The sequence below is a fragment of the Rhinatrema bivittatum genome, chromosome 1 (genome assembly GCF_901001135.1).
Source record: "Rhinatrema bivittatum chromosome 1, aRhiBiv1.1, whole genome shotgun sequence".
In the NCBI taxonomy this organism is placed as follows: domain Eukaryota; kingdom Metazoa; phylum Chordata; class Amphibia; order Gymnophiona; family Rhinatrematidae; genus Rhinatrema; species Rhinatrema bivittatum.
This window is the reverse complement of record NC_042615.1, coordinates 525,381,715-525,453,803: the sequence shown is the minus strand read 5'-3', so window position 1 is coordinate 525,453,803 and position 72,089 is coordinate 525,381,715.

Genomic DNA, 72,089 nt, shown 5'->3' with positions numbered 1-72,089 from the left:
CCTACCAAGGATGCCTCCTTCCTCTAAGGCTCCACCATCTCTGAGGATGCCTCCTCCTCCAGTAAACATAGGTGCCTTCAAATCCACCTGTCTCTGCAGCAAATAGAATGTCCTTATTTTCTATATCCTCTGATGGGGTGCACCACACCAGAACTGCCAGATCATCTTCCTCTGAGCCCCCCAAAATAAACCTAAGCTCTCAAGTGCCTCCGTCACCTTTGGTGCTCTCCTTTAGCTCTCTCCCCTTGTCACAGTGGCCTCCAAGGGTAAACTCAACATTGATCAAATGCCTTTTCTCAGAAAGACTAGGCAATTGAAAGATACCAGAGCCCCCCCCCCCCCCCGCCACCCATTACAAAAGAAAAAGAAAGAAAGGATGACCTAGAAAAAATAGTGTATGTCCAATGCACATTTATCTCCTTGCTTTGGGTAATAAATGCATATTCACTTCAGAAATGTCTTTGTTTCTTTCATAAACCATGAAATGACTCTGGCACTGTATCTCTTCCCATTCTTCCTTGCCCATACATTTTGCCAAATGAGCTTTGTCCCCTTCAGGAAGAGGTAGGTTAAGTTTTGTTAAGGTTATTAAGCATCCAGATGGCTAAAAAAATGTTACAGACCTTCATAGAATAGTAGAGAAGACAGTCCCTTGATCTATACAGGCAGCAGAAATATGTTTTGAGTAGGTAAAATGTTCTCTCAATGACTACCCACTGTGGGCTCTGTTGCAGCAGTAATCTGCCAAAGTCTCTTGGTGTACTAGGGGGAATCATGAGATGTGTTTTGAGTTGATGTTTTCTATCATCTGTGGAGGATAAGGCAGAGAATAGGAGAGTTAGATATTCCAAAAAGGTTTTCTGTGAGGCTGGACCAGGTAGAGGCTGGAGCAGGCCTCCTGGGGCAAGGAAGTAAGACCACCTAGAGACAGAGGGAGAGGATAGGACAAAGGTTAGTTGCAGAGTAGTTGTTGAAAGAACAGCATTACATACCTAAATGCCAACCCCCAGTGAAGTGGCCTGCCTGAAAGCAGTCATGAATTCCTGATTGTGAGAGGATGTAGGTATCAAGATGGGACCCCAGAAACCAGGACACCACATCCATAATGATCCCAATGGCATGGCAGACCACCTGCATGTTGAGGGAGTGGAAGCCCTTGCAGTTAAGGAATGTGGTTTCATTGCCTGAGGTGGCCTTATAGCCTTGTATGTGCAATTGATAGCCTTCAAAACAGAAGGGAAACATGAAATTTCATATAAATCCATCATGATTTGGTGACGTTACTGTCTACTTTGTGGGAAAGATATATATTTATGTATTTTCCTGAGAAATGCTGCCAGAAACTGATCTATAAATAGGGAAGTGGCTGACTGACTTATTCCAGCCATGACTCCTAGAGGTCTCTAGAAGGTGCTGTTGGTAAAAAAAAGGCCTGAACCATTGTGACCTTGAAGCATACTGATAAGGCATTGCCTCTCTGAGTGGAAGGGCACAGTTCCTTCTCTGACTGCGGACATAGGTACAGTATGGTTTCCTTGATGAATCTGAACCTGTGCAAGACTTGATCTCTTGGATAGATCCAAATAGTGACCTGATCCTATATACTCTCTCTAAGGGGTTCCTCCTTCTTTCTTCTTTTTCAATCTTTGCTCCCTGAGTATCCTCAAATTTATACTACTCATTTTGTCTGTAACTTCAACACCACACACACACACACACACACACACACACACACACACACATACACACACCCAGTCAGTCCCACTCACTTACCTAGTCTGCCCCCTCAGACTGGGTGAGTTTGTGTGGGGCAGACTGTGTGTTTGTATGCATTTGGGGGTGTACACATGCAGTCTGCCCCACTTAGACATACACACATACACACACACATACAGAATCCTCTTTGAAAATCCATTCCTAATGCTGTTAAATGACACTTTTGCTGTATATCCATGTGTGTTAATTAGAAATTATTTATGTAAATGAACAATTTGGGATGGCATGCTAAGTAGCACACAATTCACTAATGCCAGCTAACTAGATGATGGAGAAATTTGACAGTTGCTCAGAAGTGCATAGCTTGGAATGCTGTACCTCTGAAGGACATTAACAAAACAGGGAAGTTAGAGCATCCCAGTAGAGAGGTTGCAATAAATACTAAAGTAGCCCAGCTGCTTTTAGATAAAGTGCAGAGCAGAAAGATTCCAAATTACCCCGTCAACTGATAAGTAGGTACATGAGTAAATGGTCCCCACGTTTGATGCTTTATCCTTAACTTTAGGGTGGTACGGATGTGGGTTCAGTCCAGACGGGCAGGAAGAATAATCTTCTGGGACCCTTGGGCATGTCTATCCACTTTTTATTCTCAATGCTCACATTGAAGGTAGGGGACCTCCAACAGGTGCCAAGCAGTCCAAAGAAGGAGCAATGAAGGCAACAGCAGCAAGAGTAGGAAAATCAGGAGCACCATTCCCTGCAGTGCAAACATGGTGTTCAAATAAAATAGTCTTTACTGTAACTTAAATAAAATAATCTAAGCCACAGTACCAAAAATACAGAATAGCATAAAACTATAATAGCAATGAAGATGATTGTAAGTTTGTCCATCTTAGGTGTTACCTCCTTTGTCACTTCTCTTGCACTAGGGATATGCATTCGTTTTTCACGAATTAGGCAATGTCAACGATATGGTCTAATTCGTCACGGTTTGGTAGCACAGATATACAAAGTGATTTTTGCTGAATTTTCGGCACGGAGTTACTGTGCACTGCATATTTCTTAGTGCGCAGTAATACCAATTAGTGCACACTATTTCTCTAGCTAATGATCTCCTCATGAATTGATACTTTTAAATTTTTAAGTAGCATTTTTTTAGTGCGCACTAACATTAGTTACAGCACACTACTACATACTTAGGGGCGGATTTTAAAAGCCCTTCTCGCGTAAATCCGCCCGGATTTACGCTGGCTGCACAAAATCGGCAGCCTTGCGCGCGCCGATCCTGGATTTTAGCAGATACACGCAGCTACGCGCGTATCTACTAAAATCCAGCGTACTTTTGTTGGCGCCTGGTGCGCCAACAAAAGTACGCGAAGGCGCACTTTTTTAAAATCTACCCCTTAGCGCACTGTAAGTTCTATTAGGGTACACTAACTAACCTGTTAGTGCGCACGAACTAACCTGTTAGTGCGCACTAACGGGCCTTAATGCGCATTAACATCTAGCTAGTGCGCACTATCTCGGTCAGTGTACTGTGCACTAATATGGAGACAGTGATTGTTAGAGCACTAACTAGTGTGCACTAACGCACTTCTTTGAAAATTGCGGGAAAATAAAACCACACCGTGGGAAACGGAAATTTCCCACAGAGCACCCAATCTGAAGCCCAAACCAAAATGTTTAAATGAAGCACATCTCTATCTTGCATCATTATCCATGGAGAAAAACTGCTCCTTTTGCAAGTTGGGAAAACAGGATTGGGGTTCCAGCATAAAATCAATCAGAAAATAGAAGAAAATCCCCAAGCACAAAAACTGCAGGACAACTGTCCTCCACATACAAAAACATTCAACGTCATTGGTCCAAAATTTAGCTTTTCTTCAAACTGGAAGAACTGTATCACTATCTCAATGGGTGTAGCCCTTTGAGTCCTTGTATCAATAAGTATCAAAGCTTCACACCCCTAATTCTTCAGGTTTCTCAGCAATCAGACTCTTGCTTCAAATCCTCACTCTTGTCCCTAGTCCTCAGGATTCCTGGGGGCATGCCCTTCCCTTCAAACTGGTCAACTCCAGTCCCACAAATCCTTTAATCCAAACTCTTTTAGTAGCAAAAATACTTCAATTGGTGAGGAAAGGCCCACTCAAAAGTACTCAGTCTCTTCCTTCTAAGACCCTATGGATAGCCCCAAACATCTCTCTCCTAGATCTTGGGAGGTTCCAAAGCTCTCCAAAAAGTATTTGAAATCCTGAGGGGGAATATCAATATTCTAACTCTTTTGTTCTGAAATCCTAGGGGGATCTCTAGCTGCTTTCTAGTGGCTCCTTCATCCTCGTCTAACCCTCTGAAGTTCTGGGCATGCTCCTAAGCAATATATATCCCAGATGCCATACCGTAAAAAGATCAGGTTGTTACACAGGAAGGAATCAAAAAATACAAAACTCCTCCTATAGATACTGAATATTCAAACTACAAGGGCAATATTAGTGACTGCTTAGATCCCCATGACAGGAAAAATATACTTTGAAATGTCTGTATGCAAATGTTAGAAGTCTAAAAAAATTAGACGGGAGAGTTACAATGTAGCCGTGGATATAATTGGCATCTCAGAGACCAGGTGGAAGAAGGATAACCAATGTGACATTGTGATACCAGATATAAATGATATCACAATGATAGGATGGAGCAAATTGTTAGAGGGGGTAGAGCTTTATGTTAAATAGTGATGTACATAATCTTATCTGAATAATTTTAGGGCAAGTATTTTTTAACCAGATTTATTTTTTCTTACCCTTCTTCAGTTGGGGTCACCTTCCCAGACCCAGAGAACACTCGATTCACTCAATATCGTGTGTGTTATAAAATCCAGGGTCGGCGCGTGCAAGGGGGTGCACACTTGTGCACCTTGCACGTGCCAAGCCCAAGGGGAGCCACGATGGCTTTCCCTGTTCCCGAAATCTGAGCGGCCTTGGAGGAAACTTTTTTTTGCTTCCCCCCACCTTTCCTTCCCTTCCCCTATCTAACCCACCCCCCCAGCCCTACCTAAATCCCCCCCCCCACCTTATTCCATGGGATTACGCCTGCCTCTGGCAGGCATAACTTGCATGCACCAGCCAGCTGCCGGCGCGCGAACCTCCGGCACGGCCACTGTGCCGGAGGACTCGGTACCGCCCCTGGACCGCCGCCCCACCATCGGACCGCCATTTTTTCAAAGCCCCGGGACATACGCGCGTAACCCTTTGAAAATCTACCCCTCTATTTTCATGCAACAAAACTTAAAAGATCTGTTGCGGTCCCGACCGCCTCCCCCTTGTTCGGGGTCGGGTCCGCTTACCTTCGCCTCGGTCCACAGAGGACCGCGCCGAGCCTCCGGTCCAGTAGGCTGCCAGGCCACTGCCTCGCCACGTGGAGAACGCCATCCAGGCCGCCAGAAGCTCCGCCCCTCTCGTTGCCTCACGCGCACGTCAACCACACAAGCCCCAGCAAAGGTGAGGTTGCTGCAGGGAGCGGGAGGGCGACAAGAGGGACGCCGCCAGGAAGTGCAAATATTTAAAGGGAGCTATAGCCACCCTCTGATAGGCCTGATGCCTTTTAGGGGGCGCGGTTAACTCACCGCATGGTGTCCTTTGCAGAAAGGTTCCCTTTATTATTTATTTATTTCTCTCTTCTCTTCTGCTCCCTCGCTCTGCATGGCTCACCCATCGATGGTTTGTGAGTGGGCTCTTGCCCCGAATGGGCCGTGCCAACCGCGCAAGCCCCAGCAGAGGTGAGGTTGCTTTATAGTAAAATGTTCTCCTGTTGAACAGGTTCTAAAATATTTTGATCCTCCTCCGCGCTGCAGGCGTCCCATTTGCTTGCTGAAGAGGGCGCAGAACCGAGTCCAGCAGAGACCCATCGCATGCTGAGCGCCACCGGCCCCGCTCGCTTCGTGAGCAATCCCCGCAGGCACCTGCCGCTTTGCACGCGCCGCCCGACCCACGGCTGCAGCATCCACGCGACTATAATTGTGGCTTGCAAATTTTCTATTTCCTTATATAATATTAGGTGTTTTTGCTGCATTTTTTTAAACCAGTGTCTCATGTACTTTGAACTATAGTTTCTCCAATGACCGCACTATGGTGACTTTTATCGTCTCCCTTCTTTCCAGTCAGGCATTGGCCTGGGCATTTCTCAGACTTCTTGGGACAATTTTGAAAGATTTTTATGACCCCTGCTGCTCCTCCTCTACAGCCTTGGACTTGCTCAGTCTCCTCCAGAGTTTCAAAATGATGCGAGAGTATGCTATTCTGTTCCAGATGCTGGCCTTTGAGCTCCAATTTAATCAGGAAAATATAGTGGCAGTCTTCTGGAAGGGACTCTCTGAGCATATCAAAAATGAACTAGCAGGATGGGAAGTTCTTCCTGGTCTGGATGACCTTATTGCTTTGCTTATCAGAATTGATGTGCAGTTTCAAGAAAGGGCATGTGAGAGAGATGCCTCACACAAGAACCTCCGTTTGGCACCATGCTTCCAGAGACTGATGCTGGTGTTGCCTAAGGGTTCCAATGAGGAACCCATGTCACTAGGCAGATCCAAAATTTTGGAGAAAGAGAAACGATGGTACATGCTCCTGAACCTCTGCCTATATGTGCCAGGTCTGGACACTTTGCCACCCATTATCCCAAAAATCAGGGAGACTTCAAAGCCTAGGACTGATTGGGTAGGAGGCCATGGGTTCCACTCACTCCATTCCTTCTATGCAGATCATCATGCCAGTAGAAGTGCAGTTTGACTTTGAAGAGTTCAGCTCCAAGGCATGTCTTGATACTAAGGTAGCTATAAATTTCATTGATGAAACATTGGTGAGGCATTATGGCCTCTCAGTAATCTGGCTGGAACCCCAGTAACCATTTCATCTGACTATGGGGAGCCTCTGCCTTCTACCGTTCCTCTTACCATCAAGACCGGAATATTGCATCAGGAATGAATATCCTCCTATGTGTTGCCTAGATCCGTAAATCCCATAATCCTGGGGTTATCATGACTCCAACAGTATAATTCCAGTATCAACTGGCCTCTTGTTCAGATCACCACCTGGGAAACCAGTTGTTTCCAGCAATGTCAGCAGCCCATGCTGCCACCTTTAACCCTTGCCCTTTCTGCACTACCACTGCTACTGGGCCTTCCCTGGCCCTATGTGACTTTTGCTGATGTTTTCAACAAAAAACAAGCAGAGAGTTTTACCTCCTTACTGAACCTATGATTGTCCTATTGACCTCCTTCCTGGCAAGACAATAACCTTAGGAAGGGTATATCTCTTCTCAGTCCTGGAAACACAGGCCATGTCAGATTATATAAAGGAGAATCTTGAACGAGGCTTCATAAAACCTTCTACCTCTCTGGCAGGTGCTGGTTTTTTCTTTCTGGGCAGAAGGATGGCTCACTCTGGCCCTGTATTGATTATCGTGACCTGAATGCTATCACCATGAGAAATCGGAACCCCTTATTTCTGAGCTCTTTGACAGGCTTTGGGCGGCAACTATTTTCACAAAGCTGGTTCTCCGTGGGGCTTGCAACCTTGCAAGAATATGTGAAGGGGATGAAATGAAGATCACGTTCAACACCCGAGATGGCCACTATGAATATCTGGTTATGCCTTTTGGGCTATGGTTATTGTCTTCTAAAACATGTTCAATGAGAGTTTTCGAGATTTACCAAACTCATGTGTCCTTATGAACCTAGACAATGTTCTCATCTACTCCCAGTTCCTCAAGGACCACAAGCCAATCTGCACCCTGATCCACCAGATTCGTTTCATACAACTCTTGAATATTCATTTTGACATTACATTTCAGTTAAAATATTCAAGAGTTATGTAAATATATGATTGAAACTGATATGCTTTTCTCCACATAAAAACAAAACTATAAAAAGGAGAGGAGAAAAATATCTCTCACTCCCTTCTCCCTCCAGGCTACCATAGATCCCTACACAGAAACTAAACACTAGTTAGCAGAAAATCTCACCTCAGTCACACATGCCTCACTAAATACAGAATGAGATGACCATAAAAAAGTATAAATAGAAACATGCTGACAAAAACTGAACTAGAAACTTCAATAAGTCAAATTCTGTATGCAGTGCAACAATGGAAAAATAGAAAACATCAAACAAAAAAAATTAAGAAATATAAAACATCAATCATAATAAAACCATACCATACCAACAGCTGATGAATAGAATAGCATCCAATATTTAAAAGCTCTCACACAAATGATTTAAAATTTTTCAAACATCAAAAAAATATTACAAAACAGCAGACACATCAAATAACACCTAATAATTAAAACTTCTAAGGATAAAAAAAAACCTCCTGTCTATACATGGGAACGTTTGATTTCCAGTTACCCTGAGATTTTCATAAATTTAGTTGGGGTTGGGGAGGGGGCACACAAACCTTCTCCTCTCTCACATACATACACACACACATAATCGTTCTCTCTTTCTCTTTCCCCCACATGCAATCACACACATGGTCGCTTTCTCCCTCCCACATGCAATCACATACACACGCTCTCTCTCTCCCCACATGCAATCACATATATATTCTCTCTCCCTCCCATATGTAATCACACACACACTTTGTCCCTCCTGCATGCAATCTCACACATGCTCTCTTTCTCTCACATGCAATCACATGCTCTCTTCCCCCACAAGTAATCACACATACATGTTCTCTCTCTTTCTCACATGCAATCACACATATACATACACATGCTCTCTCTCTCTCTCTCTCTCTTTTTCTCATATGCAGTTTCATACACACACGCATATGCTCCCTCTCCCCCACATACAATCACACATACCATGCAGACCCCCTACCCATCCACACTGGTTCACAACTCATACACAGGCTCAGACACTCACCCACAGGCTCACACATACACTTTCATGGTCTGGGCCTCTTCTTTAGCTACTAGGAGGATGAATACCACTGGTGGTTGCTGGGTCCTCCTTCTCTTTTTGACCACCATGGGATGGGCTCTGCAGTGGTCTTTCAGGCATCTTAGTCTTCAGCTGCCAGTGAGATGAGGTTCACTGCCAGCCCCTGGGTCCTCTCTTTCTCTCTTGCTGCCACTGCAGTGGCCTTGCAGATTGTGGGGTGGGCAGCAATAGCAGTCACATTTAAATGAGCATCATCTCCTGCTGCCATGGAGCCAATCTCGTGATAAGAGCTGTGAGACTGGCTCTATAGCAGTAGATGACATTCATTTAAATGCAACTCTTGCTGCTGGCATTGGGGATGTGGGGTAATGTATCACCATCTTGTAGGCCACATATGAGACTCAGGGCTGCCTGCTTGAATCAGTAGTGGTAGCTGGGGATTGGTGTCCCCACTCATCAGCTATTCAATGCCGTGCCATACTACTGCTGCTGTGCCACTGAAAGTAGCCTCAGGTGCCATTGATGCTGAGTATTATAGGTTGCCAAACCCTGATGTAGAACTTTATTTTTCATAGTTTCTTATATTTTTGGTCTCTTAAAGAGGCAGCCAGGGGTGAGCGGGGTATTTGACACATTGGGAGCAGGGTGCTTTATGGCCACTGCTGACCCTTTAAGAAGAATCCTGGAGACATCAGGATGGGCGTTAGCATCCTTATGGTTCCAGGAAAAGTTAGTTACAGCTCCTGAATAGTAGCTAACTTTTCAGAAAATAACAAGACTTGCCTTATCTGAAGCAAGCTGTGTATTATATTTAAATAAATTTAGGTACTTATGAGCTGCTTTAGATGCATTTGCAAAGCCTATGCATGCAAAGTAACTCATTTAAATATGCACATTTTTTGTGAAAATATCACATCATATTTCCACAATAAGCATATATCATGCAATGCACAGCATTTTTTGCATAATAAATGCTGTTTTTCGCTTATCGTTAAATGCTTATCATGGCTTAGTACATCTACCCCTTTGATTGTAAGCCTTTTGGAGACAGGGAACTACCTACAATACCTGAATGTAACTCACCTTGATCTACCAGTGAAAATGCATGAGCTAAATAAACAAATACAATAAATACAAAAATTAAAGATAGCATGTTCATGCATAACACTTAGAGGAATGAAAGTAGGATATCATACTTATATATTCCACTCAGGAAAAAGCTGTGGGACTTAGGTAAATATGTCTAACAGAAGACGCAGCCCTCACACAGTCAGTAGTTGGCAATAATCACTTTTATTCTCACTTAAACCAGACAATTAGCAATTGCAAATATATGCAAGTAACAGACTTAAGCGCGCCATTTTGGCAGGTTCTAAAATAGCAACTTATACAGCTAAATGTTGGCCTTGCCCCAGAATGCCCCTACACTGCCCCTTTTTACATGCGCTATTTTGCTCACGCACGCAGACATGCACATATGGACATGTATGTGGACCTTTTATAAAGTACATAGTGTTCGCGCACAGGCCACATTCTCGTGTGGGTGGTCCTTTCTGCATGAACATCTCTTAAAATTCACCTTACATGGGGCAGCAAATATTGTAAGAGGCCATTTCTGTGGGTAAAACCCTCTTTACCCATGGAAATGCCTTTCTGTCCAAATATCTAATGTCAAAATATATATCTCCTGCACTGGGTTCACTACAGGTATCCTATATTATAGAACAAGCCGTTAAGCCCGTTAAAACGGGCTACATAACATTTTTTTTCAGTCCATTTTCAAACACAGCCCCTCTCATCTCCCCCTCACCTCCCCATCCCCCTCTCCCCTCCCCCTCTCCCCCTCTCCCCCTCTCACCTCCCCCTCTCCCTCTCACCTTCCTCTCCCCCTCTCACCTCCCTCTCTCCTCCTCTCACCTCCCTCTCTCCTCACCTCCCCCTCTCACCTCCCCATCTCACCTCCCCCTCTCTAACCCCTCCCCTCCCCCCCTCCCCTCCCCCTCTCACCTCCCCTCCTCTCTCCTCCCCTCCCCCTCCCACTCTCACTTCCCCTCCCTCTCCCACTCTCACCCTCCCTAACTCTCACCACCGAGTTCACAGCTCCTCCCCACCCCCGCTCCTCCCTCTCCCTCCCTCCCTCACCACCGAGTTCGCTGCTCCTTGCCGCCCCCTCCCCTCACCACCGAGTTCACTGCTCCTGGCTGCCACCGCTGCCCCCCTCCCTCCCTCACCACCGAGTTCGCCGCTGCTCCTCGCTGTCGCCGCCGCCGCTCCTCACCGCTGATAGAGCTCCTCGCCGTCGCCATGTTTTTTAACAGCTGACGCTCCCCTTGACCGACGTGCTTGCCCGCACATGCGCGGTAGAGCTGCTCTCTACTGCGCATTTGCGGAACGTCGGTCAAGCTTCATTTATCTAGTTAGATTATACACAATATACCTGTATTTCCACATTAAATGTATTTAAATACTTTATTACAATATTCATTAAAAAACCATACATAACACACCCTAAATTACCATTCACCCTCTAATTCATTCATCTAAACAACATGTAATAAAATACACCCTAAAACCTCTCCTTAACATCATATACATAATATGCACTTAAATACAATTGATATTAATACAATGTAAACATACCCCTCCAATTACACATTTTCAATCACATATCTCAGCTTGTTTATCACAGATGTTTTTCACACATATTAAATTTGAATACAGGTCTGAACTTGTTCTTCACAAAATATTTCCTTTTATTTCATCACAAACATCTTTCACAAAATTTTTCTTTTATTTCATATCCTCTCAATTATTTTTTCGTCCCTTTCAATTGCTGTCCCGACAGGAAGCTCCTGTTTCACCCTTCAGTTTCTTCAGGGGATTAGCCTTATACTCAGACTTGAAAACTCCTGGAGAACATTCAGTAAATCTGTATCGCCAATCACCTCATGTATCAAACTTTTATTGCCGATCCTAATGAAATCAAAGACACCTTAAATGAAAATCAACCCATTATAATAAATGATTCCAATTTTACCTTCACCATTTACCTTTATAAATTCACCCCATACTCCCTATATTGTCCAATAATTTTAAACAATTTGACTATTTTAAATATTTTAAAAAAACTACTCTCCTAGTCATTGTTTTTTGCGTCACCACACTCACCTTTCTTCCACTCGCTAAATCAATTCTCAATCATCTTCCATTTCCTCATTGTTTCAAACAACTTATTTACTTGACCTCTGAATCGCTTCTCCACTATATTGTTTCAAAGAACAAAATATGGTAGAAGAGCACAATAGATAAATACCACATACCCGATCCCAAAAGGCACTCAGTATCCACTCCACAGTAAACCCATCTACTAACCTGAAATCACTTTTTACTACTCCCCGAGCCGTACTACTTCAACTGTTCAGAGTTAACATCTTCCAGCCTCTCTCCACCTCACTATTTCACACAGAAAATACAGTAAAAATTCAATAAGAGGCTACCAACATCCCCACTCAAAACTTACCACAACTGCCCTCATATCTCAAAAGCAGACAACTGCTGATTCCAACATACCTCTCCTTCTACCAGCAAAAAACGCTGCGGCTGCGCATAAACTCAAACTACCCTACCTCTTTTAAATGTCCACATGTAACCACGTCATCTAACGTCTTCAACGTGACTCTTCAACGTGTATATGATGTTAAGGAGAGGTTTTAGGGTGTATTTTATTACATGTTGTTTGGATGAATGAATTAGAGGGTGAATGGTAATTTAGGGTGTGTTATGTATGGTTTTTTAATGAATATTGTAATAAAGTATTACATACCCCTTTTATTAAATGAATACGCTCCATTCTATATCTTGATTCAATCCCCCTGGTTCCACTGTTCCCCAACTATATATGAATCGCTGTTCTTTTTGTGTCAAAATTTTTGAAATATTCCCACCTCTCTTCAAAATCATTTGGTACAATACACAAAATCGCAAATCCTCTATTTTATGACCCTTCTTTTGCCAATGATTAATTAATGGCGCATTTTCCTTCTTTATGCGAATATTGCTAAGATGTTCCAATATTCTTACCTTGATATTTCTCTTACGGGCGGATTTTAAAATCCCTGCTCACGTAAATCCGCCGGCGCGCCTATTTTCCATAGGCCGCCGGCGCGCGCAGAGCCCCGGGACGCGCGTAGGTCCCGGGGTTTTTGGAAGGGGGCGTGTCGGGGGCGGGACCCGATGACGCGGCGTTTCAGGGCGGGGCGCGGCGTTTCGGGGGCAGGACCGGGGGCGTGGTGCCGGCCTGGGGGCGTGGTCCAGGCCTTCGGACCAGCCCCCGGGTCGGAGCACGGCACGCCAGCAGTACGCTGGCGCACGTAGATTTACGTCTGCTTCTCGCAGGCGTAAATCTACGGACAAAGGTAAGGGGGGGTTTAGATAGGGCTGGGGGGGTGGGCTAGGTAGAGGAAGGGAGGGGAAGGTGAGGGGAGGGCGAAAGAGAGTTCCCTCCGAGGCCGCTCCGATTTCGGAGCGGCCTCGGAGGGAACGGTGACAGGCTGTGCGGCTCGGTGCGCGCCGGCTGCCCAAAATCGGCAGCCTTGCACGCGCCGATCCAGGATTTTAGAAGATACGCGCGGCTACGCGCGTATCTTATAAAATCCAGCGTACTTTTGTTTGCGCCTGGTGCGCAAACAAAAGTACGCGAACGCGCTTTTTTAAAAAATCTACCCCTTAGTTTGTCCTATGTAAAATAGTTCACAGGGGTACATAATCAAGTAAATTACTTGTTTAGATTTACAATCAAAACGTCTAGACAAACAATATATTTCACCTGTCAATGGAATTTGTAAGGATTTAATCTCCTGTACATATGGGCACGCTGCACAACCTCCACAAGTACACTGACCTATCCCCTCTGTATCTTCACTTACACCTGGCAATACCGTAGATGTCAACATGTCTCTCATAGACCTCTTTTTTCTAAAGATCGGGGTTCCCGGATCACCCCATCATCATGCAATACTGACCAGCATTGATTTACAATTGTCTTGATATTAAATCCAAGGTGAGAGAACGGAAGAGTACAAACTATTCTTGTTAAAGGTACCTTTTGTCCTGTAACTAATAAATTTTCTCTATTAGCATACAACGCCCGTTTAAATGCTCTCTTAATAATTTTTTTCGTGTACCCATGCTCCAAAAATCTGTCATCTCCTGTGCTCTATCCCTGAATTCATTAACAGTAGTATATAAATGCCTGAGTCGCAGAAATTGACCCACTGGTATGTTTTCCTTCAATCGTTTCGGATGGAAACTAGAAAATTCCAATGTTGCATTTCTATCTGTTTTCTTCCTGTAAATTGTAGTATACAATTTATCCTCAGCTTTATACACCTTCATATCCAAAAATGATATACTCTGTTTATCCTCATTAAACTCAAATTTTAGGTTGCTATCTTTAGAGTTAATCCAAGCTTTCAACTCCTCTAATCTTTGATCTGTCCCCTTGACACAAAAAGAACAGCGATTCATATATAGTTGGGGAACAGTGGAACCAGGGGGATTGAATCAAGATATAGAATGGAGCGTATTCATTTAATAAAAGGGGTATGTAATAGGTAATTGAATGGTGCTCTAACAAAGAGACACGTTGAAGACGTTAGATGACATGGTTACGTGTGAACATTTAAAAGAGGTAGGGTAGTTTGAGTTTATGCGCAGCCGCGGCGTTTTTTGCCGGTAGAAGGAGAGGTATGTTGGAATCAGCAGTTGTCTGCTTTTGAGATATGAGGGCAGTTGTGGTAAGTTTTGAGTGGGGATGTTGGTAGCCTCTTATTGAATTTGTTCTGTATTTTCTGTGTGAAATAGTGAGGTAGAGAGAGGCTGGAAGATGTTAACTCTCTGAACAGTTGAAGTAGTACGGCTCGGGGAGTAGTAAAAAGTGATTTCAGGTTAGTAGATGGGTTTACTGTGGAGTTGATACTGAGTGCCTTTTGGGATCGGGTATGTGGTATTTATCTATTGTGCTCTTCTACCATATTTTGTTCTTTGAAACAATATAGTGGAGAAGCGATTCAGAGGTCAAGTAAATAAGTTGTTTGAAACAATGAGGAAATGGAAGATGATTGAGAATTGATTTAGCGAGTGGAAGAACGGTGAGTGTGGTGACGCAAAAAACAATGACTAGGAGAGTAGTTTTTTAAAAATATTTAAAATAATCAAATTGTTTAAAATTATTGGACAATATAGGGAGTATGGGGTGAATTTATAAAGGTAAATGGTGAAGGTAAAATTGGAATCATTTATTATAATGGGTTGATTTTCATTTAAGGGGTCTTTTATTTCATTAGGATCGGCAATAAAAGTTTGATACATGAGGTGATTGGCGATACAGATTTACTGAATGTTCTCCAGGAGTTTTCAAGTCTGAGTATAAGGCTAATCCCCTGAAGAAATTGAAGGGTGAAACAGGAGCTTCCTGTCGGGACAGCAATTGAAAGGGACGAAAAAATAATTGAGAGGATATGATATAAAAGAAAAATTTTGTGAAAGATGTTTGTGATGAAAATATTTTGTGAAGAACAAGTTCAGACCTGTATTCAAATTTAATATGTGTGAAAAACATCTGTGATAAACAAGCCGAGATATGTGATTGAAAATATGTAATTGGAGAGGTATGTTTACATTGTATTATTATCAATTGTATTTAAGTGCATATTATGTATATGATGTTAAGGAGAGGTTTTAGGGTGTATTTTATTACATGTTGTTTAGATGAATGAGAGGGTGAATGGTAATTTAAGGTGCGTTATGTATGTTTTTTAATGAATATTGTAATAAAGTATTTAAATACATTTAGGGGTGGATTTTCAGAGCCCTGCTCGCCTAAATCCGCCCAAAACCGGGCGGATTTAGGCGAGCAGGGCCCTGCGCGCCGGTGAGCCTATTTTACATAGGCCTACCGGCGCGCGCAGAGCCCCGGGACTCGCGTAAGTCCCGGGGTTCTCCGAGGGGGCGTGTCGGGGGCGTGTCGGGGGTGGGCCCGGTCGTCGCGGCGTTTCGGGGGCGTGTCGGCAGCGTTTTGGGGGCGGGTACGGGGCGTGGCTACGGCCCGGGGCGGTCCGGGGGCGTGGCCGCGCCCTCCGTACCCGCCCCCAGGTCGCGGCCCGGCGCGCAGGAGGCCCGCTGGCGCGCGGGGATTTACGCCTCCCTCCGGGAGGCGTAAATCCCCCGACAAAGGTAAGGTGGGGGCTTAGACAGGGCCGGGTGGGTGGGTTAGGTAGGGGAAGGGAGGGGAAGGTGAGGGGAGGGCAAAAGGAAGTTCCCTCCGAGGCCGCTCCGATTTCGGAGCGGCCTCGGAGGGAACGGGGGTAGGCTGCGCGGCTCGGCGCGCGCCGGCTATACAAAATCGATAGCCTTGCGCGCGCCGATCCAGGTTTTTAGCAGATACGCGCGGCTCCGCGCGTATCTACTAAAATCCAGCGTACTTTTGTTTGCGCCTGGAGCGCAAACAAAAGTAGGCCTATTCGCGGAGTATGAAAATCCGCCCCATAATGTGGAAATACGGATCAAATATCTAATGTGACATACATTTGTCTATCAATGTCTGTAAACCTCCTGTGTCACACTTATTGCACAAAAGCATTCTTCCTTTAGAGGAGTTGCTAGCACAATACAATCCTATGCAATAAGATCCAACATCCATCACTGACATTTCCCATCTTTAAGAATGCCACCTTCAGCAGCATGTGTGAAATATAATCGTATGAGCAAAGCTTTTAAATCATTAGTAAACAGAGCCAGTAGAGCTGCTAGTTTTAAAAATACCAAACATTATTTATAGTTCATTACGTTTCAAAGGAAAAGATATTGCGTATTGAGTAACACTATATGTCACCAAATGTCATTTGTTAAATAAGCCGCAAGTATAAAGAAATGGGAGAGTTAAAGTTTGTATTACTCACTAGTAAATAGCGCTCTGTAAATGTTTGTCCTATAGTTTAAATATAATTTTCTACTGAAATATGTCTGGAAAAGAACATACTGTATCAGTGCACTTCTACTTGTCTATGTAGTATATATTTACAATGTAAATAAGGAGTTACCATCTAGCAACCGTACAAGCAAAAATCAAGGGCAAAAGTAAAACCTACTTGTATTGTATGTAGCAATTTCTTTTGCCATCTAATCATGTACTACTTTATCCCAGACATCCTTTCAGTCTAGTTGAAGCACAGTAAGCCCATACTTTATGTCACAGCTGTGACTATGTATATACTGTATATACCTGCCCATTAGGCACTGCCTTTGCTTCTATTCTTTACCATAAGCTTCCTTTCAAACTGCAGCTGATGAGGTAAAGCCTCATAATCTATTAAAGACAGGGTGCATTTTATAGCAGATTTGTAGTGGTGCTTTATATGGTTTAGGGCACAAAAAAAGCTAGTTCTTATGTTCAATTCAGTGGTTCTCAACTCTAAGCTTCCTGGCCTCCTAAAAGATTGGTTTTCACCGAATATCAGTGAATATGCATGAGATATAATTGCGTAAACTCGGGGCCAGATTCACTAAACATTTTTCCCATGGACATAGAATGGGGAGAAACGCCTGAAAGGTGAATTTTCAAAACATTATGCTAGTAAAATTAGCACATACACGCGTAAGTAGTCTCTACTTGTATACATAAAAAATGCATGCGTATTTTCACTTTCGCGCTCACATATGTGCATGTAAAAAAGGGGTGATCTAGAGTCATTCTGGAGCAGGAACTCCTCCAGTTCACCAAAACTTCCCACTGAGTAAGTACTATATAATAAGAATGCTTAATATCACTTTCACCAGATAATTAGCAAGTGTAAAAATACGTACATTGAAAAATGTACACGTGTCTTTTAAAATAGCAATTTTCATGCATACTTTTACATCTGGTCATTATCTGGCTTAAGTGATCACAAACAACTTTAAAATGAATAAATGACTGGTTGAGGGGTCTGGGTAAAATGGGGGGGGGGGGGATTAAGAGTCAGGAGGGTCTTCATGAGGTGCAGATGGACTGAGCAAACTGTAGACTAATTGGTAAAACTGGTTATTTCATTGCTGCATGCATGTTAGGAAATCCTCTAACTTAAACTTGTAAAAGCTGACTTACAGAGGATAAATGCATCTAAATAACTGGAGGAAAATCTACACTCTTATCCCTTTAAAATTTGATGTACAAATATATGCACATTGGTTTATCATGGTTAGATTTGTGATCAATCAAGCAATAAATAAATTAAAAACTAATCTATATAATTAGTGCAAACTTATCCAGCTAAATGGCAGCAGGCATTACTTAGCTGAATAAATCTGAAAAGTACTACTTGTCTGTCTAGGTAGCGCTTTATTTTTTTTACTTATCTGGCTATCTTACATACCCAGATAAGTTCAAAAAGTGCTGCTTAGACACACAAGTAGAGCTTTCAGACTTATCCAGCTATCTGGATCTAGTGACAAAGTCCCACTTAAACTGTAAAGTCTGAGCATGTCCAAGAAGATTTATAGTTCATCTCTAGCTCATGAAGGATGTACTACTAGAAGTGCCCACAGAGATTTTAAAAAACTTACAAATGTTAGGGTTTGGCACTGGTAAAGGCTTGCTTCCACTCTTCTCTGTGCTGCAATGGTATCAAACAATCAGTGTGCCAGAAAGAGAGGCAGTAGATAGTTGCTAATTTTGATTTTTCTCTTCACTTGGGGAGGTTCAGGATGGGAGACTACAGAGGTTGCAGATGTGGCAGTGATAGTGATTTTTTTGTCTCTGTCTGTTAGAACACCAGTGAGGTAAGCAGTGTACGCTCAGGCACTGAAGAGAAACATCTTACCAGGCTGCTAGTCTTTTTTATCTCTTAGTTTTAACAGTTTATTTGTGTGTGTAATCAGTCAGCACTAGTGCGCAAAGCACAGCACACATACAGTACACTGTATATATTTGTGTGTGTGTGTGTGTGTGTGTGTGTGTGTGTGTGTGTGTGAGAGAGAGAGAGAGAGAGAGAGTTTTCCACACAGAGAGTGGTAATGTCAATGGAGGCACAGTTACAGAATTAATACATTAATTTCTAATATCCAAACTTCCAGTAAACAGAGTACTTCAACAAATTCTATCATGTCAAGAAAAGAAAGAGGAGAAGATGCTAGCAGGTTTGGCAGCTTTGGGAGGAGCAGTAATAAAATAAAGGCAGTCCTGCTCCTAAATTGAAGAGGGGATTTTAAAGTTCTAGATTAGAAGGAGAGAAAGGCATCTCCATGCAGAAGATATTGAAATTTGGAGAGCTGTGCCACTGTTGTATGATCCTTTCCCTCTTATTTTGGAGCAGAGAAAAATGATGAAAGAGTCGCATTAGCAGGGCAGGTGTATCAGTAGTACATACCCAAAACTAGCAGTGCGGCCTTCTTTGGTTCCAGCTTCTGAGGCAGTAAAGGCAGAATTTTCATCAACTGATTCAGAGGAAGAATATTTTCTGTGATTCTCTAAATTTAAAAGATATTGAGGTGCTAGTAGCCAAAGAGAATTTGGGAAGTATAGTGAGTAGTAGGAATGTGCAGCCAAAAAAATGTTGTAGCTTTTTTTTGTTTTGTTTATTTTTTCCCATTTTTGTTTAGATTTTTTGTTTCATTTTGTTTTTACTGTTCGCATATTTTGAGTTTGTTCGCATTAACTCGCATTAATGCACACTAACTCAGAATTAATATGCACTAAAAACAAAATGAAAAAAACTCTGGACATACCTAGTCAGTAGTATCTTGCCTTCCAGAGATGGGATGGAGGAAGAAATCATACTAACAATGTTGATCTCAACCCCCAAGAAGAGCAGGCAATGCAGGTAGACAGTTTGAGTGATTCCCCTGGCATTTTTCCTCAGGTTCCATCTTGTATTTCAAATCCAGCATCAGCCTACAAGGATGTAGTGAAGAGAATGCAGAAGAAACCCCTGATTTGGAGGCACTTTAATGTGAGGGAGGATCCATATTTGGCTCAGTGCATTCACTGCAGGAACAATATAAATCAAGGAAGTAAGAAAGACATCTGATAGGACCCAACCTCCAGGCAGCCCAGCCCAGAGCCATCCACCCAAGATTGCTGTGGCCAGGAATCTCCCTGGCCTCCAATTGCTTTGTCCATAGGGGTTCCTGATGTTGAGGCTGGCTCAAGGCCTGGTTCTATCACATTGACCTAAGCCCAGGTCCATGCCCAAGGCCAGACTCCAGTCTTGTTCCTGTTGCGACCGTCGCTGCCCGACGTCTCCACTCCGCCCTCCTTACCTTCTTGGCGATTCCCTCTTGCTCAAGTGGAAAGTTGGCTGCCGCAGCGTCATTCTGCCATCTTCCTCCGGCGTCTCCAGAGCAGCTCGATGCTGAAATCCACCATGTTTCACAAGGGCCTAAGGGCGAGCACACGGCGCGGCCCCGACTGATGTACCAGCAAGGGCGTGAACCTCAGGGGCATCCCCCTGAGATGATGTCAGCAGTACCGGATATATAAGGTCTTAGAAATCGCTAACTAATCAAGTTAGCAAGGACCAGTTTCACACTTACCTAAGCTGCTCTGCCTCCTCGGACTTACCAGTGGTACCCGCTCCTTGGGGGTCTCGCTCTCTCTTTGTTTTTCAGGTCACAGTCAGGAACCGGCACTCGCTCTTCGAGGGCCCATGTTCCCAGACTGGTTGCTGAATACTTACTCTGCCTGGAAGTCATCGCTGCCTACTACACCAGTGAGTTACCATCTCTCTCTCAGAGCTTTCCCTGGAGCCAGGTACTCACTCCTCGAGGGCCTAACTCATTCCAACACCTGGACTACTTCTAGAGACTATTGTGTGAGTGTTACCATCAAGGTTCTGTTCCTGAACTCTGCATACTCTGCCTACTCACTATATTCAGTTTCTCTACAGCTCAGTTATCCAGGATCACTGTTCCAGTACCTGAGGGACTACAGCCCTGCCGGGCACTTCCAGCTCACTACTGCCACCTTTGGTGGTTCAATATACTGTTTAATAAAAGAACTAGTGTGTGTCTGTCTCCATACTCTGAGCCTGACCGGTGGACCCTCTCGGGATCTTCCCCCGGGGGCGTGGTCATCTGCCACCGGCCCAAGGATCCACCCACAACTACCTCAAACACCAACAGTTCCATCAAGTCAGCCTCAGCCTGATACTAGATCCCAGCCCAGAAACCAGGATCCATTACTGGGGTAGGCTCTGAACAAGGCCTAGGTCCTAAGGCCAGGGACAAGGCTTCCAGATATCTTCTTCCATCAGTGGTTCTCTTCATAATTCATCCTCCACTTGAAGGATGTGTCAGAGTGATGTTTCTCTGGTGCATTTCTCCTGAGCAGAGAAACATAGAAACATAGAAATGATGGCAGAAGAAGACCAATCGGCCCATCCAGTCTGCCCAGCAAGCCTCACACTTCTTTTTTTTCTCATACTTATCTGTTTCTCTTGGCTCCTAGTAACCTTTGGTTCTATTTCCCTTTCACACCCACCATTAATGTAGAGAGCAGTGATGGAGCTGCATCCAAGTGAAATATCAAGCTTGATTAGTTAGGGGTAGTAACCGCCACAATAAGCAAGCTACACCCATGCTTATTTGTTTTTACCCAGACTATGTTATTCAGCCCTTGTTGTTCGTTTTTCTTCTCCCCTGCCGTTGAAGCAGAGAGCTATGCTGGATATGCGTGAACTATTAGTTTTACTTCTCCCCTGCCGTTGAAGCAGAGAGCAATGCTGGATATGTATTGAAAGTGAAGTATGCATTGAAAGCCACATTATCTGTCATCAAATATTGAATAAGCCTAATAATTGGTAGTACCTATAGCTTATGAACTCTTCGTTAATTTTACATACTCTTGCCCACCCCTGTTTTTTGTTTTTTTTTAAATATGGAGATGGCAGCCCTCCATCCTTCCGCTCCGTGAAGGTGGAACACCAACCACTGGCCACTGGCATCCCACTCCGTGAATGCCTCTGTGGCTACTGCCGCTCCATGCAGTGTTTTGCTGCCTCCTCTTTATACACTTCCTCTGGACCTGATGGATCCACAGTGTTTATCCCACGCCCCTTTGAAGTCCTTCACAGTTTCTCTCCCTGGGCACCATTTTGATGTATGAGAATTAAAATAAATGGCATACATCAAAATGGTGCCCTCTACTCAGTAGGAAGGCACCAGAGAGACACCACTCCACCACATCATCCAATCGAAAAGGACCATTGATGGAAGAAGACATCTGAAGGCCTGGTTCCCAGCCTTTGGGGCTGGGTCTGTGCCTAGACTGAGACTGTGAACCGGTGACAGGATATGATCTCCATAACAAGCCCCAGCATCAGGCATGGGCCTGAGCCTAGGCCTAGGCCAAGGACTTTTCATCAGGACGTGGCCTTGGGCCTTGGGCCTGGGCATTGTCAAAGGTCCAGGAAACAGGACTCAAAACTTGGGACTGTGTCCCAGCATCAGGCATGAAACCTGGGCTTTAGCCTATGCCAAGGACTCAGCTTCAGGGGCTTGAGGGCCTGGGCCTAAGCTCAGGCCTTGGGCAGGGTAAGGAAGGCCAGGGAAGTTCTTGGCCCTGGAAATTTTGGGGAATGTGGGAGATGAGGCACAGGGAGAGAGCCTATTTTGTTTTGTATTTCGGTGCTTTTTTTATGTTTATTTCATTTTTTCCAGCTACAGACACACAATGAACATTAATTGAAATGACAAGTGGATTGTGATAAATTACAGGAGGACCTTGTGAGACTGGAAGATTTGGCATCCAAATGGCAGATGAAATTTAATGTGGGCAAGTGCAATGTGATGCATGTAGGGAAAAATAACCCATGCTGTAGTTACACTATGTTAGGTTCCATTTTAGGAGCTACTGTTGCACTTGGAGGTAGACCCTTGTCCTGGAGCAGTGTAGAGCGGCTCTCTGGTCGGACCCAGGAAGCACCTGCCACCAGGTGGCGGAGCACAGGAGGAGACAGAGGCTAGCTAGAGCTTCACCACTGGAAGCCCGCGGTCCCCCTGGGTGGAGCCCTTGGGGACCCAGGCTGCTTGGACTTAGATGGGCCTCGCAGGGTCTCCCAGATAGGAAGTATAGAAATGTGCCCACCAGGATCAAGGGTGCGCAGTCAATGTCTTGACTAGAGGCCTGAGGGGTCAAGGAAGGGCAGTACAGTGTCTGCGATGACAAGGCTAGGAGCAGGGCCAGAATCAAGGAAACGTGGTCAAGAATAGCAGAGGTCAAGTTCCAAGGATCAGTCCGAGAGTAGTCAGCCAAAGCAGGGGTCAGGTTCCAGAGGTCAGACGTGGTCAAGGAGGCAGGCAAAGGTCAGAATCCGGGCAGCAATCAGCATGGTCAAGGAGAAGGCAGAGGTCGAGTTCAGGCGGCGGTCAAATGTGGTCGAGGAACAGGCAGAGGTCGAGATCAGGCAGTGGTCAAGCGTGGTCGCTGAACAGGCAGAAGGCGAGATCAGGCGGCAGTCAAACATGGTCGATGAATAGGCAGAGGTCGAGATCAGGTGGCAGTCAAGTGTGGTCACTGAACAGGCAGAAGACGAGATCAGGAGGCGGTCGTGTGGTCAATGAACAGGCAGAGATCGATTAGGAAATAGTCCCAAGCATCTGTGACAGTTAGTAGGGAGCCAAGACAACTTACGGAGGAAGCCAGTTGCAAAGGCAAGCTCTGGTTGTCAGAGCTTGTCTTAAGTAGGCCTGTGAAGATGACATCAACTGGGGAGGCCCGGCAGCCCTAGCGCGCCGCAGCCCCTTTAAATCTCAGGGAGGGGCACGCGGGCGCGCTAGGGAGATCCCCAGCAGGAAGGAGCTTCAGTGTCGGTGGATGGGCTGCATGATCGGGACTGGAGGTGGGTGGCGACGGCATCCCCACAGTGCCACGCAGCTGATGGAGGTCACCAGGACCTCAGAGAAGAAGTGAGGAGAACAGGCCACAGAAACCATGGCCGGTCTCTGCAACAGTACCCCCTCATCAAGGCCCCCCACTAGAGGGTCCCATTGGGTGGGGAACCAAACCCCCTCAATGTCGTGTGGGTCTGCTGCCTGAGGGCCCACAGGATATGGAAGAAAAGGTGTTCTAAGATTACTTGGAGCACCGGTTATATCCGGAGGAAGACAATGCTTCTCCTTCTCTTGTTGCAGGAGGGTATGAAGGGCGCGGACCTCGTCTTCCTTGAAGGATAAGAGAGATAAAAACCCTTCCAAGGCTTGGTTATGTTTCCTGATGAGGGTTTCATGCTTGGTCATTCTCAGGACCTCCTTCAAGGCAAACTAGAATTGGTCTGGGTCTCCTGAGTCCTTTGGCAAGGACAGTGGTTGGTAAGGGTGGTAGCTACTGTTAGAGACCGAGGAGATTTAATTGGGTCTAAGCAGGATTCAGAACATTGAGGTCCCCACTGGATGAGGTCGGCTGAGGTACAGTGGAACTGAGGTTGATATTTTTGCAGCCATGGAAGGCCCAGATTAACCAGGTTAACTGCTGTAAGAAGAACATAAGAGGAGGTGAGTTCTGAGTGGTCTTGACCAACCTTCAATGTAAGAGGTTGGGTAGCCCGAGTCACTGTTCTGGGAAGGAAGTCTCCATGGACCGATGAGAGGGCCAGAGGTGGAGTTAAGGTATTAGTGGGAATCTGGTACTGGTCTACCAGACTCTGTTGAATAAAGTTGTCCCCTGCGCCGGAGTCCACTAGGGCCTGAGTATTAAAGTTGATGGAGGGGGTCTCAACTGAAGTAGACAACAGGAGTAGCAGTGAAGTCGTAGTGAGGCCAAGGGATATTGACCCCGTGATCCCCTGATGCGAAGAAGGTTCTCTTTTCGCAGGACAGTGAAGGCAATGGTGACCCTGGTCTCCGCAATAGAGGCATAGGCTGAGCTGGCGACGACGGGATTTCTCCTCTTCTGATATAAGGGCATGGTTGATTTGCATAGATTCTTCGGTGTTGTCTGAGAGTAGGGTGTGATTCTCAATGGTGGAAAAAGAGGCCCTCGAGCGGTTCTTCAAATTAGGTCGGTTTTCTCAGCCCCGTTCTTGAAGTAATCTCTCCAGTTTTCCCGTGAGGTCCATCAACTCTTCAAGGGATGTAGGGATCTCCCTTGCGGCAAGTTCATCGTTTAACCGGGGTGCCAGTCATTCCAAAAAAATGGCATGTAGGCTATTCCCTTGCCAGTTGAATTCCATAGCCAGTGTGCAGAACTCAATGGCGTAATTGGACAGGGAGTGATTCCCTTGTTTTAATTGCAACAAGTTGGTGCCCATCGTGGGGAGCCTGCCAGGCTCATCAAAGACTTGTTTGAAAGCAGACATGAATTGTGGGAGATTGGCCAGTAGTGGATCGGAACGTTCCCAGAGCAGGGAGGCCCATGCCAGGGCCTTACCCTCCAAAAGAGACAAGATGAATGTTGTCTTGACCAAGTCATTTGGAAAAAAGGCAGACTGCAGAGTGAAATGCATCTGGCATTGGTTTAGGAACCCATAACATTGTTTGAGATCACTTGAGTAGCAAGGCGGTGTTGTAAGGAGATGGGTGCCCATCCAGGGTCAGGAGTCGGTGCAGGAGTCGCCGAAGAAGGTAGTGGAACGTTTAACCAGTTCAGGAAGTCCTGTTGAGTAGCAAGGTGATTCACATCCGCTACCACTTGATCCAGCGTTGCCTGGAATTTCTGAATGGTCCTGGGATAGGAGTCCAGTCAGGCGTGTAGACGTTCCAGGGAGGAGGACAGAGCTTCAAGACATCGTTGCTGTTCCTGGACCTTAGAAACCAGGCCCGGAATTGCCTGTAAGGCGAGGACTTCGCTGAGTCCATGGCCTTTGCAACCTGTTGCACTTGGAGGTGGACCCTTGTCCTGGAGCAGTGTAGAGCAGCTCCCTGGTCGTACCCAGGAAGCACCTGCCACCAGGTGGCGGAGCACAGGAGGAGACAGAGGCTAGATGGAGCTTCACCACTGGAAACCTGCGGTCCCCCTCTGTGGAGCCCTTGGGGCTCCGGGCCGCTTGAACTTAGGTGGGCCTCACAGGGTCTCCCAGATAGGAAGTATAGAAGTGTGCCCACCAGGATCAAGGGTGCACGGTCGATGTCTTGACTAGAGGCCTGAGGGGTCAAGGAAGGCCAGAACAGTATCTGCGATGACAAGGCTAGGAGCAGGGCCAGAATCAAGGAGATGTGGTCAAGAATAGCAGAGGTCAAGTTCCAAGGATCAGTCCGAGAGTAGTCAGCCAAAGCAGGGGTCAGGTTCGAAAGGTCAGATGTGGTCAAGGAGGCAGGCAAAGGTCAGAATCTGAGCAGTGATCAGCGTGGTCAAGGAGAAGGCAGAGGTCAAGATCAGGCAGTGGTCAAGCGTGGTCGAAGAACAGGCAGAGGTCGAGATCAGGCGGCGGTCAAGCATGGTCAGAGAACAGGCAGAGGTCGAGATCAGGCGGCGGTCAAATGTGGTCGATGAACAGGCAGAGGTTGAGATCAGGTGGCGGTCAAGTGTGGTCACTGAACAGGCAGAAGATGAGATCAGGCTGCGGTCAAGCATGGTCAATGAACAGGCAGAGATTGATTAGGAAGTAGTCCCAAGAGTCTGTGACAGTTAGTAGGAAGCCAAGACAACTTACAGAGGAAGCCAGTTGCAAAGGCAAGCTCTGGTCATCAGAGATTGCTTTAAGTAGGCCTGTGAAGATGATGTCATCTGGGGAGGCCCAGCAGCCCTAGCATGCCACGGCCCCTTTAAATCTTAGGGAGAGGTGCGTGAGCGCGCTAGGGAGTTCCCCAGCAGGAAGGAGCCTCGGCGGCGGTGGATGGCCCACATAATTGGACCTGGAGATGGGCGGCGATGTACCCAGTGTGCCACGCAGCCGACGGATGTCACCAGGACCACAGAGAGGAGGTGAGGAGAACCACCCAGGAAAAAGACCTAGGCATCATACTGGATAATACATTGAAATCGTCAGCTCAGTGTGCTGTAGCAGTCAAAAAAGCAAAGAGAATGTTAGGAATTATTAGGAAGGGAATGATGAATAAGATGGAAAATGTCATAATGCCTCTGTGTCGCTCCATGGTGAGACCAAACCTTGAGTACTGTGTACAATTCTGATTGCCACATCTCAAAAAAGATATAGTTGCAGTGGAGAAGGTACAGAGAAGGGTGACCAAAATGATAAAGGGGGATGGAACTGCAACCCTTTGAGGAAAGGCTAAAGAGGTTAGGGCTGTTCAGCTTGGAGAAGAGACGACTGAGGGGGGATATGATAGAGGTCTTTAAAATCATGAGAGATCTAGAATGGGTAAATGTGAATTGGTTATTTATTCTTTCGGATAATAGAAGGACTGAGGGCGCTCCAAGTAGCACATTTAAAACTAATCAGAGAAAATTATTTTTCACTCAATGTAAATTAAGCTCTGGAATTTGCTGCCAGAGAATGTGGTTAGTGCAGTTAGTCTAGCTGGGTTTAAAAAAGGTTTGGACAAGTTCTTGAAGGAGATGTCCATTAACTGCTATTAATCAAGTTGACTTAAGGAATAGCCACTGCTATCACTGGCATCAGTAGCAAGGGATCTGCTTAGTGTTTGGGAACTTGCCTGGTACTTGTAACCTGGATTGGTCTCTGTTGGAAACAGGATGTTGGCCTTGATGGACCCATTATCTGACCCAGTATGGCAATTTCTTATGTTCTTATGTTCTTATATATGGTGAAAACCTCCCCAAAAAAAGAAACAAAATTGTATTCCCTGTACATCCGTACCAGATATACCATCTTAGAAGTCTTGCTGCTGCTCTGCCTATCTGCCATGCCCATGATCTACCACCTTAGGGGTCTTGGTGCCACATGCTTATTGATCATGCCACAGATATAACATCTTAACGATTATGCTATGGCTCTGCCTACCTGCAAAGCTGCTAATGTACCATCTTGGAGGTCTTGCTGCCACTCTGCCTAGCTGCTATACCTTTGATTTGGGGTTATTATTGCATTCTGCCTAGCTACCAGGCCACTGACAATGTACCTTGGGGGTTTTGATGCTTTCTTGTTGTTTGCTGCTTGGATCCCAACCTAGTTTTTCCACCCTACTTCTTTCTTGATTATATTGGGGTTTTTTGCCGCCAAAATAAAAAAGAAAAAAATTACAAGTTTTTCTTTCTATCCCATCTGTTTTCTGGTTCTCTACCTTACTGTTCTGCCCCTATTAATTGTGAACAGATTTGTTGTTTGTTATGTATATATACAATTTTTCTGCTTATAAGCTAGTGTGATGTCACAGAAGGACTAAAGCCCCTATAATCTGGTAGTATTTTTATTGTTGGCCTTTTATGGTCACATGTTTCAGACTCCCACTGATTCTGGGCACTTCCTATTGGCTCAGAATTTGGTTCATGCTTGCTGAGAGGCTTTCAGTGCTTCTGAGAAAAAGAAGAAATAAGCAAACTGCCTTTCATCTCTCCTATTCCTTTGGAAGGCATTTCCTTTTTAACAGTCAATAAATGTATTTAAATGTCCAGTATAATTCCTATAATAGCTATTTCAAATCTAGAGTCAGTACTCTGAACCTGAGATCAACATCTTCTCTTCCCCCCACCCCAAAGAGCACAACTAGTAAGTTATATGTTTTGATTACCTATTGGAATAAAATACTATTGGACTTTAGACAAGGTATCTTCAGTGGAGACTCAGTACCTGGTTTAGCTGAATGATTAGTAGTGCTGTGAGATCAGGGTACTTACTGTTATTTTTACATCTCTAAAATCCCAGTCTAATTCACCAAAAATTTAACCCCAAAACAAAATAATGTTTGTAAAAGAAAAAAGTACAAATTTCTCTTCCCATCTCATCTCTCTTCTATACATTTCTAGAATTCCAGCCTAGTTCTCCCACCCTTCTATCTTGATTGTACTGGAGTGTTTTGTCCTCAAAACAAATAATGTTTTGTCCTCAAAACAAATACAAGTTTCTCCTCCCATCTCTTCTCTTTTCTGTACATTTCTAAGATCCCAGCCTAATTCTCCCACCGTTCTTCTTTCTTGGTTATACTGGGGTGGTTTGTCCTTAATAATCCTCAGTCAGAAGATAGAAATGCATGCACAAGAGAAAAAATGCACAGAAGAGACCTTTCACATGTTCTGAATGTGGGAAAACTTTCAATAGAAAGAAAATTAATGCAACACCAGAAAATAAACAAAGGGAAGAGAGTTGTTCAGCTATAGAATATAGAAAAAGCTTTCTTAATAAAGCAAACCTCCAGCAAACCTCACATATTATCAGGAAAGCTACACTAATGAGACACCATTGTCATGTTCTGATTGTGACAAGTTTCAATTGGAAAGCAAATTTCACAAGTAACACAAAATTCCATCCAGCAGCAAAACCAAGTTCAAGTAGGGAATGTAATAAAAGTTTATGTCACAAAAATGATACTGATGACACATCATTCTCTTGTACTAAATCTGACAAGTGCTTCAACTGGTAGAGAGACAAAATCTCCCATGTCACTCTGCCTTGCTGCTATGCCCCTTATCCTATACCTTAGAGTTTTTCTTCTACTCAGTATTGCTGCCATACACAGACTTTGCACCTTGAGGGTCTTGCTGTCACTCTGCCTTCGTGTCATATCCCAGACCTTTCACCTTAGGGTATTCTTGCTGTTGTGGGGGGCTGCTTTGATCTTTCAAGGAACCTTGGTGTGTTGATGCCACTCCTTGTTCCAATTTGTCCTTTTATCACTGCCATGGGGTGTTTCCTGTCATCTTTTTTGCTTCTTTCACCTTTCATGTTGCCTTAGGGTATTGATACCACTCTTGGTGACACTTTGCTTCTCATGCTGCCTTTGAGGGCTCATGCCACTGTTGTTAATGCTTTCTGTTGAAGCCTGTGGTGTTCCTGACACTCTTGTTGTTTCTTTGTTCCTCTCACAGTGCTTTGGAGAACTGCTTGTACTTCCTTGTCCTTCTATGCATGCCACAGTCTAGGTTAGGAGTGGCCAAATCAGGTCCTTGAGAGCCACAATCAGACCAGGTTTCCATGATATCCACCATGACTATGCATAAGATAGATCTACATACAGTGGAGGCTGTGTATGCAAATCTAGTAGCATAGTCATGGTGGATATCCTGAAAAACAGGACTTTTTGTGGCTCTTAATGATCATCGTTTGCCATCCCTGGTCTAGGTGCCTTGGAGTTCTTTTCCCCTTTCGATGATGTTTTACATAAATTTCATTAGAGCTGATGAGAAAACCCCAGTTTTGGAGCCCTAAATAGGCTGCAGTGCTTCCCAGATTTACTTTAATGGTAAATGAATGAACGAATAAAACAAATTAATTTTTTTTTGTTTGAAATGGAGTTGACCTACTAAACAAATTAATGAACAGAAACAAAAGTTTTGCTCTGCACATGCCTATCATATCTTATGACTGGTGTGTTTTCAGTCATTTAAGAAACATAAACCAAAATTTGGATTGTGATCCAGAAACGTCTCAGCCATGTCCTGCTCTGGTAGTTCCATCCAAGAATTACTAGATCTGAGGCAGTGAATCAGTGAAGTCTTGAATATAAGTTCCTATTTCTTCTCAGCACAGCAAACTATCATTTCATTAATACAATAGATAAATGTTACAAAAATATTATTCACAAAATGTGCCTGCATAGAAGAGTTGTGCATAGAAACCTAAGGGACTCATTTACCAAAGCAAGCAGATAAATATATAATTCTTCCTTTCCATGTGAATATAGTCTATATTTGATTTTAAAAATCAAATGTTGATTGAAGTGTCTGCCTGTTCTCTCCAGGTTTGTGATGATACACCTGTCATTCACACTTTTGTAACATATCTGTGATTAATTTCATTTCTCTGATTATTACGGGCTTGCATTGCCCAACCAAAGGCAGGGCATCTTTTAACCTTTCTTGGGAATCTATAGACGCATGGTACCTCCTCCAGTAGATGTGGTCAAGTTTTAAAATGTGGGTGGGGCAAGTATTTTACTCTTCTTACTAAAAAGACAGGAATAGTTATAATTTTATAAAGAATTTTTTTCACACTCATAGATTTAGTGAATCTCATTTACTAGCAGACACTGAGGGCAGATTCATTGTGGTTGTGAAGTTATATTTGCCACAGATTTTCCTTTGTAAGTCTGTCTGACTCTTAACATTAACTCTCCTAATTATTTTTTATTGAGCATTTCAAGATTTGAGCCTGTTGATATCTGACAATGTCATTGTGTGAGGGGACATAAACTGTGCTTTGAATCCAATGCTAGATTAAAAAAAAAAAAAATCCACTTCCTCTGGGTATGGTAAGGCATCCACTATAGACATCATAGTCAATGACTTGTTTGCTTCTCTTGACTTAAAAGAACCTACAACCAACACTCAATTCTTCCCAAACAGATTTTACCATTTTTTCTCACTCACATAAATCCTAATCTTCTATTATATTTTTAATTCTAAAAGTCTTTCCACTATGGTCAGGGACTGAAGAATTTACTCAATTACTCTTTCATATCATGAGGCAATCGTGCTCAAATTTGTAGGGGTTTATTGGTTTGTTTTATTTTTCATTCCTTTTTTTCATCTTTTTTATTTCATTTGTTTGTTGTGATTATTTTTGTATATTTAAAATAAAAAAACAAACAGCATTTTAAAAATCTAGAAAATATGAAAGGAAAAACAAAACAAAATAAACCCATCAGAGAAGAAAAAAGCCTCCTGAGCCTCCTCTCTGTTGCCTTATATCCCTCTCGAACCCTCTTACTATATTTTTGCTTTTTTCACACTGCGGAAGTGATACCTGGCTATTCCTGCCCTGCTGACGATTGCTTAGAAATGGCGCCAGAAGACTGAAGCCTGCACCATGGTTAATTTCTTCCATCCAAAATGATGCCGGTCTGGGCCTGGCCAGCATCATTTTGGATGAAAGAAATTAACCATGGCACTGGCCTCTGTTTTCTGGTGCCATTTCTGAACATACTATAGTTGAGGGATTGCTCCTGCTCAGTGAAAAAAAAATGCTAAGGAGGTTCCGGGAGGAGAAAGGATTGAAGGTGGGGTTAGGAATAGTTTCTGTTACGTTGGTAGCAACAGTAGTGAAAATTGATTTAAAAAAACAAAACAAAAAAGAATGACATTTCATTTGTTTGTCTCTTCTTTTAAAACAAATTGAAATGAAATGGAGCATTTCATTAACATTTCCAATTTAATTTTAAACATAAACACACCCCTACAAATGTGTGTTATCCAGTTCCTTCTAATGTGCCTAGATAGTGTTTCAATACCATTCTTTTAAATGAATCTGCTTTTCTTGCCTTTATCAGTCAACACATGGCTACTTTCTGGAGGCTAACTATATCTCTGATATGTCTTCTTTGGTCTGTTGTAGTGTCCTTAAGGCTTCTGCGTGAGACTAAGTAATCCCCTTTAGCTCAGTAATAAAAAGAGGTAAACTGAATTCAAGATGAAGTTACTCAGTTTTAAAATTAGGATAGGACCAGCCCAACCTTGGCTTTATACAAGCAACTTACAGTATCAAAGGGTCAACTTAGTAGACTCATAAACCAAAAAGAAAAGTACATTTTTATTAGAAACAGCATTTTTTTTTTACTCCAGTGCCAAACTTGCATTGCTAATATACTGTTATGTGTGCTAGCAATGTACAGTAATGGAATTAAGAAGGCCTGGGATAAGCAAAGAGGAACCCTAGTTGAGAGGAATTAAGGTAAAAGCAGAGATCAACTGGGATCAATTGCGTTAACCTTCAAAAGGAGATAGATCAGCTTTTAAACTAGAACATGGGGGAAAGCCGACAGTCGCTCAGCAGTGCAAGGTTCAGAGGGAGACGTCTTCAAAGGATACTAAAATAATGGAAGAGTTAGGGCATCCCAATAGAGAGGGTCCAATAAAAGCAAACTTAGCCCAAGTGCCTATAAGTAAAGAAACACCTGAGTTAAAAGATTCCAAAATACCCATGTCAAGTGATAAGTAGATTGTTAATACCAACAAAAAATATACTTTGAAATGTCTATGTGCTAATGCCAAAAGTCTAAAAAGTAAGATGGGAGAGATAATATATATAGCATTGAATGAAGGCTATATATAATTGGCATCTCAAAGACCAGGTGGAAGGAGGATAACCACTGGAATAGTGCTATACCAAGCTACAAATTATATCGCGCTTGGTAGGGGGCGGGTGGCGTTTTATTTTAGGGATAGCATAGAGTCCAACAGAATTAAGATCCTGCAGGAGACTAAATGCACAGTAGAATCCTTATGGGTGGAAATTCTATTTGTGATATGGAAAAGTGTAGCAGTAAGGGTATACTACTGTTCATCTGGTCAAAATGAAATGCTAACAGATATTAGGGAAGCTAATAAATTTGGCAGTACAGTAATAATGGGAGATTTCAATTACCCCAATATTGACTGGGTAAATGTAATATCAGGACATGATAGGGAGGTAAAGGTTCTAGCTGAAATAAATGACTGCTTAATAGAGCAGTTGGCCTGGGAACCAACAAGAGGGGGAGCCAAATTAGACTTAATTGTTAGTGGAATGCAAAATTTGGTGAGAAATGTAATGGTGGTGGGGCCACTCAGAAACAGTGATCCTAGTGATCTGACTTAATGACTTGAGGACGTTAAGTAAATCTTCTGCTCTAGCATTAAACTTTCAAAAGGGACACTTTGATAATGAGAAAAATTGAAAAAATTGAAAAGGTGCAGCTGCAAAGGTTAAAAGTTTACACAGGGCATGGTCATTGTTTAAAAATATCACCTTAGAAGCCTAGACCAGATGTATTCCATGCATTAAAAAAAGTGGAATGCCAAATGACTGCTGGCATGGTTAAAAGGTGATGTGAAAGAGGTTATTTTATCCAAAAGAACTTCTTTCAAAAACTGGAAAAAGGATCCATCTGAGGAAAATAGGAAAAGAACTAAGCATTAGCAAACTAAAAAAAAACATTGATAAAGTAGTGTAAAAGATAATTTAAAAAGAAGCTGGCCCTAGAATAAATAAAAGCTTTTAAAATACACTATGGGGTAGATTTTAAAAGGAGTGTGCGCGGCATACATGTGCGCGCTACCTGGCATTCACACATGTACACTCGATTTTATAATATGCACACGCAGGCGCACACAAGTTATAAAATCGGGGGTCGGCGCGAGCAAGTGGGTGCACAATTGTGCACCTTGCGCGCGCCGAGCCTGCGCCGAGCCCGCGCCGAGCCGCGCTGCCTTCCCCTTTCCCTTCCAGGCTGCTCCGAAATTGGAGAGGCCTCAGAGGGAACTTCCCTACCCCCCCTCCCACCTTCCCTTCCCTTCCCCTACCTTCCCCTACCTCACCTGCCCTTTCCCCCCTGCCTTTTTTTTCTTTCTTTTATTACTAAACTTACTTCATCCCTGGGGCTGAAGTAAGTTGCACATGAAGATCATGTGCCGGCCAACTGCCGGCACATGATCCCTGGCACAGCAGCAAATATGGCCACTGTGCCGGGAGCCTTACCCCACCCCTGCCCCAGACCACCCCATCCCACCCATGCCCCACCCCCTCTCCGCCCATGCCCACGCCTCCTCCCTGCCCCTTTTTGCAAGCCCCAGGACTTACACGCATCCTGGGGCTTTACACGCGTCGCCGGGCCTTTTTTAAATAGGTCCGGCCCGCGTAACCCTTTTAAAATCCGGCCCTATATCTGAAGCAGGAAGCCTGTGAGGGAATCAATTGGTAGAGATGTGAATCGTGTGATCGATCATCTTAACGATCGATTTCGGCTGGGAGGGGGAGGGAATCGGATCGTCGCGGTTTGGGTTTTTTAAATATCGTGTAAATCGTGTAAATCGTGTAAATTGAAAACCGGCACACTAAAACAACCCTAAAACCCACCCTGACCCTTTAAAATAAATCCCCAACCCTCCCGAACCCCTCCAAAATGCCTTAAATTACCTGGGGTCCAGAGGAAGGGTCCCGCTGTGATCTTTTACTCTCGGACCTCCGGTGCGTTGTAGAAATGGCGCCGGCACTACCTTTGCCTTGTCATATGACAGGTCAAAGGTAGCGCCGGCGCCATTTTGTTTTTTGTCCCCCGACGTCAGGAGCGTAGGAGATCGCTCCCGGACCCCCGCTGGACCCCCAGGGACTTTTGGCCAGCTTGGGGGGGCCTCCTGACCCCCACAAGACTTGCCAAAAGTCCAGCGGGGGTCCGGGAGCGATCTCCTACCGCGAATCGTTTTTCCGTATGGAAAAACGATTCGCAGTAGGAGATCGCTCCCGGACCCCCGCTGGACCCCCAGGGACTTTTGGCCAGCTTGGGGGGGCCTCCTGACCCCCACAAGACTTGCCAAAAGTCTTGTGGGGGCCAGCGCCATTTTGCGCAAAATGGCGCCGGCCGTACGGCAACACGATTCGACTGCAGGAGGTCGTTCCGGACCCCCGCTGGACTTTTGGCAAGTCTTGTGGGGGTCAGGAGGCCCCCCCAAGCTGGCCAAAAGTCCCTGGGGGTCCGGGAGCGATCTCCTACCGCGAATCATTTTTCCGTACGGAAAAACGATTCGCGTGCAGGAAGTCATTCCCGGACCCCCGCTGGACTTTTGGCAAGTCTTGTGGGGGTCAGGAGGCCCCCCCAAGCTGGCCAAAAGTCCCTGGGGGTCCAGCGGGGGTCCGGGAGCGATCTCCTACGCTCCTGCCGTCGGGGGACAAAAAAACAAAATGGCGCCGGCGCTACCTTTGCCCTGTCATATGACAGGTCAAAGGTAGCGCCGGCACCATTTCTACAATGCACCGGAGGTCCGAGAGTAAAAGATCACAGCGGGACCCTTCCTCTGGACCCCAGGTAATTTAAGGCATTTTGGGGGGGTTCGGGAGGGTGGGGGATTTATTTTAAAGGGTCGGGGTGGGTTTTAGGGTTGTTTTAGTGTGCCGGTTTTCCCGCCCTCCGCCTTCCCCTGATTTACGATTTTTTGACGATAAATCGGGGGAATTGTTACTGTATCGCGGTTCTAACGATTTTTGACGATTTAAAATATATCGGACGATATTTTAAATTGTCAAAAAAAGATTCACATCCCTATCAATTGGAGTGTTAGATGATCAAGGGGTTAAAGGGGCACTTAGGGAAGATAAGACCATCCCAGAAAGACTGAACTAATTCTTTGCTTTAGTGTTTACTGAAGAGGATGTTGGGGAGATAGCTGTGCTGGAAGCTATACTCACTGGTGATGATTCAGAAGAACTGATACAAATCATTGAGAACCTGGAAGCTAAAATAAGGCAGATTGACAAACTAATGAGCAGCAAATCACCTGAACCAGATAGCATACATCCCAGAGTTATTTATTTATTTTAAATGATTTGTAGCTAGTTTATTTTGAATGCAAAATTGGATAGGGAACCAGTGCAAAGCTTGCAAGATGGGAGTAATATTTTCATGCCTTTTTGTGCTGGTAACAAGATGTGTGGTGGAATTTTGAATTATTTGTAATGGTATTAAGGTAGAGTATGGAAGACCAGTGTATAAGGCATTTCAGTAGTCTATAGATGTTATTATCAAGGACTGTAGGACTGTCCTAAAATTTTGTGGATCTAATAAAGGCTCAAGGTGTTGAAGGAAACAGAACTTGGAAAATGGTAAGCTTACCATGGTCTTTACATGAGCTTTCACGGATAATGTAGAATTCAGCTGAATGCCTAAGTTGCGATCTGTCTTAACAATAGGAATAGATTGACTGGTGCACCCTATTATCTGAAAGAACTCAAAAAAGAAATGGCAGATCTGTTACTGGTAATTCTGAACCTATCGTTGGGATTGTTCATTGTGCCTGAAGACTGGAGGGTGACCAAATTAACTCTGATCTTTAAAAAGGGGTCCAGGTGTGATTTAGGAATCTGTACACTGGTGAGTCTGACTTCAGTGCTGGGAAAAATTGTGGAAACTATTCTAAAGAATAAAATAACAGAACAAATAGAAAGAAATGATTTAATGGGACACAGCCAGCATGGATTTACACAAGGGAAATCTTGCCTTACTAATCCACTACATTTTTTTGAAGGGATTAATGAACATGTAAATAATGATAAGCTGCTGGTTGTAGTATATTTGGATTTTCAGAAAGCATTTGACAATGTTCCCCGTTAGAGATTCCTGAGAAAATTAAACCATCACAGGAAGGAGGCAATGTTCTATTGTGGATTGCAAACTTGTTATAAGATAAGAAACAGAGACTAGAGTTAAAACATCAGTTTTCTCAGTGGAGAAGGAAAAACAGTAGAGTGCCTTTTAATATACAGTATTTATAAATTGTCTGGAAAGGGAACAATGAGTGAAGTGATCAAATCTGCAGACAACACAAAATGATAAAGAGTTGATAAATCACAAGTGGATTGTGAAAAATTTCAGGAGAACCTTGCGAGACTGGAAGACTAAGCTACCAAATGGCAGATGAAAATGAATGTGGACAAGTCAAAGTGATGCTCATAGGGAACAGCAACTCACACTTTAGTTACACGATGTTAGGTGCCATATTAGAAGTTACCACCCAGGGAAAGGACCTAGGCATCATAGTGAACAATACTTTGAAATCCTTTGTTCAATGTGTGGTGGCAGTCATAAAAAAGCAAACAGAATGTTAGGAATTATTAGCATGGAGAATAAAACTGCAAACGTCATAATGCCTCTGTATTGCTCCATGGAGAGGCTGCACCTAGAGTACTGTGTACAGTTCTGGTCATTGCATTTCAAAAAAGATATTTGTTGCATTGGAAAAGGTACAGAGAAGGGCAACCAAAAGGATAAAGGGGATGGAACAGCTCCCTTATGAGAAAAGGAAAAAGAGGTTAGGGCTGTTCAGCTTGGAGAAAAGACAGCTGAGAGGGGATATGATAGAGGTCTATATAATCGTGAGTAGAATAGAACATGTAAATGTAAATTGGTTATTTACTCTTTCAAAAAATACAAAGACTAGGGGACAATCCATGAAGTTAGTAACACATTCAAAACAAATCTGAGAAAATTCTTTTTCACTCAGCAACACAAATAAGCTCTGAAATTGATTGCCAGAGAATGTGGTTAAGGCAGGGAAAAAGGAAGTAGAGTAGGGAGGAGGAGAGCAGGTACAGTGACACAACACACTTTCTCTCTTCCCTCCCCCAGCAAACAACAACAGACATTCTTTACCACGGGCCCCTGTAATCCTCTTGCACAGGGCCAATGGAAGGACCTGTAGAGCCCTAGGCAGACCAATGTAACATCGCCCCCCCACCCGACCCACCTGGCCCACCCTGAGTTGAAAGTGCCCCTCTAACAGTCATGTTTCTGACTTACAGTGTGCTTGCTCTCTCTTTTCCCCTCACCTCCACCTGCCTAGTCCCTTGCAGCCTCTTCACCTTTGGGTGTCTGTGCTGTTGCCAAAAGTGTCATTGCACATGCCCATCAGTTAACAAAGACCAGCAAGAGGAAACGGTGCTGCACTGCGGCAACCAAAGGTGGCCCTGCCCGGAGACCCAGAAATGTGTCTAAATTTCTGGCGTCTCCAGGATAAGTCCTAGGTATGTTAATGGATCTTCAGTCTGACACAGTATGGCAAATATTTATGTTCTTATGGGTAGACTGGATGAGTTTTCCAGACCTTATCTGCCATCATATTCTATGTTTTTTATGTTTCTGTCTGAGATGCCAATAAAAAGCAAAACATATAGCTAATCTGCCCTTTGATCCCTTTGGCACCTTATAGTTCCTGGATGGGATAAAGCTTTCTAGTCTCTCAGTGGAAGATCTTGATTGACTTAATGCATCTCTATATAAAATCCTCTAGGCTTTTACCCTTTCATATAATGTGAACTTTTCTAGCAGAGGGTGTGGCAGCGGAAGTATAACTTAGGTTTTGTGATAATCTAAGGCCATCCCTACAGTGTGGAACATTTCAATCTACATTATAAATGTGACTCCATGAATCACAGGGGGGAGACATGGAAGGGAATCTTAGGGGAGTGGGGGAGGGGAGGGGAAGGACAGCATACTTACTTTCTCCCAGATTTGGTGCAGAGGGGCTGTTTCTCTCTCTGCATTGGGTGGAAGATCTGTTCCAAAATTTTCTAGTCACATGGTGATCTGTGCCTAAGGAATGCAGGTTCTAAGTGAAGTGAGCCAGCAACAGTGTAGAAGTAAGGCATCTAACCCCGGTCACAGATTAGAGGAGTTTCCAATATGCTGAGAACTATTCAGAAGGCCAATTGGACAATTATCATGCCAGTAATGATTCAAGCATTTAGAAGGGACAGGTATCTCATGTCGATCTCCTTTTCTTGCAATGTGTAATTCAACTTCTATAGGGTGAAAGAGAGCAGAGCAGAGCTTTGAAAATATATAAGTAGATTCAGATAGCACAGCACCCAGCCTAAAGCTCCAGCTAAGGTAAAAGAGGACAGATTCCTCGAAGGCCTGGCTCACTCTGATTCAGTTTGCTGACACTGATGTTTTGGTAAGTACACTGTAATTGTTTCATCTGCTACAAAGACTGTTTCTGCAAACAGTTTACTTCAGTAAAAATCTTTATATTTTAACACCCCACCTGTGTATTGTCTTCTTGGACTGTGTTCATTTTACTTCCTTGGGCTCTAAAGGGTTAATCCCTTCCCGGCTTAGAAGAACTCATGCCAGGGCTGGGAAGGGAGTCAGGACACAGCTCTGCTTTGAGTGTGCCCCCTAATATTAGAAGGATGCCTAAACTGTTTAACCCAAGGTTGGACGTGCATCCATAGCCCCTTATGCTATAAGGGGGATTAGCGCATCCAAAACACGCGTCCAACCCCCAGCGAAACTAATAGCCCTCATCACATGCAAATGCATGTTGATGAGGCCATTAGTTATTGGCCCCAGATCTAAAAAAAAAAAAGTGTGCCCCCGACCCGCACATTTTTACACTCAGAAAGTTGGACAGAAAAGCAGAAAATGCTGCTTTTTTTGTACATCCTTCGACTTAATATTGTAGCAATATTAAGTTGGAGGAACCAAAAGGTTTAAAAGGTTTAAAAAAAAAATAAAAATAAGTGCCAGCGGTCAGGTTAGGAAAACAGACACTCGTAAAATTGAGCCTCCATTTTCCTAACCCGCTGTCAGCCAACCTCTCCTGGGCATCCGTTGCCAAGGAGGCACTAAGGTCACGCAATTGTCCCTAGCGCTTCCTTGGTAGTGAGACCCCTCATTTAAATATTGAATCACGCACCCAGGAGAGGTGGCTGGGCGCGCGTTAGTAAAGCGGGCACTCAACACTGAGTGCCTGTTTTCCTCACTCGGGTATTGCATCGGCCCCATAGAGAGAAAGAGAGAGAGAGAGAGAGAGAGAAAGAGATGAGATAGAAATAGCCCAAACAATTCATATCATGAAAAACATAAATAGACTTAGTTTTTGGGTACTTGCCAGGTTCTTATGGCCTGGATTGGCCACTGTTGGAAACAGGATGCTGGGCTTGATGGACCCTTGGTCTGACCCAATATGGCATTTTCTTATGTTCTTATAAATCTTCGGGTCCAGATGGATACTGATTGATTTGTCTGAGAAATGTGATGCAGATATGTCCTCCATACTGTTTGTAATATTAGATGAGGTCATTACCTCTTGTTCCATTCGAGACTCAATCAAAGAGGTGATAATTTCAGTAATTCCAAAAAATTGTGAATACCTTTCTAGCTGTTTGTCACATTGCTCCACTTATCTGTGAAACATGAATGTTAAAAATTGCTAAGTTATTAGTGGGTTGAGTAGAATCGATCTTAACTTCCTTTAGGCACCCTGACCAGATAAGAATCATTATAAGTAGACTCTCCAAGGCAAATATGAGTACATTTCTAAATGTTAAACATGATCAGCAAAATCTTTGGGTCAGTCCTGCAGTCATCAGGCTGAAGACTGAAAAGGCATTTGATTCAGTCAAGTAATCATTCCTATGTCTGATGCTGAGCAAGCCTGGCTTCTTGGCATCAGTGTGCTAAACTGCACCAACGTTTGCCATTAACATGTATAAACATGGTGTTTATTGTACATATTAAAAGGCGATCTTGATGGGATGCAAATATGGCACCCATTACAACAGATGCTAAAGTATGCACATAGAAGCAGATAAGTATCACAAAAGCTTAATTGCATTTCTACACCTCTTCACTACATCCTTAGAAGGCAAATTTTAAAAGCCCTGTGCGCGTCCAAACCGGGAGGACATGCACACGTGTTGGGCCGGCGCGCGCTGAGCGTATTTTAAAAAGCCTCCCATGGACACGTGCATCTCCTTCTGCACGCACAAGTAAAAAGCTTCTAAAAAGGGGCAGAGCATGAGTGTGGTCTGGGCAGGACACGAGCACGTCGGGGGCATGGCCAAGAAATGTGCGCGTAAATACTTTTGCGTCCTTGCAGACACCGGGGTTCTCTGCCACATATATTTTCTTCTGCTGTGGATGGCGTGCAAGTGGTAAAACAAAAAAAAAATCTAGGCTAGTCAGCAGGGTTTTAAGGTTGGGGCTAACAGGGAGGGAAGGGAGGCTTTTAAACTAGAGGAGTGTGGAAGTCCTATCCCTTAACTGGGAGTACTGGAACGAACTGGGAAAACTAGCTATGGTGTCGGCACGCGTCCCTTATAAAATCCCCCCACTTACACAGTAGAAGTGGCATTTGCATGTGAATGCGCACTTCCATTTAGAATTGTGCACACATGTAAGCGCATCCAACCTATTTTTATAATATACGTACATAATATATGCCCATATGTTATAAAATGAACGTGTCTCTAGATGCGAGCTGGCAAATGTGCACACATGCGCCGGTTAAAAAGTTACCACCTAAGGTTTTGGGTTAATGCATCTCTGATGCATTTTACACATTTTAATGCACATCTTTTTTTCACTGCACTAATAGCTAATGAGATATCATGCATGCGTTCACATCTCGTTGCATCATTAACATATATTTCACATTAGAACAACATAAGCCAGTTTACCACTTGTGATTGATAATGCATTTTAATAAATCGGCTCTCATAGTTATACAATGGTCCTAAAGCAGCAGTCTGCACAAAATGACGTCTCACAAATGTTTCATTTAGTTAGGGTACAAGGCAGGGACATCCGTTTTCCCACTCCATTATGCTTTAGTTATCCAACTTTGGCAGCCGCAATTCTTTCACATGATGATATTAGAGGCATAACAGTTAGTGTAATGATGCAGATCATACTGCATGCAAATCTGTTTGTCATACATACAAAAATCCTTATCATTCATTTTCGATACATAACAGCTTGGAATATACTTGGATATTTATTTTTTTATTATTTTTATAAACTTCCTCCCCGATCACATAGCAAACACCCAAAGCGCTGTGCAGAATAAACAGCAATATAATACACAGAACAAACTATAATAATAAAAATAAAACCCACACTACAACTAAGATATAGAACATCTATGAGTAGGAGAGGTAATAACTTTTACCCTATAAAATACCAGCCCCTCCAGTGACATGTCCACTCCTCCAAACCCCATAAACAATCTCCCATTGACCTTAAACAGCATCCAGACACAGAATCCAAGGATACAAGGTTACATATGATAAATCCAAAATCCTTCAATTCTCTGATCATAGCTCTTGTTTATATTCATGGCATAAGTTTCATTTAGCCTCCTAGTATATTAGATTGTTAGGTGTAAATATCTATGCTAAGCTCTCTGAGCTTTATAATTTAGGAGCTTGTTTACTAAGCTGTGATAATGTTGAACGTCCCGTCTGCGCTAAGCCCGCACCCAGGCCTGCTCACCTCACTAACCCCTCCACGGGTCCCTAGTTGTCCTCTCCTGCAGAGGCAGCAAGCACAGCCAGGCCTCGGAGTCCCGCGGCGGCAGTCGCCAGGCCTTCCTCCTCCAACCAGGCCTCACGGCGGGGCTCAGCGTCCTCCGTGGCATCGGCCCCGACCCTATGCCCGCATGCGCGGACTGCCCAGTCCCTTATAGAGCATAGGGCGGGTCCCAGGTCCGCGGTGTGCCCTGATTGAGCACAGTATATCAGGAAGTTCCTGCCATCACTTCCTTGCCTTGGCAATCGGGTCGATCACATCATGATTTCTAGTTTGCCTCTGCATTTCCAGTCTTTGTTCTAGTCTCTTTCCAGCCTTGTTCCAGTCCTGTTCCAGCGTCCTTCTGTCTCCTTGTCTCCCCAGGTAGTACCTCTTGGACTGTCTTCTCGGTACTGACCTCGGCCTGTTCTTGACTATGCTGCCTGCATCTGACCTTTTGCCTGTTTCTACAACCACGTCTGCATGCTGCCTGGAATCGACCTCTGCCGATCACCAACCACGTCTGCACGCTGCCTGGAACTGACCTCTGCCTGAACTCGACCACGTCTGACTACTCTCTGGAACCTGACCTTGCTTTGGCTGATTACCCATGGACTGACTACTGGTATTTGATCCCTGCTTTGGCTGACTAGCCACGGACTGATCACTGGCACTGACCCTTGGTTTGGCTGACCACGATATCTTGACTCTGGCCCTGATCCATGCAATACATTCGAAGACTCTCTTTTGGCCTTCTCTGGCACCCCGGACTTCTAGCCCAAACATTGACCGTGCACCCTTGATTGTGGTGGGTACACCTCTGAACTTTCTCTCAAGGAGATCCTGTGAGACCCACCTAAGACCAGGCGGCCCGGGTAACCAAGGGCTCAACCCAAGGGAACCCCGGGTTGCTAATTGTGAAGCTCCAGATAGCCTCTATCTCTTCTTGTGCTCCGCCTCCTGGTGGCAGGCAGGATAAGTAGTTGCCTCATGTCTGACCAGGGAGTTGGTCTGACCTGGTCTTGGTCTGACCAGGGAGCCTACCAATCCTGCACTAGGCCAAGGGTCCACCTCCCGGTGCAACAGATAATGCATTTGCATGCATGCAAATGCATTATCACAGGCAAAATGTAAATAGCACATAGGATTTGCAAATATTGCAAACATCCGTGCATTATTGCCTGGCCAAAATATTAAGTGCAATGCAGCATTACTAATGATCTGCATCACATGCAAAAGCAAATTAGCTCATGGCATGATTTTGAGGCGTGCAGCTCACAAGAAATCTTTGCACACTGCAGTACTTGTGGAAAATGAGCTGCGCCTTAAGAGGTAGTAGCTAGCTTTCCCCCAGGGAGCTTCGCTAAGCTAACATACCTGACAATGCTACCAGAGTATCATTTAAAGAGTCACATGTCTCTGTAAAATTCCTTCCATTCCACCCCCCCATAAAAATTCCTTGGTAGGTCATGGGGCAACTACTCATCATCCCCTTAAGTCAAATTTAAAAAATAATTATCCATGGTTAAGTCCCTCCCTTACTGGTAAACAAGAGCTCTCCCTGCTTCTGAATACCCACCCTCAGACTCTCCCCATGCTTACCCTAAAATCCCTAGTGGCCTAGAAGGGGCCATCATAACCATCTTTCAAAATGGAAACAACTAACCTCAGGTGCGCCTTTTCTCTGTATGTAAGAGGCAAAGAAACACCTGTATTTGATTTGTTAATCAACTTAGATTTTTCTGCAGATAAACAGGTTGAATTAGCCATGCTGTCTGGGTGTGCCCCCTGGAGGCCCGGTGTGGAACTTCTCATAGAACATTGAAAAACTTTCCTCTCGCTCCTGTGCGACTGTGCAGTTGCTTCCCGCGCGATTAACTCTTCTCCGTCAGTTTTATTCCCATTATGGCAACGGTCGCGGTTCTTCTCTTCTCCTGTCACATTTTTTTATTTTTTATTTCTCTCTCTTCTCTCATGCTCACTTCAGTGAGCCTCCAAAGGCACTTTTAAGTGCCACCATAGCACCAAAAACTCCCAGATTTAAATTTTGCCAATGCGGCAAAATATTAAGTGCAATGCAGCATTACTAATGATCTGCATCACATGCAAAAGCAAATTAGCTGATGGCATGATTTTGAGGCGTGCAGCTCACAAGAAATCTCACAGACAGCCATGCCCGGGGTTACATCTGTTCAGGACCGGACCATAATCATGCGGCTTGTCACGATTGCGGCAGAATGTCCCCTAGAGCTCAATGACAGAGAGTGGCGAAAGTTGCCCAACTTTGGGACCCAGAGGAAGGTACGTCCAGTTCTTATGCCCCAAGTCAGACACAATCTTTGCCAGGCAGAGAGCCTAAAAAATCATCCCATAAGAAAAGAACTTCCTTTCTCGAACCGACAAAAAGCTCTAAAATGGGATTGGTACCACATATGAAGCATACCCACTCCCACACAAGCTGAGATGTGTCTAGACCTGCTGGAGCATCGAGTGTGTTGCCTGAAGTCAATGCACAAGCCCAGCATAAAAATGCATCAACCAGCACATAGTGCATCGACTTCAGCAGCACAAAAAACCCACACGGAGTCAAAGCATTCAGCTTCGACGCATGCGTTGAGTCAATTAAAAGATAAAAACTTGTCACAAACTATACAAGAATTCAAAAAATCAACACATCCAATACAAAAACATCAGGCTCCAAGAACCTTTAGATAAATTCCTTCCATCCCGTTCACTGTTTTGGATATGGACGTCTCTGAGACCTCAGAAGAAGATACCTCATCAGTTCTGAGATGCCCTTCTTCCTCACCCTCACATAAACAGCCAAAGCGAATTGAAGAAGCCAAACCCAGATCCCCCACCTCAAAAAAGGAGGAAAATATCAGGACCTTCTACAAAGGCTTACAGGCAGCAGCCTCTCAATCTCTTACCCAGATTACAGGTATACTTCAGACCTTCTTCGATACATTAGTGTCATCCCAAATGCCACCCCCTCCATCCAGCCCATCAGAAGGGGAATCAGAGGGCTTAATCATTTCTCCTTCGCCTGACCATCCATCTGGAGATGACAACAGGTAGCAAATTCTGAGCCCAATATTCACAGGCCTGAGGGGAGATCCTATCTACTCCTCTCCATCCTCACCAGAATCTCCAATAAGTATACTGTCAGATCCTCCAGAAGAACAACCAGAACCCTCATTGCCCCCAGAGGACCTTTCGTGCCCAAAGATCATAGAAAAAGTGGATACCACCTTAAATCTAGAGATCAAAAAACTTCTGGATCCGAGAGCCGACATACATGGCTTGTTAAAAATTTTCGACATGCCAACAGAACCTTCAGCTTTATCTTCCCATTCCGTATTGATGGAGTAATGAACAAAGAATGGGAGTCACCTTTCTCTGGGTCACAGTTTCAAAAGAGACAGATCTAAAATTTAGAATGCAAAAATCAAAATATTATGGAACTTCTAACCCACCACATGCATCCATTGTGGTTGAATCTGCAATGAAGAAAGCAAGAAGAACTAGACTATACTCCAATACCCCTCCTACAAAGGCTAGTTGGATCTAGATGATTTCAGCAAAAAGGTGTTACAAGAAGCAATGCTTTACGCAAAGATCCAGCAACACCAATTTTATATCGTTCAGTATTTATATGAGTGTCTACAAAAAATATAAAAGCCGAGTTGAATATAGATCCACAGGACACCCAGCAGAAACAGGGTATATTGGACATGGAATAAAGACTCATTGTCTGCTTCTCATGGTCTATGATTGATACCTCAGCTTGGATTTTGGCATCAGCTATTGCATCCCCGAAGAATAGCATGGCTCTGAGCAAGTGCTATTCAAGAGGAATTCCATGACAAGTTGGCGGACCTCCCATGAAAAGGAAGAAGCTTAGAGAGACAGTAACGCAACTAAAAGAACAAAGTGTAGCAGTCTCATCACTAATGACACTTGCTGACCAAGCCCCTCATGTTATGGTTTTGAGGTGTCTGAGTAGATTCTTGGGTACCGTGGGGATGACCACACCCATGGGGAGGAACCCTGTGAGGAGCCACAGTACTAGGCAATACTCGAGATGCACAAACACAGAGTTCTGTCTTTTATTATACAGCTGATGTATACCACCAGAGGTGGCAGTAGTGAGGTGATCCAGAGGTACCAGTCCAGGGACCCTCGGCAGAAGGAACCTGTCTCTCCGAGATGGGAAAGGGAAATCCAGGTGTAGGTCCCAGTGCAGCAGGGCTGTAGAAGAGACAGACTGAGAAGTTAGATTACTCACTAAGTTGGTTGCTTTATGGGTGAAGATTCCAGCAGGCAGAAGAGGTTGAATACAGGCACTGTTCCAGGGGGAGCAGGCCCTCGAGGAGCGAGTATCTGATCCCAGATAGGCACCTGAAAGAGAGCAAAGGGCCCCCGAGAAGCGGGTACCAAAGGTTAGTGAAATACCCAGAAGGGCAGAGAGAGCTCCCAGCGGCAGCAAGGAAGCAGCAGAGTAGCTCAGACCGGAGGCTTTCCATTCATTTACGATCCTTGCTAACTTGATGAGCTAGCAAACAAGGGTAGGCTAATTACCCGGATGGCATGACGTCACTTGAGGGAGACGCCCCCGAGGTTCCCGCCATGACGTGGATAAAGACGTGAGTGGCGCACATGCGCACCCTAGGAGGCCCTTAGGAGAAACATGGCGTGAGACTTTGCCATAGCCATTCCAGGGATGCCGGAGAGAGCGGCATGCAGACGCGGCAGTGGCCATCTTCCCAAGGCTAGCGGGGAGAGCAGAGAAAAAGGTGAGGCACAAAAGTTGAAGCCGTCTGAGACCGACGGACGCAACGCCTCAAAGGTATTATTACCCACCTTACAGGAAACCATTTTATCCTAAGCATTCTTATAGACCATACATCTCCTACAGATCTCCACCTTACCAACAATCAATTACCACCACGGCTTGAGGACGAAATCGATCTCAGAGAACATAAAACAACTGCAGCTGGCAGTCTTTTTGAGCCAGATCAGGCCACAGCAACAATTACCCATGGGAGGTCGTCTTCTGTCATTTTTTCAAGAGTGGAGCCAGATCACATCTGACCACTAGGTACTCGGTATAATAAAGAAATGGTATCAACTAAAATTTCGTTCAACACCAGAGTTACCACACTTAGCCCCAACTTCATGGAAAAAAGAGAAAGTTCCACTTCTTCAGGAGATACAATTACTTCTTCACCAGCATGCGATTCAAGAGCTGCCTCATTACCAGCATCATCGAGGGTTTTACTCCCAATACTTCCTCATTCCCATGAAGCGTGGGGGTTTACATACGATTCTGGACCTCAGACCTCTAAACAGATACCTTCAGAGAGAAAAATTCAAAATGTTTTCTCTGAAAATGATTTTATCCTTTCTACAACCCAAGATTGGATGTGCTTTCTGGACCTAAAGGATACATATAGACACTTCCCAATGCACCCAGCTTCACTGTGTTACCTTTGTTTTCAAGTAAACACCAAACATTATCAGTACAAAGTCCTTCCATTTGGCCTCTCTTCGGCACCCAGGGTATTTACCAAATGCCTAATAGTAGCTGTGGCCCACCTCCAGAAACAAGGCATAAAATGATTTCCCTACCTGGACGACTGGCTGTTGGTAGCAAAAAGCCCAGAATTTCTACAAAGACATGAAATCCAAACTAGAGATGTGAATCGTGTGCCCGATCGTTTTAACGATCAGGTTCGGATGGAGGGAGAAAAAAATCGGATTGTTAGAGATGTGAATTGGAATCGGTTCCGACTCATCAAATAGTGAAACCATAAAAGCTTCCATGAGGAGATGGGGAGCACACGTTGCTCCAAATCAATCTACTGGAACTCCAAGTCATATGATATTAGAGATGTGCTTCGGGTAAAAATTTCATGTTGGGCTTCATTTCGGGGCCCCACCCCCAGTGGGAATTTCATTTTTCACGCAGTTCAGGGTTTTTTTTGGGGGTCCCGATTTTTGGGTTAGTGCACACTATCGGGAATTAGTGCGCACTATCGGGAGTTAGTGCACTGGCAGAGTTAGCGCATACTAACGGGAATTAGCACGCACTAACTCAAAAATGAATTTTTTCCAAAATTTCAGAACAAATTCAATCGTTTTTCGGTTCTCCCGAACCATTCTGAATTAGGCAATTTTGTTGAAATTGCCTAATTCAGAATTGCCTAATCTTTCACCCTCACGAATGGGAACTTCACCAAGATGTAGCAAACTCCCTCTTCAAGAAGTGGGGAACTCCACACTTAGACCTCTTTGCAACCGAGCTAAACACAAAGCTTCAAAATTTCTGCTTCCTATATCCAAGCCAGCACAGAGCAATCCAGGATGCCTTTCTACTCAAGTGGATAGGATATCTATTATATACGTTACCTCCAATTCCACTATTAACTCAAGTATTGCAGAAATGCATAGCGGACGAGTTGGATCTCATTCTCATAGCACTGGTATGGCCCAAGCAATCCTGGTACACCTACTTGATGCATCTCTCCATACATCCACTGATCCTTCTGCCGAACAGACCAGACCTTCTAACACAGGGCGAAGGGTCACTAATTCACCCGATGCAAGGCTCCCTTCATTTAACAGCATGGAGATTGAAAGGGAGATATTAAACCATTTCAATTTTTAGTGGAGATTAAGGACATTCTCATCTCATCAAGAAAACCATCCACAAGGAAAAATTATGCGGGTAAATGGTAGAAATACTGCCACTGGTGCGCATCAACAGGTCTTAACCCTGTTTACTCCTCCCCAGAACATCTACTTGAATACCTTCATTACCTCTATATTTCTGGTTCAGCCATTTCCTCCATAAGAGTACATCTCAGCACCATAGTGGCGTACCATCCATCCATACAAGGAGCACCCATATCTACTAATAGCTGCATGAAGTGCTAGCTATTTGGAGTGGTTTCCATCACTCACCTCCTTGTATCTTACTTCATGAAGGGCGCCTTAAAGCTCAGTCCTCCAATCACAAAACCGGCAATATCTTGGAACTTAAATGTGGTTTTGGAAGCATGAATGCTCCTACCCTTTGAACCAATGCAAATATCTCCATTAAAATTTCTCACATGGAAGGTGTTATTTCTGGTGGCCATAACATCAGCTCGATGAGTCAGTGAACTTCAGGCCATTACTCCCTTTACCTCCAATTCTATCATGACAAAGTCACCTTGCAAACTCACCCATCTTTCCTTCCAAAGGTAGTTTTAACTTCATTTAAATCAGACCATTACTTTGCCAACCATTTTCCTGAAACCACACTCCAATAGTTGGGAAGCCCTACTACATACTCTAGACTGTAAAAGAGCATTAGCCTACTACAAACAAAGATCTACCACTACAAAAGACATTCTCAACTCTTTCTCTCTTTTAATCCAAATGCCCCTGATTTACCAGTGACAAAATGGACACTATCCAACTGGCTTACTCAGTGCATATATTTATGTTACGCCACAAAGTCTCAACAGCTATCTTCCAAAGTAAAAGCTCATCAACTGAGAGCAATCTCCACTTCAAAAGCACACCTCAGACAAGTCCCCGTGGAGGATATTTGTAAAGCAGCAACATGGTCTTCACTTCATACCTTCACATCTCACTATTGCCTCCAGCATCAGACAAAATCTGATGCACTCATGGGGCAGGAGATCGTACATCATGCAGCAAATTCATAAAACTGTCCACACTTCACAAGGATACGCAATGCAGACCTTCCTAATACCTTAAAAAAATACCAACTGATATGAGTATATATGTTTTTTCTTTTAAGGAGTATCCTATGTTTCAGATTCCAGGCTAGGGACTCCCAGACAGCGTGGCTAATTCAGCCTGCTTATCTGCAGAAAAAAGCAAGTTTGCTTACCATAAATGGTGTTTTCCATGGATAGCAGGATGAATTCCCATGCTTCCCCTCCCACCTCATTTCATCATTGTTCTTTCCCTAAACACACCTGTTTACCTTTGCTATGTTACGAACTGACGGAGAAGAGTCAATCACGCAGGAAGCAACTGCGCAGTCGCACAGGAGCAAGAGAAAGGAAAATTTTTCAACTTTCTATGAGAAGTTCCGCACCGGGCCACTAGGGGGCGCACCCAGACAGCATGGCTAATTCATCCTGCTATCCATGGAAAACACCGTTTTCAGTAAGCAAACATGCTTATATGAAATAAAGGCCAACATGTAAGTTGTAGGTAATTCATTTTTACTGGAATAAATACTATAATCCCTCTCCATCAGATCAGTGACCTTTATTCTACTTATATATATATATATATATATATATATATATATTTATTTTTTATTTTATTTTTTAAGTCTTCACTGCTCCCTTACTTCCTATGGAAGTTGGAGTACACATTATAAGAGAAGGAGGTTGACACAGGGCTGATTCTATTCCCTGCATAATTTCTATTTCGTAGTGAGCAGATTTGCCATTCTGTGCCAGTTACTCCCAAGCCTTATGTTAAGGGTAGTATATATTACATGGAGCAGCAAAACTATCCTTAACAGAAACATGGGGGTAACCTGCGCAAAATGGTAGTTACTGTCATAAGAATCTTGCTGGGCAGATTGGCTGAACCATTTGGTCTTTTTCTGCCAATATTACTAAGTTACTGTTTCAGTAGATGTAAATAATTCACTATCAGGGTTCAAAGGATCTACACCCTGTCTAGGTGCTCTGTATATTTCCTTTTTCCTTTTCTTTAAGGAAACAAGGGTCCATAGAGTAGGAGGGGGCTGATTGAAACTTTGTGATTGACAGATTATGATTTGTGAACCTCCTAATTAGTAATCTACAATTCTTTTAGGTTTTTGCAACCCTACTCTATGAGTCACAAATTACATTATGGTTCATTATTCACATCTCATGATTTGTGTTTCAGAAATCATATTTTGGAACTTTTGTGAGAGCGGTATGCCTTTAGATTTATTTAAGCATAACTATAAGATGCAACCTCAAAGGAAGTTCTAGATCAAGAGGTCATAGTATAAGGCAAATAGCAGGTCGACCCAGGAATAATGTGTGCAGAAATATTGATATATGGAATAATCATCCAGTGCAGGTGGTGGAAGACAAAATAGTAACTGAATATGAGAAAACATGGGATAAGCACAATGGAACTTTGAATACAAGGAAGTGTGGGTGAAATCCTAGATCAGATAGGCCCTGCAATGTTCCATCAAGTATGGACAGGTTACATGAGCCTTGTGATCCTTATATACTGTCAGTTTTCGCTGTTTTTATGATGGTGACAAAATAAGGTGTGCCACTCAGGCAACGTGAATCAGAATTGATGACTCTCCCAGCCAGTGACTGCCATTCATTTTGGGGTTTTGAATTCCACCCACTGATTTGCAAATCATGGTTTCAGTTAGGTCAATGATTATTAATAAGAACTGAGTTGGTACCGTCTTATCTTGTAGGAGAGAACACTTTAAGATGAGAAAGTAACTCAAATATGTCATTTACTCATATTTTTATGTTGCAAAAAGAATGCAAGGGTCAAACTGTCATTTTGTTCCCCTTTGCATTGCAAGTTTTAAAGTTATTGGTATGACTCACTGCGTGACATTGTATTTATTACCTGTGATTCAGTAGATATACTAAACATAAACCAGAGTGGACATTTTGTGACAATGTCAACCGAACTCTTTGCAAATTCTATATAGTGAGTGATGGAAACCTCTCCAAATACCTAGCACTTCATGCAGCTATTAGTCACATTGTAAAGATACTAGCTCTGTTTACTATAAACACTGTTATTGCTGTGTTTAGGATGCATCGCCAACCAGTTTACTTGCTGGTTTCCTGCTCGCAGTCTCTCCAGTTATCTATCACTGTAAATATTTGCTACGCTTCTACTACACTTTGCATTTATGACTTCAGTTGTCTCTTTTAACTTATTCCTAAACATTACACAGAAAACTGGTATTGAAGATGGAGAAGATAACAGTGTGAATGATTTAAGTAACTTTTAATAGCTGTGTTCTTTGGGAGCTTTCTCCTTCAAGGTTATAAACGCAGTGATCTGCTAAGATGATAATCGACATGCTGAGCTGAAGCTCATGTAGGAACCTAATTACTGAGTTGCGTTAATGCGTTTACCTCATGCTAAAAGCATTAGTGTGGAAATAACGTGCAAAATGTGGATTTCCATGTGTTATTTCATAGCCTACGTGATGGGGCAAAGATGTGTCCGGGGTCGGCCAGCACCATTTTGAAAATGGAGCCAGCAGGACAGGAGACAGTCCTGTCCTGCTTCTGCCCACACTATACCACCAGGGATTGAGAGCAAGCTTTGGGGGATGTTTTTTTTACAAGAGGTGGTCCTTCCTAATGGAGGGGGGGAGACAAGCTTAGGGGTCCTTTACTGTCTTTGTGACTTTTATTCACTCGAGGGTCCAGAAGGAGGTTTGGGAGTCCCCCAGAGATTTTATTTAATCAGATTGCAGGGACTTTTCTAGGGTTGGGCAGCTCCTTTAAAACAATGGCACACCTGGGATGTGGGTCTACCATAGCACATTGCTGCAGCCAGAAACAGGTACAAAAATAATACGGGATTTTCTAAACTATAGTATTCAATACTGCAGTTCAGTAAAATCCCACTAGAGTTCCCTAAGTGGTAAATATACCACACTTTAGTAAATAGGCCCCTGAGGTTGAACGTGTGCAGTCTAAAGAAACTTCATCCCTAATCTAGTTCTTCTTCCTTAAGCCTTCAGTGACAATAATGGTAAACCTTCAATAATTTTGCTGGGTAGCTACACATTCCAGTTTGAATGTCATTTAAAAGGAGGAGCAGATAGCTAAAGGCAAAGGCTTAGGTGGTAATTTTCAAAATGATTTACGCGTGTAAAAGTAGCATATATCCTAGCAATTTTCAAAAGCCCATTAATGCGCTTATGACCGGATTTTAAAAAGCATTTACACGCTTAAAACTGGGTTTTACATATGTAAATGCATTTTACCCAAGTAAGTGGGCTTTTGAAAATTGCTGCAATATATGCCATTGAATTATCCGTAGGATTTACCCCGTAACTGCATTTTAAAATTGCTACAATAGCATGTTACATTTACACATGTAACTCCTTTTGAAATGACTTCTCATAAGTGTACTTAATGTGCCTAAAACCTATGGATAATTCAATAGCATATATTGTAGCAATTTTCAAAAGCCCATTTATGTGCACCAACGCCCAAATTTTCAAAACCCTGCACTTGTAAAAATCGGTAGATACGTGCATGGTCAAGCCTAGTGTGCGCCAAGCGCATTTTTTAAATGTCCCGGCCTTACACCTATCTCCTGATACGTGCGGAAGTGCTGGGGTTCACAAAAGGGGCAGCTGGGGGCCGGTCAGGACCGCGCAAAATGACACTGTCCTGCTGACAAACACCGGCAGCCGGCCACCATGTGCAACTTACTTCTACTCAGAAGAGGAAGTAAGTTATAAAATTTTAAAAAAGGGATAGCTAGGGTAGATTTAGGGGTCGGGGTAGAGAGGGGAAAAGGGAAGAAGGTTATGTAGGGGGGTAGGGAAGTTCCCCCCCAGTCCACTCCTTAATTATAGCGAACTGGGAAAAAGACCGATTTCGTTGTCATGCGTAATTGAAAAAATCCCCCTCCTGCATGCGTGAATGGGGCACCCACGAGCAAATGTGCGCCGTTACAAAATCGGGTGCACATTTGCGTGCAGGCATTGGATTTTATAACATGCGCGCAGTGACACGTGCATGTTATAAAATCAGCGCGTCCATGTGCGCATGCCAGGTGCCATGTGCACATGGACGCGGGCGCATGGGTTTTAAAATCAACTCCCAAGTGCATTATTTACACATGTAAAACCCAGTTTGAAGCTTTGTAAATCCTTTTGAAAATTACCCCATTAGTAATGAGTATTGGTTTTCTGCTGTTTGTGGCCAGAAATTGTTCAGCTGGAAGACATTATTTCAGATCTAGAAATATCTATATTGTTTAAATAAAACACAGTACCAATGCTCCTGCGTTTTCAAATACAGTGTGCTGCAATCATGTCTCACTACCAACACAGGAATACTCAATTCCATGCTGAGTCCAGCCTTATTCTTTTTCTTCTTCCTTTTGGCTGATATATCAACAGTGCAGTCAGTCACTATAATTTTACCCTGAGATGTTGAAGCCAGCTGATTTCCTCCCAGGGGTAGCTGAAAGAATCTCTTAATTATCTCCTTGGTAGTTATGAATCTGGCATTGGGTTATTAAATGTCCCTTGGTCTGTTCCCGATATCCACAACCACACTCTGGTGAAAATCTTAATTTCCATTTGCACACGAGGTATCCACATTTATCCTGATCTGTATGGACATGGTTCAGAGATGCCTATAGCTTTATTATTGCTATTATGCCTCTGAATTAGCAATTGTAAAAGTATTTTGTGGCCAGAAAGCAATTTATTAACATGAACAATTTAGAAAGTGAACTATTATTAGGGTACTGTAGAAGACGCATGCGGTCAATTATATTCTGGAGTCAAACAGGCAGACTATAGCTGCTAAGGATGGACTTAATTGCACAATTTTCTTTCCCTCAGCTCTATAATTACAGTAGCATGGAATATGATGTGTTTTTGTTATACTCTCCAACACACAGAATGTTTGAAATAATTATATAAAAGAGAGAATTCTTGTGCCTAGCGTCTGTCAAAATGTTGACCAGTACTCGATTCCAAAAGCCCCCTCTTCCCTCCCCACCCACTCACACTTCTAGCACTTTGGCACAGAGAACAAACATTCAAAAACAGGGAAAAAGAACCAAAAGAGCAGGTGAAGGATGTCAACAAATGATGCCTTGAAAGCCACCTCTCCTCACAGTTCCTAAGCCTCACACACTCCTTTCCCCCCACATATACACATCCCTCAAAGATACCTTCCAATTACATACATCCATAACCCCACCCCCACCCAAACCTTCCACAGAGACACACCCACACACACCAAGATAGGGCAGGTAATACATTTTTTAAAATAAATACCCAAAGCATTCCTACGCCCACATATACACTCCCACACACACATACCTGCTTCCAGCACACCTACACACTCCAAAGGAAACAGGGAAAATAACAGAATTGATCAAATGTACCCCCACATATGCACAAATCCCACCCCTCACATACACATCTGCCCCAACCACATCTCCATATTTCCACAGCCACGCGCACCACACCTTCAGTCACAGGACTATACCCTCCCTATGTACAACTCACCACAGAATCCTCGCCCACACATACCCTCATATACGTTCCCCCCATATATACTGTATAAACAATCCATTCCTGCCAAACACACACCCCATGCACACAATCCTTATCCTTACATCCAAAATGCACACATCCCTCCGTACACACAGTACAACCCCGCCCCCCCCCCCCCCACACACACACGTCAATTCACAAAATCTCCCTCATACACAACCCTCTACCTACCCCAACATACCCAACACACATTCACCCCTCCATATACTCCTCACAGTTATACCTACTTCTACATGCAGCCATGTAACCCCATATACACATATACCCCTTACCCCCAAATCCACTCCACCCCATATCCTCAAACACATACTTCCTCCACACATGCATACACTCATACCCCCACTACAAACTCCCCTTATAAATCTATGTTGCTTTTCCATGCTTTTCCTACTTGTTTTTGAAAGAATTGCTAGCTACCAGAACCACTATAAGTTTGCACTGTTCATTATAATAAACCATAAAAGGAGTCAATAGATTATGCTTTGCATAGAGAATACTTGAATATCCATCTCTATGAAATTCATGATGTAAAAGATAATCTGGAAACCCGGGGAAAATGTATAGAAATATCCTCTCAAACACAGGAGAATTATACTTCATCAGTATTCCATGCTATTTTTTTTTGTCTTTATCAATTGATGCAGCATTCCATGAACAGCAGAGGAGTCAGGAAAGTTACTATGGAAACTGACTGAAAAGCACTTGGAAATCTGGCCCTAGGAATATCTAGATTTGGAAAACCAAGGAGAAGTTGTGATTACATTTTCAGCATAAAAATAATGGACAAAAACTAAATTTGCCAAATGAGAGCTCATGGATTTCCATTGTGTATATGTATATATCTATATTATCTATATCTATATATATATATATACCTATCTCTCTCTCTCTCTCTCTCTCTCTCTCTCTATTTATATATATATATATATATTTTATTTATTTATTTATTTATTTATTTTTTTTTAAACCCAGTTAGTTGTGAATGAAGGCTAATGGGGCCATAGCACAAGATAGACCAGTTCTGATTGAGCTGAAAGCCCATAAGAAGAAAGAAGAAATTGCCAGACCAAAAAAAAAATTACATAGGCAAATAGTGAAATCTGCAATATATAAATGAAAAGATACCATAATAAATTTTATCTGTATGCCTTTTATTCATAGGAAAATCCAGTACATCTATAAGAAAATTATGTGCAGCATAAGAAGACTAGAATAAATGCCAATTTTTACAAATAAAGATATATCATATTACTTTTGTTTGTTTATGGTGATGGATGTCTACCTAGTAATTCAAGCAAGGATTTTCGTAAGTTTTCTAACCTATGCACAGAAATCAACCCAAATGTTGGCAGTGCTGAATTTACAGTACACAGTTTAAGCTGTCGGGTGATGAGCAACTTCCTCCAAGGACAGAAAACATTGCATAAGCAGGCAGTGCTCTTATATAACACAGCTTGCATGCATGACCTCTGTATTGGACCTAAACTCTAAAATCTATCTGTAGAATGAGAGCCCAAAGGTGAACAATAGAGTTAAAGGTGAATTTTCAAAACATTACGCACATAAAAAAAACCAAACCACAGATAAGTGCATAAGTTGCACATACGTGCAGAATCAGTATTTTATAAACACCTAAAGTATGCACATACTTAACATTTCACGTGCACATATATGCACAAAAAACAGAGGCAGATTAGGGGCATTCTGGGGCAGGGCCAACAGTTACACACATAAGTTGCTACTTTAAAATAATGGTTGGCAGGTCACTCACGTACTTCTGCACCTGCTAATTTTCATGCGTAATTAAAATAAAACTTGTATAGTTTGGGTGCCATAAATGTGCACTAGTCTTGTATTTTTATGGGGCAACATGTTTACAGAGATTTATTCTGAACAGTGCTTGAAAGTTTAAAAATACAAAAGTGTAGGGTTATCAGTTGGGAAGGCTGTGGTCTGGGCAAGCTGGGCAAAAGGTTTTGGTGGAAGGATACTTTGAGTTAGCCTTTTCTCTAAGGCGATTTCGGAGTGGTTTTTTTTTTTTTTATAAAGGTTAAAAGTTTATCCTATTTCCTGAACTGGAAATTAGTCGGCACTAATTTCTGAAAGTAAAATGTGCGGCTTGGCTGCACATTTTACTTTCTGTATCCCGCGCGCATACCTAATAGGGCCATCAACATGCATTTGCATGTTGAGGGCGCTATTAGGTGCCACGGGTTGGACGCGCGTTTTCCTCCCCTTACTGAATAAGCGGTAAGGGAAAACGCGCGTCCAAGAGCAGGCTAACAGTGTGCTCCGTCGGAGCGCACTGTACTGTATCGGCCTGTGTGTATGGCCGGTTACTGAGGAAGGAGTTCAAGGTGTGAAAGTGTCTAGGAGGATCCAGGCCACAAGAGAGAAAGGAGAAAGACTGGTGCTTCACCCAGAAGCACTGCTGGAAGTGTACAAGTGGATTATAAGTGTGAAAGTTCATCTGAGAGTACCACCTGGATTTAGAGAAGTGCTGCAGAAGTCAAGGATTACTGAGAGAGAGAGAAGAGGTATTGAACTTGGAGATTTCTCTGAGGAACTGTGTTGGGAGGGGGCTTGGCTGGGCCTAAGGGAGAGGCTGCAGCTGGCTATTTCCTCACAGAGCGCGAGACTAACGCAGTGCTCCGGTGAACTGGAGAGGGTGCACTGCACTGTCTTCATAGCTGCTCCAGAAGGGAAGTGTCTGAAATCCTAATACTTTCTAAAGAGTGAGTAACAATTTGAGATTTCTGTATCAGAAAAAGATAAGTATCCAGGACCCTCCGTTGGGTTCATAAGTGAGAAAGAAAGAGACTGAGAAGGAAAGAGGAGTGTGGAGTGGATTTGAATGGGCCTTCTGTAGGGAAAAAAAAAAGTGAGCAAAATCAGAAGTTGGGGGGACTGGGCCTTGCATGCTTTGGGAGTAACCTCTACCAAAAAAAAACTGCTCACAGCGGAGGTGAACCAGATTTTCTAAAGACTCGGAGAGTAACCTCCAATCCAAAGAATACCTTTGAAACAATGAGTAAGGGTGTAGGGCCGTCTTTCTTTGTTATCTGAACTAGACGACAAAGTATGTGACTAAGAGAATGGACTGTGATTCAGAACTGATGCTTTGGCCACTGTTATTTTTTAAGCTTTTTTTTATCACAAGAGAGTTATGGATATTGGAATTTCTTTGGAAATGTCTTCAACCGTTTGACTTAACAGGAGATCTTGACCCCAGCCTGGCCCCTGAGAGACAATATTACCTCACCATGGGTGAGCATATCCAACACACCATGGGTGAGTATATCCAACACACCATGGGTGAGTATATCCAGCACACCATGGGTGAGCATATCCAACACACCATGGGTGAGTATATCCAACACACCATGAGTATATCCAACACACCATGGGTGAGTATATCCAACACACCATGGGTGAGTATATCCAACAGGGGTTACATTTGGTTTTTATGTACTCTTCAGTGGGTGGGAGGTCTAGGTGAACGGGGGGGGGGGGGGGAGTTCAGGCAGAAGAACCAAGAAGGTCTCGAAGACCTGGGGAAGGATAGGGCAAACTGCTGGACTAATTGGTAAACTGGTTAATATCTTCATGCACACGTGTTTTAAATTTGGCTGAGTAATGCATTTACAGGGAAATTTTCAATCCCTGGCACGTGCAAATGCTGGGAGATATGCGCATGGCTGGGCCATGCGTGCGCTGAGTGCATTTTCCTAGCGGCCTGGCCACGCGCATATCTCCCTGTATGCGCGTAAGAGCCGGGCTTCGTAAAAGGTGTAGGCCGAGGGAGGGCCTGGGGCGGGGTCTGGGCAGGGGCCGGCTGGGATAGCACCATTATTAGGTGCTGTCCTGGTGAAGCCGGCTGGCACGTGGAACTTACTTCTGCTGGGGAGAGCAGGTATGTTTTAAAATTAACAAAAAAAACTAGAGTGGTTAGGTGGGGTTTAGGGGTTGGGGCGGAGATGGGAAAAGGGAGGAAGGGTAGTTAGAGGGTTAGGGAAGTTCCTTCCCAGTCCGCTCCTTTATTGGAGTAGACTGGGAGGGAACTAGGGAAGGCCCGATTGCATCGCCGCATGCTTTTAAATAAAATCCCCCGCTTGCGTGCGCGGACATCAGATTTTATAACATGCGTGTGGTGACGCACATAGGGGCAGATTTTCAAAGGATTTATGCGCGTAGGGGGGTTACGCGTGCCGGGCCTATTTTCAAAAGGCCCAGCGGCGCGCATAAAGCCCCGGGACGTGCGTGTGTCCCGGAGCTTGAAAAAAGTGGCGGAGGCATGGGCGGAGTGGGGGCGGGGCAGTCCAGGGTGGGGCAGAGGTGGGGCCGGAGCTTCCAGGCACATCGGCCATTTGCCGCTGTGCCCAGGATCGCGGGCCGGCTGTTGGCCGGCGCACTCAACCTACGCCTGCCCAGAGGCAGGCGCAATTTATTAAATAAAGGTTGGGGGGGGGGGGGTTAGGTAGGGTTGGGGGGTGGGTTAGTTAGGGGAAGGGAGGGGAAGGTGGGGGGGGGGGGGCGGAAGGAAAGTTCCCTCCGAGGCCTCTCCGATTTTGGAGCGGCCTTGGAGGGAATGGGAAAAGCCAGCAGGGCTCCCCAAGGGCTTGGTGCACGCAAGGTGCACTATTGTGCATCCCCTTGTGCGCGCCGACCCAGGATTTTATAACATGCGCGCAGCTGTGCACGCATGTTATAAAATCGGACGTACATTTGTGCACGCCAGGGTTGCACGAAAAAATGTACGCCCACGCGTAGGTATTAAAATCCGGCCCATATGTTATAAAATTGAAGTCCTTTTTAAAATTTACACCTTAGACAGTAACTTTCAAACCCACGCACAGGCATCCATGTGTGTACCCGCGCGCATGGTATAAAATCCACTACCTGCACGCATATATGCGCACAATTTTATATTGGCACGTGCATGTGTACCCGAGTGCCAAATCATGTATGTAAGTGTGGGGGGGGGGGGGGATTTTACAACCTGTGTGTGGCGATACAATCAGCCCTATTCCCCGTTCCCTCCCAGTCCGTTCTAGTCCTGCATCTCTTTTCCTCTACTTACCCCGACCCCTAAAACCCCGCTGCCTAGCCTAGGTTTTTTTTGTTTTCATACTTACGCGCAGTCCAGAACAGCAGCAAGCTGCACTGGTCCATTGTTTCTGGTGTGCACTTCAGCCAGAACGTGCCTGTGTGCAGGAAGATCACAACACTCCCGGTATCAGGGATAGGGCACTGCGTGCAGGAAGATCACAACACCCCCGGTAACTGGGATAGGGCACTGTGTGCCCTATCCCAGTGCGCACTAACTCCCGTTAGGGCGCACTAACCGAAAAACCGATTTTTTTTTTTACAAAAAAAACCCATGACGATCAGATTTCCCCCCCCCCCCCAGCCAAAATCGATCGTTAAAACGATTGGGCACACGATTCACATCCCTACAAAGCAGTGGTTCCCCAACCTATCCTGGGGGACCCCCAGCCAGTCAGGTTATTAGGAAATACACACTGGGGTACATTTTAAAAAACAGCGCGCGCACATACTTTTGTTCATGCAACAGGTGCGAACAAAAGTACGCCGGATTTTAAAAGATACACGTGTAGCCGCGCGTATCTTTTAAAATCCGGGGTCAGCACGTGCAAGGCTGCGCAAAATCGGCAGCCTGCGCGCACCGAGCCATGCAGCCTGCCTCAGTTCCCTCCAAGGCCGCTCTGAAATCTGAGCGGCTTCGGAGGGAACTTTTTTTTTTTGTCCCCCCCACCTTTCCCTCGCTTCCCTTATCTAACCCCCCCCCCCCCGGCCCTACCTAAATCCCCCCCTACCTTTTTCGATGGAGATACGCCTGCCGCTGGCAGGCATAACTTGCGCTCGCCGGCTGGCCAGGCCCTGACACAGGCCGCTGTGTCGGGGCACTCGGCCACACCCTCGGACCGCCCTGGACCACAGACACGCCCCCTGGACACGCCCCCGGGCCGCAAACACGCCCCCAGACCGCCCATTTTAGTAAGCCCTGGGACTTACGTGTGTCCTGGGGCTTTGCGCGCCGGCGGCCTATGCAAAATAGGCACGCCAGCTCGCAAGTGCCCTGCGCGCGTAAATCCGGCAGGATTTACGAACGCAGGGCTTTTAAAATCTACCCCATTGAGTATTCATGAGATACATTTTCATGCATCACCTCCATTGCATGCACTGTCATTGTGGATATCCAGAAAACCCAACTGACTCAGGGGGTCCTCCAGGACAGGTTGGGGAACCACTATGCTAAAGGATCTTCTCAAATTTTTGTCTATGGGAAACTGATCAGAGGTTGATTCTAAAAGTGTTTGTTGCTCTTGTAAAAATGCCCACATACATGCAAATGTGGGCCATGTCGAGCAACACAGATTTTAAAAAGACGCAAATTCTGTGTGTACGTTCCCCTGCAAGCATGAAAAATAAGGGAGTGGAAACTGGGCAGGGCAGGGGTGTTCTGGGCCAGGGCCAACACGCGCATGACTCCATAATTTAAAACTGAAAACTGCAGCATGCATAAGCCAGATATCCGCTTCACTTTACTGATGAGGAGCAAGGCTGTAGATCTCAAGATTTAGGGCTTATAGGACAGGGTGAGGTGTCCGGATCAGCTGGGGGGGGGGGGGGCATGCAGGATGAAGAACCAGAGGGCTCTGGAAGACTGATATCAACTGGACAAACCGGTGGAATAATTGGGAAAAACTGGGACTATCCCTCACATGAGCATGCTTTAAAACCCGCTTCCATATGAGCATAAAAGCCGACAAAGTCCTATGGAAGTCATGCGCACTAACTACACTCGAGTAACCTCTTAAAACTAGGTTGGTGTATTTTAAAACGTATGTGCACAATTGCACAAAAGGTTTTAAATTCTAGTGTATCGTCACTCGCACACTGATCCGTGTGTGTATGGGCGAATGGAGACTCATTTTAAAATCAGCCTGTACCTACCTAGGCTCCACTCCGAAGTGTCAACTGTTGGAAAGGATTCCTAGAGCCTTTGGAAGTAAGTAAACAGTTAACACAGAGATAAGATACTCAACCACTTTGGATTAGATTACATAGCTCACTAGACTAAAGGGAATTTTGATCTTTTTTCAATCTTCTATATACCGAAGCTATTGCTTTGTGGTCATGTAAGATAAGGAAAAAAAATCATTGTACATCTATGGCCAGTGAGAGTGAAAAAAAATGTTCTTGTGAGCCCAACCATGACAATTAATTAATATGCCTGATTCAACACTTTTTCTTTAGAATATGATGCCATCATTATGGTCTCCAGTTGTCTTCCTCCTAGGATACATTTTTTTTTTGTAACGTGTTCCAAGATTTTACTACTTTTTTCACTGCATAACCCTTTCTTCCAAGAGTGATCAAATCAATTTTCCCTCAACCTTACAGGATGCGTTTTTGATCTGTTTCGTATTCTTAAAGTAAAACAATCAAATTCTCCTCAATTGTCCATTTTATCTAAGGGTGAAATAAATGCTGGGATCGGGTTTTTATCTGCTGGTGAGAGGACTTGAAATAAATACAAATTTTGCATACCCTTCTTTTTTCTGAGACAAATAAATGTTTGTGTCCTTCTATGCTCTTTATGGGGGATGAGAACTTAAGCAATGTCTTCTTCTTCCGAAAATAACACCTTTCCCTATTGTTACATGGACATCTTACTTGACTATTGCCTATTTCTTTGGAGACACAATTATTTCTCATTTAATCTTTTTTTAAATTTGTTTTTGCAAAAAGCCTATGGGATCGATTTTAAAATCCTGTGCACGTGCGTCCATGTGCATGCAGTTCCCGGTGCGTGTAGGATGATGTGATGATTTTATAATATGTGTGCATCGACACGCACATATTATAAAATATGGTTCATGCGCGCCAGATTTTAATATCCATGTGCGCATCTGTAGGCGGGTCATGACTCGTGCTCGCAGGAGGGGAATTTTAAAAACCAACGTGCTGCAACGCAAGTAGGCCTACCCCATTTCCCTCCCAGTCCGCTCCAAATAAGGAGCAGACTGGGAGGGAAAGTCCCTATCCCCCTAACTACCCTAACTACCCTTCTTACCTTTTCCCCTCTCCTCTCCTCTCCTCAACCCCTACCTATCTATCCAGCCCCAATTTTTTTGTTTTAATACTTACTGCATAGCTTTGCAATGCAAGTGTTAAATAGTGTGGGTTGCTCTTCATTCTGATACTAGTGACATCTGCATTTCCCAAATCTAGAATGATTGGTAGCTGTTTCCTAACAAGTCAAAGCACCGTTTCACGGAACTGTCATTCATTGTGAATTATAGCACGTCACAATAAAAATCTGTACTAGATACAAAAAAGATGTTATACAATTCTGTCCCTGGTGAATTCAAATTGCTTCATTGGCTGGGATACAAACAGTTTCAGCTAAATATATGTGTAGGTGTTATCTGCCCTCCACCTCCCAGGGGGCATGATGGAGGTAAGAGCAGTTACACAGTATAAGAGGGCAAAGGATAATAATAGAGGATCCTTAGTTGCAAAAAAGTGAAGGAAAGACAGATATTTATTTATTTATTTTACATGCTTGGTCAAAGTATCATTCCAAATGTAAGATATAAAACTTCCTTTCCAGGAATTACAATAAATCAGAAATAAAAACACACAGATAAAACACATGGTCTGATTTTAAAAAGCATTTCCACACTTAAAATTGTGTTTTACACATGTACTTTTATTTTACCCATGCAAGTGGGCTTTTGAAAATTGCTACAATATATGCCATTGAATTGTCCATAGGACATTCACATGTAAGTGCACTTTATGGGGCAGGTTTTCTAAGCCCTACGCGTGCCGGGCCTATTTTATAAAGGCCCGGCGATACGCGTGAAGCCCCGGGATGCGTCTAGGTCCCGGGGCTTCGAAAAAGGGGTGGGGCGGGGCCAGAGGCAGGCGCAAGAGGTAAGTTAATGATGCATCTTATGGAAATGTTGACTCTATAATTATTGAACTGTTATGTTTGTATTAATGTTCTTAATTATAGTTCCTATTTATATGCTCTCTCTCCTTTACGCTTTGCAACCTTTGTTTTTCACGCTACTCACGCTCTTGTTTTACCCGCCCCCCCTTCTCTCCTTTTTCCATTCCTGCTCCCCTTCCCCCATCCCTGTTATTTGTAATTTCTCTTTCCTTGCTACAAGAGTTGATTGTAAACCGGCGTGATATGTCCAATGAATGTCGGTATATTAAAAGGTCTTAAATAAATAAATAAATAGATGGGGGGGGAGGGTTAGAATAGAGCGAAGGGGTGGCAAGGTTAGGGGAAGGGGTAGGAAGGATAGAGTAGAGGGAAGGGAAGTTCCCTCACAGGCCACTCCTAAATTGCGTAAATGGCTTTTTAAAATTGCTATGATAGAATGTTGCATTTACACGTGTAACTCCTTTTAAAATTACCTCCAAACAGCAAACAATGCAAACAAAAAATTGACTAAGTGTTAATTGTCACAATGGCTCAGTGGTTTTCAAACTTGGGGTTGTGACACAGTATTGGGTTGGGGCATATCAGTGACTGGGTCACAGCCCTGTCCTGATACTCCTTCTCTGTACTGCTCAAAGTGACTGAGCTGCACAGTGCCTGTACTCTCAGGAGTTTGGGCCCCTGTTGTGAGAACTAGGGATGTGAATCGTGTGATCGATCATCTTAATGATCGATTTTGGCTGGGGGGGGGGGGGATCTGATCGTCTTAGTTTTTTAGGTTAAAAAATCGTTTTATCGGGGGAGGGGGGAGGGCGGGAAAACCGACACACCAAAACAACCCTAAAACCCACCCCGACCCTTTAAAATAAATCCTCCACCCTCCCGAACCCCCCCAAAATGTTTTAAATTACCTGGGGTCCAGTGGGGGGGGGGGGGGTCCCGGCGCAATCTCCCGCTCTCTGGCCACGGCTGCGTTAAGAGAAATGGCGCCGGTGGCCCTTTGCCCTTATCATATGACAGGGCAAAGGTAGCACCGGCGCCATTTTGGTTCCTGTGACCTGACGTCACGAGTGCAGGAGATCGCTCCCGGACCCCCGCTGGACCCCCAGGGACTTTTGGCCAGCTTGGGGGGGCCTCCTGACCCCCACAAGACTTGCCAAAAGTCCAGCGGGGGTCCGGGAGCGAACCCTCTGCACTTGGGCCGATTTGCCAATATTCAAAATGGCGCCGGCGCCATTTTGAAATGACTGTGCCATGCTCCCCCGCTCCACGGGGCATCGCCTGGCATTCTTCAGTGACTATGCCATGCTCCCCCGCTCCTCGAGGCAATGCTTTGTGTACTTCAGTGACTGTGCCACACTCCCCCGCTCCTCGGGGCAGCGCCCTGTGTTCTTCAGTGACTGTGACGCGCTCCCCCACTCCTCGGGGCAGCGCCCTGTGTTCTTCAGTGACTGTGTCACGCTCCCCCGCTCCTCGAGGCAGCGCCCTGTGTTCTTCAGTGACTGTGTCGCGCTCCCCCGCTCCTCGAGGCAGCGCCCTGTGTTCTTCAGTGACTGTGACGCGCTCCCCCGCTCCTCGGGGCAGCGCCCTGTGTTCTTCAGTGACTGTGTCGCGCTCCCCCGCTCCTCGAGGCAGCGCCCTGTGTTCTTCAGTGACTGTGTCGCGCTCCCCCGCTCCTCGGGGCAGCGCCCTGTGTTCTTCAGTGACTGTGACACGCTCCCCCGCTCCTCGGGGCAGCACCCTGTGTTCTTCAGTGACTGTGACGCGCTCCCCAGCTCCTCGGAGCAATGCCTTGTATACTCCAGTGACTACGCCACGCTCCCCGCCCCTCGGGGCAAAGCCCTGCTTCACTTCAGAGACTGTGCTTACACTTCCCCGCTTCTCAGGGTAGCACCTATGTGCATTGCCAGAGACCCCTTGGGCTTCCCCGCTCCTCGAGTAAGCCTACGTCAAGCCTCCCGTGCTGATTCACCACATGGCTCCACCCCTTGGGGTTATTCCCTCAGCACTCCTCCATACCTTGCCTCGCATTCCCCGCTCCTCGGGGCCTGCTCTGCACTCCACCAAAGGGACTTCCTACTCTGGCATTTGCATCCACACCCCAGTCTCTCTCTCCCCCTGTACTCCCTGGGCTGTGTCATCTGCTGCTACAGACCTCGCCTCCCTGGCAAAATTGAGTGTCGGCTGTCAAACCCGCTGACAGCTGCCGCTCCGGGCCAAAAGGAGGTGCTAGGGACGCGCTAGTGTCCCTAGCGCCTCCTTTTTCCTGTTTCTACCGCCGGGCCTCATTTAAATACTGAATCGCCTGTGCGCGCGCCGGGAGAGTGGGCATCCGTCCGCTCTCCCGCGGGCTTTACTGAATCGGCCCGTGAATGAGCCCAAGAGAAGCGGCATAGCAGCAAATGTCTTTATGTGTGCGTCTGAGCCACTGGCTGGGCAGTGTGGTTTTCTCATTACTTGGCAACTGGTTCAAAAGCTGATTGGTTGGAAAAAGACTTTAACACCAGACCAGAAATTCAGGATATATGAAGGATATAACCAAATTTTGGTGGTGACCAACTGATTGCATGGATAGAAGAGCGATTGCAGCTCAATTTGCTTTCCCCTGGTCTAGGATGTGCTCTACTTAAATTTCCCCTTTTTCATAAAAATTTATATTGGAGATTTTTTGTCTCAGTTTTGTCAGGCTCTAAGCTACATGATGTACCTACCTCTCAACTATTAGCTCGGTGTGCTTTTGGAAGGTATTGAAGCAACTACTGCACAAAAAGCACATTAGTTGGTCACAAATACCCTGTTTGCTGGTTTTGAAAAAATCCCCCAGGCTGGCATCTGCCTGAAATCCACCCCTGATTGAGAGGCAGTGCAGGGCCACATGAGCCCAGCTCCAGCTGCAGGAGGAACATTGAAAATGAACAGGTAAGCAAAGGCAGCCCAGCCTCAATGATCCCTGAACAAAGAGAGAATGATGGGTTTGAATTCTTACTGAATTACTTTAGCAGTAATCCACCAGGAAATTTTCCAGGGTCCCAGTGCAATAGTCTAAACTGGATTATAAAGCAGCAATGTCATTTAAAAAACCCTCAGAATATCAATTTGTCTATTTCTTGGCCCTGTGCTATCCTTTGAAATTATCCATGGGTCATTTTTCTTTTTTGATCAATGATGTGTTTCCTATATAAAAAGTTTTATATATTTTATTATGGCACATTCCATTTTTATAATAGGAAATGTTTTCCTTTAGGAATCACATATCATATCTTTCCCTTGTACTAATATTCAAAATGGATTAAAAATAGTACTAGAAGATGCTTTCTAATAAAAATCAACAACGTACTGCAGTACCTCCTTAATTTCCTTAGCTCCATAATGGTGGAAGCAACTAACTAGAAATGTAGTACATCTAAATTAAAGCTTAATGTAGTCATTTTGCCTTAGGGAAAATATATGAATCTGAAAGGAAAAAGAATTGTAATGATAGGGGAGAGATTTTCCAGCTGCTGACTGAAGTATTTAAAAACATTTATTTTTGCTTTTGCTTTAAACCAACAGAAAGATGATGAATGTAACGTGTTGAATGAGCAAGCCCATTTTTCTAATGTGATGTTTGCACAGATTAAATATGTGGGATAACATGTCACTGCAGAGGTCTTAACAATAGCAAAACCAATCATCTTTCTTTCTTCTTGTATCTACAGTATTAAGGATTTTGCAATGCAAACCTTTGGATTTACAATGAAATGCCATATTATCCAGTTATGTTGAGGTTAATTTCCCATGCCTATAATATAGATTTTAATAGTATTTAAGTATCATTTCTTTCAAGCTTAAATAAATAATAGCATTTTTTTTAGCTAGTTTCATATTAAAATTGTGCATAAGACACTTCAAATTGTGTCTTATGCACAATTATATAGTAGTACACTATATATATAGTACACTATATAGTAGATCTACTATATAGTACACTATATAGTAGATCTATAACATCGCTTTTAAAAGAAAGTTAATAATACAAGGATGTATAACTGACCCTATGGAGAAGTTGGCTTACACAATATTTCTGTAGAAATAATTAGGGGTAGTGAAGGTGCAGCAGTATAGGCTAGGAAAGGATCATGGTAGAATTTGTAAGAAATACTTTGATTTATAAATTATCATATATAGAGGATGACATGCATATATCTTGCAACCTCTCTATATGGGGTTGAATTACCCATGGAGTTTGAGATTCTACCTAGCAAACAGCGACAGAGTAGCAGGTTTCCCCAAATATCTACTGCTGTAAAGGGAATATTCAGAAGGTATTTGTGCTGTTTTAGAACACTAAAAAAATATTCAGAAAAGTCCAAAAAAGATATTTGGAGCATGCAAGTGATGGAGCCAGCATATACTGTCCCTATTTGTTCATCGCCACCCTCTAAATCCAGTCCTTCAGGCTTTCCTCTTCATTCTTATTTCTTTCCCACCAGTTCTTCATCAGGCTTCTCTGTATTAGGGGTGTGCATGGAAAAAAAACCTTCAGTTCTGATCAGGGATTGGTCCCTTCACTGATAGCTGTCATCATTTCCCAAGGGAAGTAGATAAATGAACATTAAGTGCTGATAGCTTTCAGAGCTATCAATACTTAGTATTCGGAAGAGCAGGAACCTGTAAAAGCCTTTCCTGCTCCAGCTATGCTGTAGGGATAGTTTCAGGGGTAGGACTCATTCTTTTCAACACTTTCATAAGTGATATTATGTAGTGACTATTGGGGAAAGCTTTGTCTTTTTGTTGATGATGCCAAAATCTTCAACAAGGTAGACACCCAGGAAGATATGGAAAATATGAGGAGGGATCTAGCAAAGCTTGAGGAATTTTCTAAAATCTGGTAGCTAAAATTCAATGCTAAAAAATACAGTCACGTATTTGGGCTGCAAAAACCCAAAGGAGTGGTATGGCATAGGAAGCAAAATTCTTCCGTGCATGAAACAGCAGATCTGGGAGTGATCGTACCTGACAATCTCAAAGTGGCCAAACAGGTGGATAAGGTGAAGGCAAAAAACAAAAGAATGCTTAGGTGCATAGGGAGAGGAATGGGGAGTAAAATAAAAGGGGTGATATTTCATCCCCCACCCCGCGCTACCCCCCACTCTGTCGCCTCTTGTATATAATTAATTTATGTCCAACCTGGTTAACCACATGTAATCTCATTTAATAACTGTGGCGCCCGTTGGCTCTACAGTAAAGTTGTCACCTTTTAACTTCCTATCCTTCCTCCATCTATCATTGTAATTTCCTTTCTCAGTTGTCTGTAAACCGACATGATGTTTTTTTTACGAATGCCGGTATATAAAAGTTATAAATAAATAAATAAAATAAATTTCCCCTATATAAGTCCCTGGTGAGACCTTATTTGGAATACTGAGTACAATTCTGAAGACTAGATCTTCAAAAGGATATAAACAGGATGGAGTCGGTCCAGAGGGTGGCTATTAAAATGGTCATTGATCTTCATTGTAAATCATTTGGGGACAGAAGATCTAAACTTGTATACCCTAGAGGAAAGGTAGGAGAGGGGAGTTATGATATATTCAAGGTATTAATGGCAGGAGGTGGAAAGGAGACTCTGAAACAAGGGTTCATGGGATGAAGGATCAGGAGTAATCTAAGGAAATATTTCTTTACAGAGAGGGTGGAGGATGTGTAGAACAGCCTCCCAGTATAAGTGGAGTCAAGGACAGTATCTGAATTCAAGAAAGCATGGGATTACAACAAATGCCTAGAGACCTTTTTTCAGTTTTTATTGTATTTCCCCTGGGAATTTCAATGTTATAAAAAAAAAAAAGCCTTGGAAAAATGACATTGTTATAGCAAACAAGAGAAAAATCAGAGAATAATCATTTTTCCCCCTGATTTTTTTTATAGCATTGAAATTCCCATGAAAAAATAAAATAAAAACTGAAAAAGGTCTCTAGAAATGCCATACTGGGTCATACCAAAGGTCCATTATCCCAGCATCCTATTTTTGATAGTGGCCAGTCCAGGTCACAAGTATTGGAGGAGTAACCTAGTTGTTACAGCAATGGGCTATGATCAGGGGAAACCAGTATAGCATGCCCCCCAGCACCTCCTCTCTCCTTCCTCCCCCTATGGTGTGAGATGAAAAAAATGGGATTCATGGACCCCAACCCTACCCCTGACCCCCCTCCCACACCCTTTGAACCTTAAAATTAAGAATCCCATCCTGCATTGGGTGCTGGAGTGCGCTCTAGCACCCTACACCATTCGATGCCATTTTTCAAAATGATGCTGACCTGACCATGCCCCTGTCACTGGATTAAGATTTTGCAATGCAATGGAGATTTTTGTGATATTTTCGTTTGAGAGGGAAGATTTTTTTAGCCCACCTTCCTGCTCAGGAGAGGGGAAAGGAGAGATATTTTCTTTGCTCTGCTAGTTTTTGGGACTTTCAGACTGAAAGATCCAGTTTACCATTAAGAGAGGAAAATTGGAAATATCAAGTTTAATTGAAGAAGAGAAGAAAGATTAGAAGGATAGTAAATAATAATAATAATAATAAGGAGATGCAATCAGAACCCAAGAAAATGTGGCAGAAACATATACACATGGTCTCAATGTATCCGGTGTCACTGGTCTGATTAAAAAGATCTTCCAGGTGCATCTAGACATGTTGCCTTTACATATAACACCTTATAAATTTCAGAAAGCTACATCCCAGAAAATCAAGGACTGAGTGGATTATAGTTTGTTGGAGACAGGCAGAGAAGCATGGGTATTTTTGGAGCATAGTAACATAGTATCCTAGCAATATAGTATTGATGCAAAAAAAGACCAAATGGTCTATCTAATCTGCCCAGCAAGTTTCCAATAGAGCAGGAGACCCCAGTCCACTCCTGAGCACTTAATCCCATGCCTTCTGTTAAGGATAGTACCTGCTGCTCCATGCAGGTTACTCCCATGCTTATTAGTTCCACATTCCATAAAGGTCAGGGCCCTTGTTGGCTGTTGTCTAAATCCAATTTCCTCTTTCCCCCTGCCATTGAAGCTGAGAACAATTTTGCAGATGCATCAAAAGCATCAAGACTTATTGGTTAAGGGTAGTAACTGCCACACAAGTTACCCCCATGTACCCCTTCTTCGTTTCCATCCTTTAGCTTTTAGCGATCCACAGTGTTTATCCCATGTCCCTTTGAATTCTTTAACTGTTTTCATCTTTACCACCTCATCCAGAAGGGCATTCCAGGCATCCATCACTCTCTCTCTGTGAAAAAATATTTCCTGACGTTGCCAATATACCTTGATGCTTTTGATGCAACTGC